Source organism: Argiope bruennichi, chromosome 5 (assembly GCF_947563725.1).
Source record: "Argiope bruennichi chromosome 5, qqArgBrue1.1, whole genome shotgun sequence".
NCBI classification, from domain to species: domain Eukaryota; kingdom Metazoa; phylum Arthropoda; class Arachnida; order Araneae; family Araneidae; genus Argiope; species Argiope bruennichi.
In genome coordinates, this window is record NC_079155.1 from 75,316,314 (window position 1) to 75,388,402 (window position 72,089).

Sequence of the window (72,089 nt, forward strand, 5' to 3'; positions counted from 1 at the left end):
TAGTATGGGTTTTGTTCGGTAAATATATTCTAAATCTGTTAATAGACATTTAGCAGACTATTCCTTTTCAGACATTTTATAACTGCTACTACTTTTATTTTGTTAAAATATTATTAAAAAGTAAAAGCAAACGATTTTTTCTTTGATAAACATATTTTGTTAATATTATTTCGTTTATTTTTTGTTAATAGCTGATGATGAATTGTAAACCTTTTGGAATCTGATATTCTTGTAAGATACGCTGTTAAGTTGAAAGAATAAACAAGCCGATGGAATTCTAAATTGTTTGGAGTATTATTTTAGTTTTAAGAATTTAAGATGCTCTGCAAGCTATAGTTTGAAGCTTAAGAAAACGGGTAGTTTTCTAGAAAGCATGCAAAAGGTTTAATTCTACAAATTAGGAGTGAGAGGAAAGATGAAAAGATAAGATGTTTTCATTTAAGAATAAAGTAAATTCCGAAAATGCGTACATCCTTCCGCGTCTCATCCCTTGGAGAGATAGGATCGTCGGAAAGTGGTCGTCTCAGGATACTGGAACGAACAGTACTTGACTCATGCTTCGCAAGGTCTGGTTTAAGGGTATAGTTATATAACACAAATAATTTTATTTTTCAACGAGTTTTCCAAAACTTAGGCCACGCAAGAACTTCTGAATTATTTCGAGACAAAAATATTGTATTATTATTTTAGGTATCTCTTAAATCCAGATTTAACATAAGGTTTGGAGAATTAAATTTGTACAATTGTTTCAATATAAAGCTATTTTTTTTTCCCTCTTGTAACACTGACTTACACCACTGCAAGTTTACTTCGTCCATTTAAGAAATATAAGATTGTTTGAAATTTTATAATGTTTTTATCTATTACCATATTGACTACACATGCATTATAGCAATGGAGGACCTGAATTAGCAATGGAGGACCTGAATTTCGGATAATTTTTGCCTTTTCTAATTGAATTTGAATAATTTAATTATTAATCAGTAAAAAAATAACAGATTTTTACTTGATCTAAGTAATTTTAAACAATTCATTTTTAATTCATTTTAATTAAAAATAAAACTTACTAATAAATATTTCTAATAATTTTTCTAGCATTTTTCACACTTGTTTCGAAAGATTTACCAAACTTTGACTGAACAATAAAAATTTATAAAATTTAAAAGAGTAAACGTACGCAAGAATGTAACTTTCGTATTTATTTATTAAAAAATATAACAGTATAATATTTTTGATTAATTTTTATTTATCAATAACTATCTTCCTTTTTCAAATATTTATATTCAAATTTCACTCTTAAAAAGAATTTTTGTTGCAAAATAAATAAAAAATCTCTTAACCCTCTCTTTGCCGCTTTGGAAGCTAAAGTGCTATTGTTTTCCAACAGTACCTTCTGCCCTTCACAGACGAAGTAGCGAAACGAAGGAGCAGTGTTACTAGCTTGCGTAATGGCCGAAATCGTTCTGTCAGTAGGTATCTTTTCCTCACAAACTGTTTAGTGAAATGGGAACGTTTAGTTATTGCGTGTATAAAACAATAAAAAATTGGAAGTTTTATCTTTGCGAGGAAAGATATATCGTTTCTTGTTGTTTTAAAAGTGAATAATGGAAATTCTGAGAAAAATACTATCAGATTGCCTGACGGATATAGAAATCACATAAAAAAATTAAATGAATAATTATAATTGTACATTGAAATGAAACCGATATACTGCAATTTTACAGTGCGCATGAAAAAGTTACCTTTGCAGAGTCATTTTTTTTTTTTTTCAAAATTTCTTATCTACTGTTACCATTTCTTTTATTTCTTCTGTCACCATATAACTTATTAAAAGTGATATATCAGCTAAACTAAAGTTCTCGATTGTTTTTTTTACTTTACCTTTTTTTTTTAAAAAAAATTACTTCTTGTCTGCATGACTGAAATCGATGCAACAACAAATAGAAAATGAGATTAGATTCATGTAAAATAATGTCAAGTTTCCGTGAAATGAATTCTTTTAACAAAAATCTATTTTTTATTGAACTTCAGTACATGCTTTTACGAATTCCTCTTCTTCAGCATCTTTTCAATGTTAATAATTGGAGTCTCGAATATCACACTGATAGCAAAGGCAGTGATGTAGGAGACGACAAGAAAACCGAAGTACAACATAATCTGAAAAAAATAAATAAAATAAAATTGAAAAAATTAAATTGAAATCTGCAATCGCAAATTTCAAGTTATCATGTGAGAACATTATTGTTATCATTTTAATCACTTTGCATCAATCCGACAGAATAAAAGGCGCTAAGGTTGGTTGAAACCAAGTGCCAAGATAGTTTTTTTTTTTTTTTTTTTTTTTTTTGCGAAATCTGGTTTAAAATGGTTTGAAATGATCACTTGAATATTTCATTGCCCAATCGTCAACTTCTAGAGAAGCGAAGGTAAATTTTATTTATTTTTTCATCTCAAAATCGTTCGAGCTCCAAAACTTTTTTTTGACAACTAGAAAAACTGAAAATTAAAAAATTATTATTATTATATATATATTTCGATACCTCTTTCGCGTTGATTCCCGTTTTCTTCTTCGTGCTTCTTCGGGCGACAACTTCTTAAGACCCATGCCCTTTATTTTCTGTCTATGCATTTTGAGACTTCAAAAACCCCAAACCAAAACAATATCAGATTCTCACATGATAAAAAAGGCGTTGGGCAATCACTATGTATTTAATATATATTATGTTCTTTAAGTAAGTAAGTCTATTTAAAAGAAAAAAAATTGCATATTTCTCTTTTTTAAGTTGAAGAAATTGATAAACAGTAAACAAGCAACAAAGACCCATTTGATGTCAGAATCTTATAATCATTTAAAATTTAAATTTTAGCAATTTAGCATAATTAAGAAAAAAATATGTAGAGCGATAAGAAATTTGACCACACTACGATCTTTAATCAGCTTTTATTTTTCCGTATAAGACGTATACAAAAAGAAATTATAGTAATCCTTAAAGAAAAAAACTGATGTTGAAGCAATATTATTATTTATATACATATATATTACGATCCGAGAACAATATATTCGTAATTACGATACGAGAACAATATATTCGTAATTATATTTGTCTGTATAAACGCATTTATTCGAAGATGGGGAAATAAACTGATGAAATTTCAAACGAGACTTCAAATCAAAGTCCGAAATTTTTTATCAAACCTTCGTTAATATATTTGTCTTCTCATATAGTAGTATAAAAGATGGTAACTCAAAAACTTAATGAACTACGTAGATGAAATTTGAATTACTGTTTTATCACCAAAATGATCGAGATCAGATTTTCTTCAAAATCAGTCTATAGGTTGTTCGTCGTTCGATCTGTCTATTCGTTTGTTTATGAACATAATAACGCACACCCGTTTTGCTGATTAATTACTGTACAGCTTCCACCAACATGCAAATCTGTATCAAACTTTGGACTGAATCTGTCACTGGTAAACTATAGGAGCACTATGAATTAAGTATATAAATGAAATTTGGTACATAATCTTAGCACGATCATATTCGTAGATTTGACATAAATTTTATACTTAAGCAATCAAAGAGAAAACTTTTAAATGCTGCACGATGTAACAGAATGTAAAAACCGTCTATTGTCTATGCGTATAAGAAAGTCACATTAACAATGTTTTACGTTTTTTGGAAGCCACAATCTCTGTACCCGCTAATTATAAAGAATGCGTGTGTATTTCAATATTCTATCAAATTTTTAATCACATGATCTTCTACCATTGTTGGAAAGTATGGAGGAAAAATTATTATCCGAACAGTTTACATAAGAAGTCAGAACGCAAACTATCTTCTGATGGACTAATGATTGTTGATGGATTGGGGATTAATGATGGCAAACGATATTTTTAATTATCCTATGATGCCAATGGATTCAACTGCATGAGAAATGTCCACGCACATAATAATCAGAAGAGATGTAAGGTTATTAAAATAATTGGCTCTAGTGTCTATCATGATAAGACGCTTAAAAATATTTTGTTATAAGAATCCTCAAGTTATGCATATGAGTTTTAATATAATTTAAATCCAACCAATATTCCCGGAGGACTGAATGCCAAAGACGGCTTGTATTTCTAGAAGGACAAATCTGGATAATTGCTCACCATGTTCACATGGGTGAAGTAAAAAGGTGTTTCCTGCGATTCAAAATACCAGCTCATAATGAGGGGATGGAACATGTAGGCGCAATAGGTGAGGCGACTCAGAGGGATCCAGATTTTCAAAGATAAAAACCGATCCACGAGACCTGTAAAAAAAGTAAGCGATTAAAAATTTTCCATTCCGAGCACTTTAAAATCCAGGTTTACTGTTTCAAGAAGATAACAAGAATCTATAAAATTTCATATATGCTGCATTTATTAAACAGAAATAAATGCTTACCTAGATGAATTTTATACTTTGACACAATATATTAAAATGGTTCAAGAAATCTAGAAATTGGTTGTCACAAATTTCATGTTGTTCAAAGTTTTACTTATCTTGATGACATAGCATAGTCAAGGTCGTCTAATGAATGCAAATAAAGCCTTTTACAGACTAAAACGATTTTTAAACAATCACTACTATCAAGAAATACAAAATTTTTACTATATAAAACCTTAATTAGACCAATACTTACCTATGGCTCAGAGACCTGGATCTTGACCAAAGCTGGAGAAAATAAGATAGCCATTTTCGAAAGAAAAATTCTGCAAGCCATTCTTGGTGGGATAGAAATCAACAATGTTTGGAGAAGAGGATATAACTTTGAGCTATATAAAATCTATAGAGAGCCAGATATTATAAAGTTCATAAAAATAAATCGGAATCCTATCGGCACTGGCCCACCCTGGGCTGTCTAACCAAATATGATGATGAGAATATATTAAAGGATCATGAAGTGTTTTTTGGAAATTTTTGTATTAAAAATATTTTATTCAGTTTAAAAAGATAAAATTTCATCCCACCGTTAGCAAAGATTCAAAATATTTAAATTTTTGAAAAAAAAGTAATGTGGATTGTTTTTCTTGAAATATAATGCGAAAACAGAGTGTGCGCTATCACAGAGCAGCTAAAACGATTTGCAAAAATCAGCTTGGCTTGGAATATACAAAATGGTCTAGTAATTTTAAGATACCAATGGTACCTCTAGCTCTCTAGTTGTCAGAAAAAATATGGAGAACAGCAATTTCTTTCCATAAAGTCTCTCACATATTCTCTATAGGATGGATTCAAGTTGGGTAAACATGTTAACGACTTCATACGTCCAATGTCATGATCCAAAAGTCCAACTCCAACACAAGAAACTATGTGATATTAAAAGTTGTTATAACTTTAGAGGAACGCATTCCAGATCACAATAATATAAAATGTCCAAGAATCTCTTCCTTGAGCCATCTACAGATGGGCGATAAAGTAATACTAACAACCATCAAGTAAGAGAAAAGCTTTATAAATAGGTTGTCGGATTATCTTTGGCTTAATTACTGATTGTATGCGATGTGACAATGTATGCATCGAGTTTGTGAAGAGCATTTAATGGAATATGTAGCTAATTTTCATAAAGAGAAGTCTCTAATTATGAAAACATAGATGGAGATGGAAATCGAGCGCGGAGTTTCAATATATTTAATAATATTTCTAAATATTCAGGGACTCCACAATTGAGGAGACTGAGGGGACCAAATAAGATGTCCTACTTCCTCTTCAAACCATTTTTGGGCATTGTCAAGTAAGGTCAGTATTGGAATTAAATTTAATGGTATGAAAGTTTAACTTCGGAATAGGAGATTCGCAGGTTCAAGAATCTATTTAGAAGGAAAAAATGTCCAATGTAAGTTTCACGTTAAATTTAGGGGAGTCAAAATTTCTTGCGTTGGTTTGCAGATGTAGTATCCGGCTTAGAAAAAAATCTTGGCAGTTAAACTTGGTTCAAAATTATAGAATTTATAAATAATTCGCATGTAGCTTTAAAAATTGATTATTATACTAATTAAACTAACACAAAATTGCGTAATATGTATACATTACCTCCATTCCCAGAGAGGCAGCAGAAAATGACCCAAGCAAGGGCTAGACAGAATGCACTCCGCGAGAGAGCATTGTAGAAATGAAACAGCGTTTCATTATTCTTGACATGGTAGAGTCCAAAGATGACACTCAAGGAACAAAGGGTAGCACAGCACCAACCGAAACTTTTCACTCCCTAGTAAAAAAAAAAAAAAAAAAAAAAAGGAAAATCTTGTTGGTAAGGTTTTTTTAATGTTAAATCATTTTTAAATTTTACTTTAAACAATTTTTTTATAATTATTCATAAACGGCACAAATGTTTATCGATAAGTAAAGGTATATGGATAAAGGCAAAGATGATGACAGAGCCATTTATCTTGTTAATTTTATCTTGGCATTGGTATTGACATTTCTCTTGAGAGAATAACAGAAAAAAAAAATCTATTTTGACGTGATTTCTGAAAAAAATGTAAAGTATCTGAGAATGTTCTCTTTAAATTTTACAGTTTCGATGTGATATTTTGAGTATTTATTGAATTTGAATTTCACTTAAATAACAAGAGAAGATTAAATCATATAATCCAGAAAAATATAGGCTAACTTTCTAGTTTGTTTTGAAAAAAAATTGTTGTGTTTTAGTTTGTTATTTTAAAAAGTATTTATCTATATTATTTATAAATGCTAACAAAATCTGACGGATCATAAGCAAGCTCATATCTGGCGTACCAGAGCGACAACAATTGTTTGAAGGGGGGGGACACGACTAACGGAGTGTTAACTGTGTTTAACAATATTGGCTTATCTCGCCTTTTCGCTGATGTCATTTATTGGTGATGGCAAAGAAGCATAATTAAAGGCGAATGTTTCACCTGTGTATTCACTCACTTATTGGTATGTATTATCTTACACATGTGAGATTGATATAATTTCTGTTTCTTAATCTAATTGTTGTTCTATTAAATATGTTATTTTCAAACCAATGTTTTTATCCTCGTATTGTCTGTACTTCATCACCATTCAAAATGTCCTTCTGAATAAACAGAATCTAGTGGTTAGATATTATGCGAAGGTGATGTTTGGCCTCCTACTACTGCCATCACTCTACGTGGATTGCAAATATCTACAGTATAAATTCGTACATACAGTATACATACTTATCTGTTTCCAACAAAGCAGAAAAGGTAGCAGCTTACGACCATTAGGCTGAAAGGGAGTCGCGAACAATTTCATTAAAAGCTTTTATTTTCTTAGTTACCAAATAAAATCGATATAAATGAAATTTATTTCCATTTAAAAAATACAAATGCTATACATTATAAAATATTCGGATAATATTAATACTTTGCCAGTTATAATTGGTCAGATTTTTGAATGTTTCATTGTGTTTGCTTAGTTATTAGAATATCACTAAAACCGGGCGTGCGCTTTAACGACGTCGAGTGCGAGCGTATATGCTGGTCAGTTTGGAATCATTAAATAAATAAAAAAAAAAATGCATTCTTACAAAGTTGAGCAAAAATATTAACCTAAATCAATAACATGTTTAAAATGGGTTGAAAAGTGAAACTAAAATGACTTGTTATTTAAAAAGCTGTCTCATTACTGCACAGCCCGTGGCCGCAAACACTTAAGTTTTCGGGAACAACTCGTGACATTAGGGGAAAAAAATGACTGATGATTTTTTGGTAGATTTTGTCTTAAGAATCATTGCTGCCTTACACAATATACATTTCGTACCAAATATTAAAACGGAAGCGGGAATCAACTACGTCAACTTGTAACAAGTCCAGGAACTTTGAACACTTATTTTGACATACATCTATTATTTACCCCTTGATTAACAATAGATTAACCCTCTATGATTTTTATAACTTCCTAAGGAGATGTCATGCCTTATTTGGAACATCAATGTTATTTCGGTCCTTACAATAATATATAGAACATTTAATCAAATTATTTAAAACATTTACTTAATTTCAAACGTAAATACTAAAAGTTCAATAATTCGATGCACGTGTCAGACATCCAATTATAAACAAAGGGTTTAATCTAGGTTTTATGGTAAAATACTAATTTGCGTATGTTGTTGTATTATTTGGGGACAGAATTAGTGGATTGAAACTATGTTTTTTCTATTAAAATGCTTTTTATGACAAGTATTGTCTCTTATTTTGTTTGATGGTATATCTTGACTAAGAAACCAAAGACACGAATTAAAAAAATATATATCAAACTCGAACAAAAAATTTTAAAATAAATATTTACCAAATTTAGGTTCCATTTACTATCTCTGCGCTGGTACATGATGTATGCTAGAAGAATCCCGATTATGTAAGGTCCACATCGGCAGTAAGGTTTACTATATATGCGATTCCAATTGAGAAGTAGCCTAAAAGATAATCAGATAGTTGTAAATCAAAAGGATTACGATAAAGGAAATGTAAAAATACCACACCTATAGGCGGATGATTCGCTTTGATGTAATTCCTGCAATGCTTTGCTTGACATTCCTTCATACCTTTCCTCCCTTTTTTTTTTCCTCTGTCCATGTTTTAATGAATTTGGTTCGAGTAGAACACACTTAGAATGACAGTGCCAATTTAGAATGTCGCCAAATGTGAAGAAATCATCGACATTTGCTTCTTTTTTCATTGTAAAAAGTTTAAGATCCAGTGGACAATTTTTCTTTTTCATTTATTGGAATATTATGAACATACAAAACATAATGAAATGATATCGTGAATTTACTATAGCTAAGACTATCTTTTTCCTTTGATAAATTTCAAATATACTACAAAAAAATTAAGAAACAATTTGAATAAATAGATATTTCACAGAGAGAGAGAACGAGAAATGTATCAAAGATATGAAATATAGTTTTGGCAACAGACAGTAAATTAAATATTTTATAAAACTATGAAGACTGTTTGAATTTCAAAGCAGCAATATAATCTATTGTTAAATAATAGGCAAAAAATATATTTAAAAATTTTAAAATTCTACAAAATTTTGTAACACTATTAAGTGGGTAATATTAGAATGCCAATTTTTTAAAATTGTGTAAAATTCAATTCTGTGCTATAATATTTACGAAAATTATCATGAAAAACTCCAAAGACCAGCTTAATTTTTTTAATTAATTAAATTACAAATAAAAATTTTAAATGGCCCTGAGAAGCTCATTTTCACTATCAAAAATATCCATGCGCTTCATTTGATATCTGTAGATCACGGTCTGGTCTACATAGTGGCAATGAACCCATATGTACACACATATTCATCTTTATTATTAGTAGAGATAAGGAACGGAGATATATATATATATATATATATATATATATATATATATATATATATATATATATATATATAAATTTTTTTGTATAAATTTTAAATCGGTTTTAAAAATTTATAAAAAGTAAATGAAGATAAAAAGCAGCAATATTACAAATGCGTTTCAAAAAATGTTTATAAAAAGCAAGTTTGTATTTGAAACTTTTAATTTTTTAAAATAGATATTTAATTTAAGCAGATAAAACACATTTGTTTTCGGAAATTAGCGAAAAGCCTGCTAATGATTAAAAAATAGTTAAGAAATAGTTAAATGTTTAGCAAAGAAAATTTCTATAATCAATTGAGGTGCAACCAATTCAAAACATACAGTCATAACAAACGTAACTTCGCATGCCATTTAACTTTTAACTGCATATTTAATTACGTTGCTATGGAACATGATACAACAAGGCTAAATTAAAGATGCCATTTCTTTCTGAATTTTGATTGTTTGTTATAAGCTTTTCTCGAATGTTTTAATGAATCTCTATTTAAATCACGAATTTTAAATGCTCTTTTAAGAAAATAGCTGATTTTTTAAAAAATATATTTAATTTTAGTATATTATTATAGAAAGTTAATACCCAGCATTTGATTTATGTAAAAAGTACCCAGAAGTCTCGAATTAATCGAAATAATTCTAATTTTAGGTTCTTTTTTCCAGATGGGAAAAATTATAATTAAATATTCAGAATTCTTTTTTTAAATTATCAATAAGTAGCTTAAATTTTATAAATTTAAAAAAAAGATAATTTTCAAAAAATTCCAAAAAAATTAAATAATTAACCAGTACCAACAAGACTGAGCTTAGCAGTTTTTTTTTTTTTTTTAATAAAATCGTGTCTTTAGAAAAAATATTTAGATACGAATCACATACTGATTACATATGAATATTCTTCAATCTTATCTACATATGAACTGGTCATTTTAAAAAAATAATGAATGCCCTAAGTTTAGCCTGTTATTCGAAACAATCTGCTATATTTCAGTATCATTTTACAGTTTATATATCATTGCTTATATTTTTGAACTTATACTCAGTTTTTCCATGGTGAATTCGGGTCCAAGATGGCGCTGTATGATATTGTCAGCATGAGGGCAGATAAAAAAGGTTCTAATAGTTACTTATAAAAAATATTAGAGCCTTTTCCGAGATACACGAAATAAATTTATTTATATATATACAAGAATTGCTTATCAGATCTTAAAGTTATCAGATTTTTACTGAAGCTTGGATGTTTATCTCGGTTTGTTTAAATTCTGCTTGAACTGGTGGCGCCATCTCTTGGACTTTAATAGTTATTAAAAATGGGGCTGTGTGTGTGTGTGTGTGTGTGTGTGTGTGTGTGTGTGTGTGTGTGTGTGTGTGTGTGTGTGTGTGCGCGCGCGTTAATAATATCACAATTTTTCAGGAAAGACACCTATATATAGAGAGAGACTTAAAACCTTATCTAAATACAAAATTTGATCCAAATCGTTAGAGCCATTTCCGAGACACAAGAAATAAATATATATACAAGAATTACTCGTTTGAAGATATAAGATTCCATTGTTCGTTTGAAGATATAAGATACCATTATTTCTTCTTATATATACATATTATTTCTCTCGATACTTCTTGGAATTTATTTTAAGCTACGTCCCGGATTGCACATATAAATTTTTGCATATCTATGACTGAAATTCAAAAGAATTTGACCCAGAGCAGGTCTTGAACCAGAAACATCTGAGAATGCAGATATTATACTGAAAGCGTCGATAAATATATTAAAAAGCACTCACCCGTTTTTGTAGGAATCATAGTCAGAGGCAGTAGATAATCCAACAAACAAAGGAATGAGATCGTAAGAGTAGCTGATGCACCAAGTCAAAATCCAACTGCAGATGAGTAGAGCACTACTTATAGCTAAACCAACAACAGGCCACCTGAAATTTAAAAGAAATCTGTCGTAAAATGAAACTGAAAATTTAAAATATTGATGCTTTTCCAGATTTTCAGAAAACATAAGTAACGTAAATAATACACGGCCAATTTTAACTTCCCTTATATGTTTAGGGGATATTATTAACTAGAAATCTTTGAGATCAGTTGGTTTGCAGGAAATATTGGTTTTGTTTGCTCATGATTTCTTCAACAAAGTAATATTAAATAACAAATTGCGATTGATATCACAGTTGTGTTATTTTATAGTTTTACACATGTTCTGCTCAATCTGTACATAAATCTTTCTAATAGAGTCGAGTCCTATAACTTTGTATCATAAGAAAATTTCCGAGTCATTTATCTTCCAAGTACATTTCCTCTCTATACCATTTTCTTATTCATTACGAAACTACGTCGATAAGCTAATTTTTTCTTCCTTCGCTTTCAACTATGGAAGAAAATCAAATTATTATACATTTAATAAAACAATGAAAATGTTTAGAATTTCATTGCAACGATGGTTGATTTAGAAAAAACACACACCAAGATCTCTCTTAATTTTTAATTAATTAAAGTTTTAGTTAAAATTTTCGAAAAAATGCTCTGTAGTGTATATTTCTAACCATTATAGAATTTGGTAGCTCTTTGTACAACAATTTGACCTTTACAATTCTAACAGAAACATACACATTACCCTTTATTATTAGAAGAAATAATGTGAATATGCATATTAATTAGCTTAAGCATATTTATATCTGAATTTAAAAAATATATTCTAAATATTTTGTTATGTTTACATTAATAACAGAACAAATCTTAGACGGTGTAATTCTTTAATTCTTATTGTAATAAAATAAAATGCGAAATAAAGTTCAATCTAATAAATTCTCTATTAATATCTTCAATGGAATGATACATAGAATGAGGCAGTTAGTGTTCTGAATAAACATTTCAAATAAATTTAAATATCCCTAGCAGCATACAAATATTGTACAATATTGTTATGACATTAATCAATATTCGCTATGTTGTTTTATATTATGGAATATTGTTTAATATCATATAATATGACACAATATTGTACAACAGGCTGTGCCTCCTTGGGATTAGTTGACGATTTTGAAAGAACAGACGAAAGTTGTTTTTTTTTAATGCTTATCTTAGGAACTAATGTTACTTATATTTCATGTTTAAAAATGAATAGATTCTCAAATGTAATTTATATTACGTTTCACTTTCTTCACATTACACTTATCCATTTTATAAAGCTTATATTTATTTCAACAATTATAGCTTACCTCCACAAAATGGTTAAGATTAGCACGCCCATCAAGAAAAACTGCATATCATTAGCCAAATACCACGTCCAAGTAAGACACTGAAAAATATGACAAATATATATGAAATGATAGGAAAATATCTCATTATTTTATCGAATTACAATTACTTCTATTGCTATTTATTTTAAACCCAGGAATATAAAGTTTATACCATATTAATTTTAAAGGACACGAAGATCTCTTAAAGAACTTTTGAATGTCTAATTGATAATTTTTGATACAAGAAAATGTGTTGCAAATGCATCGTCTAAGCATAACTCATCTTTTATAATCCATGATTAAATATTCGCCAGTATAATCATGGACAGATGTGCAATCTTGTGAAATACTGGCTAAATACAAAAGATATCAAACATATTGTAGATATGTTTGATATCTACAAAAAGGAAAATTTGTAGATATCAAACATAGTTGTGATATACAACCAAAAGAAGAAAACATATACAAAGAGAATTTTTAAAATATGTTTGAACGACAAATATATTTTGGAGTTTTTCTTTCATTTCGTAATCTTCTAGTGAAAGGATTGTCACCGGAAACCAAATAAAAGAATTGCCAGACCAATATGATATAAAATACACCATATTGTTTTTATTAAGGTACGAATCCTCATTATTATGCTCATGTACTCATATCATGCCAACTAGGGAATTTGAAAATGATTTCATTTGCCTTTCATTTACGCTTAGAAAGGTTACGTAATCACGGCAGAATGGGGGGAAATTAAGACATATGATTGAAATCAAATTTTAACTTTTTTTAGCCAGTATTGTCATCTCATACATGAGGAATATTCATTATGAGATTATCTTATAAAACTACTTTTTTGAATTTCCAAATCAGAACATTTTACTATCAAACCAGATACAAAAAGTGATTATAAAATACAAACTATTTAAAACAATTTTTCTCAAAAAAATGCATAATTTCATATGTAAATAAATCATTATGGTGCATGCACATACACGTAGGCAGAAGCAGAATAAGAGTAATTTATGGGCATGTAGAGGTACCAAACCCTTCTAAGGGGTCATACATAGAACCTCAGCGACTGTCTCTAACAAAATTTAAAATAACCCCATAGAATTCTGTTTCAGGTGACATACAATAACTTACACAGTTCTTGATTTATAGTACATTGAAACTGTATACTTTATGAATCATTCTGTATATAATCAATAAGTAACTCACTTCAGACCAACGTTCAATACAATTTTATAATATATTAGCTGATTTGGAAGCAATATTCACTATAATAATAAACATTCAGTTAAAAACATATTCACCATTTCTTCATAATACTTTAAAAATATCTGTTACAAAACAGATTTCATATAAAATTAAACTTTCTTTATATATCATAAAACTTGAAAAAGATATCAATAGAATTTTAAAGCATGCTAAAATTAGACGAACTTTAAAAAATCCACTAATATTTCAAAAATACAATATTTAAAACACGACATAAGAAATTGTATCTGACTACTACCTATATGCGAAATCATCGCACATGATATGTACTCATAGAAACATCGAGTAATAAAATCGCTAAATAAAATTTCAAAATCCCTTATCCTGCTTGAAAAGGAAATTAAAATTAAATTACCATTGATTCCATCGGCAAAAAATTGTTGATGTAAAGCAAGTTCCACCACCAGTACTTCTTGCATGCTTCAACATTGGAATCTTCTCCCCAAAAGGGTCCTGAACCAGTGTACTTGAACACTAACGTATTGAAAGCGATGAGCAGTGCGTAAACTGGAGTCAACCTAAACAAATACAGAATACACAGGATGTTAAATTCTAAAAAACTGAAAACGGCTAAATAATTCTTTACACAACTACTAATAAAAAGATAAAATCAAAATGAATATCTCACATTACCTTATGAATCGATGTAAACACAGAATAAAAAGATTTATTTTTCCATTTCTTTTGTCAGATTCTTCCAGAAATAAATAACAAAGCAAAAATCCACTGAAAAGAAATGTTTCTTTGAACATTAAACAGGCATAATGTCACTTTACACTCGGCCACTTATAAGACGGCCAGTAGACAGTGCAAACGCAAAAAGGTACTGATTTATGTTTGCAACAATTTCATCAGATAGATTCAGGCATTCCATGCTTGGCTATAATTTGCCGTTTGGGGGTCCCTGAACTTCTCTTTTTCACTGCGTATCGTATTAAAATGGATATTTATACAAAGAAACATAGTAAAATAAAAAAAGATCAACATACCTAAATTTGGTAAAGTATAGAAAAAGAAATGACAAAATCACACACACACACATCAGAAAGAACAAAGTGCAAAAAAAAAAAAAAAATCGGAATTAATCTATGGTAAGTGATCAATTCTTTCACGCCAAAAAAACCTCCAAATTCTACAAACGCATGCGCAGTAAGAAAAAAAATACAATACAGCGGCATGTTGTTGTACTGTACGGACAATTACCTGCCATCGACCGAACAGCATTTTTCAGCCTTTTTACGCATGCACTGCCTAGTGGCCGTCTGATACCTGGCCGAGTGTAAACCTGGCATATAGTCACATTAATATTGTGCTGAAGTGTAAAAGAGGATTGAAAATTTCCATTGGCAACGTTAATATAATTTCAGTACATATATATTATATATATATATATATACTGTAAATAAAGCTATGTAATTATTTCAAGAAATTGAAACAAATATGCTTTATGCTAGATAATTTCAATGAGTAATATTAATATTATTCAGTATGCAGGGTAGTTATAAGATAACTTTCCTTGCTTGGCGACATCTGCAGCTAAAACGAATGAATAAAATAAAACCACATTTCATATACAGCCTGTGGAAGGCATAAGAAGATGAACTCCACAGAAAAAAGTTAGTACCAAAAGTTGTCTATAGGAGAAATAGTGACGCAGTGGGAGTATAGTTATGAATGAATTCATGAAATTCACAGAAAATAATCTTTTATTCATCAATATTCACCCGAACGCCGTGCAATATTTTCAATATGCTGACCTTACCTATATACAACATATTGCATACGGTGTATGACGTTCTCCACTGCTGCGTGTAAACTGTCAATTTCTATGTTCATAATAGCCCGTCTGATGTTTTGCACATAAAGCATGCAGGCATGCTAGAGCAGCCACGCCATTACACTGTCTATTGTAGAACAGATTTACCAGTAAACTACGCTGAGGTAAGGTAGGGCCCAGAAGGTAGGTATTAAGAACACATCAACAATCAGTCAAGAACACATCGATAGTCAAGAACGAACTTCTAACAAATCGTTTGCTCTTCCCTTATTACAAAAAATGCATGGCACTGATGTCACGCGAGCACAAGTAATTTTATATAACCCATCCCGATATGCAAATTCCCTCCTTGCCAGCAGTGCCAATATTTTGCCTATTTGTAACTTTTAGTACTTTCTTTTTTTGTTTTGTTTTTTGCGGAATTTATCATCTCATGCCTTCCACAGTCTGCATATGAAATGTGGTTCCATTTCGTTCATTCGTTTTAATTTTAGATGTCGCCAAACAGGGAAAGTCATCTTACAGCCCTCTTTTGTACTGAATAATATTAATATTTTTTACACAGTAATTTCTATTTTGAAAAGTATTATCCATGGAAGGATTTTAATTTCGAACAAAGCCATAGATATAAAGATTATTTGACATTACCTCATTAGAAAGAAGGAGTCCACAGAAAAAGTGCCTTGAATAACGGTTTGAAAGGGGAAGTTATCAACACTCCGTAGTAAATCCATGGAATTACCTGAAATAAAATGCATGGAAAACTACAGCATGATACTATACATTTTTTCAAACAAATATTTTATGTTTAATTAAAATGATTAAATTAAATGATTAAATTCAAATTATTTTATGACCTATTAAATGTTAAATTATTTAAAAGAAATGTTTGAAATTTTTTTTTCTACTTACCAATAATATTCAAATTGTGAATATACGTATGCCCAAGAATTACCCAAGCCATACTAAGAAATCTAATGCCATGGATACAGAGAAAGTTTTTTGAAGAGGATTCTGTATCCAAAATCTTGGAAGCATTTGAAAAAAAGCAAAAACTTTTCAAAAATCTTAAACTTGCCTTGAAACTATCTGTAAAAGAATGGAAAAGTGTAACGATTTCGCACAAACATGTTACAATGTTGCAAACATTTTTTTTTATCCATTCACTGAGATCAAGTCATTTGACTAAGTAGACAAAGCTAATACCATTTAATACCGAGTCCCATGTTGTTATTGTCTGCATTGTGACGCCATATTATGAGAAACAAATTCAAGATTCATAATAAATTCCAAAATTTAGCTGGAGAGGTGTACTTGATATTTTACAGAAGAGTACCAAGGAATTTTACGTTGACAAGATTTTAATAGAAAAAAAATAAATAAATGTTTTATATGTATATATTTTGAATGTAAATTTCCTACAGCGATACAAATGATTTCTGATAACGATACAAATCAAATTCATGCAATTCCAAAGAATAAAAAATATTGCTCGAAATATTTACAATATTCTTCGTTAATTGTTATATTTGTATAAGGCTGATTTATAATTAGCCTCTTGAAATTTAAATGTTAAGAAAGAGTTCTTAATTAGAAAAATAAAAATCTATTATTGTGGTAAAGCATATGCGTAGGTTACAACCATGGCGAACATCGACAACCAAACATCTGTTGCCAACATTCGTTTTCACAAGTTAACATAAGCTAAACGATTACAATTCTTTCATCGATACACAAAGTGAACCTTACATTCGGCCCCGCTCAATATAAAATTTAGACAGACAGAAGAAATTTTAAATTGAAGCGTAAAAATAAAAGAAACAAAGTTTTTGATGAAATCATAGTTCAAGTCTCTGGGGAACACAGACCAGTTAATATCTTTTTGATGATGGCTCAGTGGCTCTCATTCTCTTCGTCTGTGCTGTTTTCCTCGATGGTTGGTGAATTTCGTTTAAAGTAAGGGCGAAGATGTTGTACGTGAACAACCTTGATAAATTTGTTCTGCTGTGTTGTAGACTTGATCTCGTAGCACACGGCCCCGACTGGACGTATAATCACAAATGGTCCTTTGAAAATAGGAGAAAGTTTGTGATCTCCTTTTTTCGGCCAGTCGTACAATACGAGATCTCCTGCCTTGAAGGAATGGGATCTGCGATGGAGATCAAATCGTTTCTTGTTCTCCAAATGTGTTTCATACACACTATTTGCTGCTTCGGCCCTGGCCAAAGTTAAAAGGTCTAGTTGGTCTTCACGTGGCGTGTCATCTATGAAGCTACCAATGTGAAGTTCCCGTGGAAGGCGTGGCTCATATCCATGAAGTAAATAAAATGGCGATTTCTTAGTAGAATTTTGTTTTGTGGTGTTAATTGCAAGTAAGGCATTTGGAAGTAATTCGTCCCATTTATTCGGGTTTTTGTCAATCATTTTTTTCAAAGAGGACACAATGATGCCGTTGGCTCGTTCAACGATACTATTAGCTTGTGGTGAATAAGGTGGTGTCGTTGATTGTATGATTCCATATTTTTGAAGAAACCGCTGAGTGTGACGTGCGGTAAATGCTGTTCCTCCATCTGATAAATACATATTTGGTGGTCCATATCTAAGTATTATATTATGATACAGAGCATCAGTCACTGTATGAGCGGCAAGAGATGCAGAAGGTGTTGCAATTACATAGCGTGTGGCGTGGTCAATTTGGACAAGCATATTTGTATTTCCATTTCTTGTTTCTGGCAAACAGATTATGTGGTCAGCAGATACAATTTCACAAGGTGTGGATGGAATCGGCAATTGCTGCAAAAGACCATAGGCATTAGCAGTACGTCGGTTGACAATTTGGCATTTATGACAGCTTCGAACATATGCTTTACAGTCCTTGCGCATATTTGGCCACCAATAACGTAATTGCAAATTGTGAAGAGTTTTTTTTGCGTCCATATGTCCAACATCATCGTGACAAGCGATCAGAGTTTTCTCTCTCATTGACTTTGGAATCACTACTACAGATTTCGAATTATTATCTTTAACTCGCACAAGAGTGTTGTTATCGATATTGTAATTGCATATGATTGACATTGTCCTTTTGTTTGGATTTTTTTCTCTGAGTAAGCGAAAAATATACTGACAAAAGTCATCTCTTTTCTGTTTCACACAAATGTCTGATTCATAACTTGCAGTAACTGTTAAACAAACAGGTGGTGTTGGAAAACGTGAAAGGTGATCAGCGATGACATTTTGCTTTCCGGGTCGGTGATCAGTTGTGAAATCAAATTGAGCCAAATCCACTAAATATCGTGCAAATTTTCGATTAATTGCAGATTTTGCAACTACATAAGCGGTTGTATAGTTGTCTGTGATGAGTTGAAACTTGTGACCTAGGAGATAGAGTCGAAAATTTTCAGTTAGGGCCCAATGTACAGCAGTACATTCCAGTTCATTACTGTGGTAGAGTGTTTCAGCATCTTTTAAGGTACGTGAAGCATATTCAATGACACGACGCTTTCCATTCTGTTCTTGAGATAAAACTGCTCCTAGTCCAGAATAAGATGCATCAGTTTCTACAAAGGTTTGTAATCCTTGTTTGAAATACGAAAGAATTGGAGCAGTAGTAATTGCAGTTTTTAAAGATTCAAATGTACGCTGTTGGTCTTCTGTTAAAACTATGGGAGCATTGTTGGTCTTCTTTTCTAAACCTTTTAAAACGCTTGTTAAAGGTTTAGCAATAACAGCATAGTTACGAATATACTTTCGAAACTGATTAGCAAATCCAAGGAAACTACGAACTTCATGAATTGATTTGAGAGTTAGGTAACGTTCAATTGCTGCTATGCGTTCAGGATCAGGACGAACACCATCTTCAGAAATAATTCGACCAAAAAGAGTTATTTCTGATACTGCTAATTGCGTTTTTTCTCGTGTCAGCTTGAAGCCAGCTTTTTGAGTTGCTTCAAAGATTTTATATATCACTTTGAGATGATAATTGAAGTCATCATGAGAAGTTGATATATCATCAATGTATGTGTTGACATTGTGGGGTGCCAGATGACTGTAGGCTAATTTAATCGCTCTTGTCATTGTAGATGGGCCATTTGTGACACCAAAAGGCATTCGAAGAAATTCATAATGTCCGTCAGGAGCGACAAATCCAGTTTTGTAGGTGTCAATGTCTCTTATGGGAATGCAGTGAAATGCAGATTTTACATCCATTTTAGAACTGTAGCTCTTTCCTGCCATGCGTTGAATAACGTCTTCCATTTGGTCGATTGGATGCGGATCAATATTTGTGATAGGATTAATAGTGCGAGAGAAATCTACCACAACTCGCCTAGGAGTACTTTCATGAAAGGGCTGCTCCACAATGAAAGCTGGTGCTGCGTACGGTGAGTTGGAATGACGGCAAATTCCTTGTTTTAACCATTTTTCAATTTGCGTTTTTAAAAACTGGCGATCGGGCTCTGAAAGTCTATAAGGTCTACATCTAATAGGCTTTTCATGTTGCAATTCGATTTTGAATTCCACATATGGACATAGTCCAATGTTATCATCATTCGAATAAAAAACATCAGTAAATTTTCCAATTACTGCATCAAGTTGAGCTTGTTGAGTTGTAGAGAGTCCTGCGGATTTAGGGATAAGGTTTGTTTCGGATGAAATTATATTGGGTGTTGCTTCTGGCAAAGTAACATCATCTAATGATGGTAGTGAGGGTGGATGAAGAGCGACACAGTTGATGCTGGGTTTCGAAGCATGAATACATTCGTACAAATGAAATGAAGTTGGAGTAGAAATACATAATGAGCCATTAGGGTCGTAACTGCATCTAGCTTGAACTTGTTGTTGCCAATCGAATCCTAAAATAAGCTTAAATGGAAGCTGGGTGCACACTCCAATTTTAGGCATCATATGTTCCAAATTACCAACAATTATGTTTAACGAAATCCAACCTATTGGCTTTATTTCATGGTCAACAACTTGGAACTGTCCATCAGTCCACGGGTTAATAACAATATCATTTGGAACACAAGATTGTTGAATGACTGTGATATCTGCACATGGATCACAGAGGGCTTGAATTTCTGTATCATTGTTGATAATAACAGGTATTAAGGCACGTCTGTTAGTTTCAGTTCTAATACAATTTATGGAATTATTATTTGCACTATTTGCGGTTGTAGATCTTCCGGATGTCGAGTTGCGATTGTTGTTGTTGCGGCGGGAATTTGAAGAGTTCAAACTTATAGTTTTGACTACTGTGTTATTATCAGAACTAGTTGAACTGCTAGAAGATGGGATTTGGACATTAGTTTGACTGTTGGTATATTGATTTTGTCGTGACGTGTTTCTTGGTTGAGCTATGGTTGAACCACGTGGAGGAGGTGGTAAACTGCACATAAAAGATGCATGGCCTTTGTTTCCACATCTCCAACAAGTAATATCACGAACATCGTCAGTTACTGGATTGTATTTACGACGTTGTTCATCATGTGTATAAGAAGATCGAATTTGAGATTTCGGAGAATGTTTCTTATGCTCTTGTTTTGCACTGCGAATAGCATCAAGTGCAGTTGCTCTGTCAATTAATTCTTCAACAGTATTCGTATTTTGAGTAGCTAATGCAATTTGCCATTTTTCCTCGGTAATATCACCTATGATCATAGAAATACGGTCAGGTTGGGGAATGGTGAAGGGAGCTTTTTCCAAAAGAGCGTCTTTTGAATAAATATAATCTACTAAACTTTCATTATGCCTCAACTTTCGTTCACTTTGGTGAGCCAAAAATTCTTGCATTGTAATACGCCTTTTAAATCTTGAGGCGAGAGCATTTTTCCAAGTAATCCAATCATTAAAATTTTTTCCTGTAGTTAATTGCCAATTTTTTGCAGATCCTGAGAGGCGAGAAATAGCATTAGATAATTTTAATTCGTCGGACCAGTTAGCTAAAGTTGAAATTCTTTCAACTTCCTTTAACCATTCAAGTGCATTTTCAATTATATCACCTTTAAATATTTGGATTGAATTTGCAGTGTCATTTGTAGATGTGATTTGAATCACATTTGGATTTACTTGTCTTTCTAAAAATTGTTTTTGCGTTTCCATTAATGTAGAAAGAATAGCTGCGATATTCGGATCTATTTGAGAGGGCGGAGGCATAGGAAGTGGCGATTGTGTAGAAGAATTACTTAAAAGTTCTACTTGTTTTCGCAGAGATTCAATCTCTGTCAATAAATGTGCATTATCAGAAATTGCCTCCTCAGCGTTATTAAGATTCTGCACTCGAAGAACATTTAATTCTTCCAAAGTTCCTTCACTATTTCTTTTATTATTATCCTCTACAATACGCAAAATTAGTTCATTCTTATTTCCAGTTAGCGAAAGATTTCTGAAACGTAATTCTTTTTTCAGTTGAACTATCGTTAAAGTTTGTAGCGGTTGCGAGTCTAAAGAATTAAAAATGATATCCTCTTTTGTTGACTTTTTTTTTTTATTTCTGTTCACTGTTCTTGACGAACGAAATAAATTAGCGAAGATTGCTTGGCGACGTTCTTGTTTAAAAAGCGAAGATTGCTTGGCGATGTTCTTGTTAATAAAGCGAAGATTGCTTGGCGATGTTCTTGTTTAAAAAGCAAGCAATAAATTTTGCAAACAGAATAATTTTTTTGAAGGTAATGCGAAATCAATATTCAACATTCGTTAGAATACTCGCACTGATTTGTAAAAAGTTTTATCACAAGTAAAACGTAAGTATATAAAGTATCTCATAAACTTCACTTACTATGCGTGGGCGATTTTTGGAATACGTTCAGGCAGAAACAATCTTGGCGAGATTATCATTCCTTGGCGAGGATTCTGAAAGTTCCAAAGAAGGCTTAACTAGTGCGATGTTTTTTTTATAAAATATTATTTGAAATTCCTTTTGCAAGTCCATTAGATTCCGGCTGCGCCATATAAGGCTGATTTATAATTAGCCTCTTGAAATTTAAATGTTAAGAAAGAGTTCTTAATTAGAAAAATAAAAATCTATTATTGTGGTAAAGCATATGCGTAGGTTACAACCATGGCGAACATCGACAACCAAACATCTGTTGCCAACATTCGTTTTCACAAGTTAACATAAGCTAAACGATTACAATTCTTTCATCGATACACAAAGTGAACCTTACATTTGTAACAAATGCATATCCCTTAAGCCCACTAGCAGTGAAAACAATGCCACCATACGATGTGAACTGTAACACCTTAGTCTGAGCTGAGACCCAAATCCCTGGTGCAATAAAATATTGCTTCTGATTACCAAAAGATCCACATGATTTTCAAAAGGTAACTGGTGCCATAGGTATTAAATTTCGTATTATTTCCGATTAATTATATAAATAATCTATAGCTGAAATTGTTATTCAGAAATTTTCATAGCTTACTTCAATCAATATTTATGAATACGTGTCAGCATATGGCAGTTGAAGTCTACTGTTTTGGTCAAGTAGTAATATACACTGAGTGGTCAAATTATTATGACCACTTGGTACTTATATGCAAAACGGCCACAACTCCAAGCTGTTGCCATTAGAGGATGAGATAGCTAAAATAAGTGTTGGGGGATGCAGGACAAGTGAAGCATTAATTGTATTGTACGGAAAGAAGAACAAAAAACATGATTTAATTGAGTCTAAACGCGAGATGATTGTAGACGCTCAAAGTGTCAAAACGAGTATCAACAAAGCGGCTACACATTTGAACTGGCCGAGAGCAGCAGTTATTAATGTTTAAAAAAATGCACCCCCAAGCAGAAAACAAGATTCGTTCAACGAAAATAGAGTTGTCCAATCTAACAGAGGAGATTTGTATCATTTTTTATTAAACAACAAAAGTCATTTACAATAGGAGCAATCATTCTCAATTGTCCAGAAAAATGCACTGAAAATCAATGAAGATTACTATTATAAAAAAACAGCAATGTTTTAACCAGTGGAAGTTATATATTTGGTAGCACAAATAAATTCAATCCCCGTCTCTAAAACAAAGTCTAAAATTATGTTAACAGGTGTTATTGAATTATTTCTATTCAGGCTACAAATTACCAAACCGAAGTCTTAGAGAAAAGGGCAGTTGATTATTGTGAGTGGCGGGAAGACTGGCATAGATGCTCTATATTCTTAGACCCTGTGTCAGCCCCTCAGGCAATACAATACACGAACACCAAAAATAAAGAAAGCTGAAAAGTTAAAGGAAACTTGAGAAAAGCTATAGAGAACAAATAGATTAGATTAAACTGGATTAAGGCTCACATTAGAATATGCGGAAGCGGGAGAGTCGATAAATATGCAAAAAAGTCTGCACAGAAAGACCAAATAAATATTGTAGTCTCAAAATCATTCCAAATGTTAAAGAAGGAAATTAGAAGAGAGATGACTATGCAGTGGCAGGATTGATGGATCATTTTGAGCAAAGGACGCATAACATACGAATTCATACGGGAACCAAAAATTATAAAAAGAATATTTCACCCGATGATAGTGCAAATTATATCGGGACATGGAAGATTTCCTGAATACTTCTACAGATTCGGAAGGATGCAAGACAACACATGTATATGTGGGAACTACTTAACAGAATGTGTCGAACTCAAAGAAATTAGAGAAAGACTCATTATGAGTAGAAATTTTAAGACAATATTACAGTACCTTGGAAACTTAAAAATATTAAAAGGAATGATGGAAAAGATTTCTAGCCTTTTACTGACAATTCGAAGATTCTTTAAACTTTTGTTGGCCATTGTTTTCTTATGAAAAAATTCAAAACGTTAATGAGCGTAGCAGCTAATCACAATAATCCCACTTTATACAGGTTAGTTCTGTGGTAAAGGGGTGACTGGCCGTGAATTAAAAAAAACGTTTTATTGAGTAATTATAGCGATATAAAAAAAATTTTATTTAAAATTTTTTGTTAAAATTGCGAAAGCTTTTATATATATTTTGAAACAAAAAATGAGGCAAATCAGTGAACTCACTCTTGAAAACAGTTTGTGAGAACAAATCACATCTATATCTATACCATGAAACTTGTGTAGTGGCACAATTTTCATCATGAAGCAAACAAGTGTCCCCTTCTAAATCTTCTTCGCTCACAAAGTCGGAAAATGTACTTGATTCTGATCCATTCCTTGAGGGACTTGAAGAGTTTTTAAAACAGCTCTGAATGTATTCAAAGGCAGTGATGCAGCTACCAGCTATGATAAGAGTGAAATAAGCACCTAAAATATATCTGGAAACAAAAAACAAAACTTTTAAGCAGCTCGAAATTGTATTTGTTATTTATTGTTGATATTCTGTATGTTGTGCTTATTTAAGCAAACTATAAATCAAATATTTATTTTAGATCATATAGAAGTCGTTTGTATTTCAATCTGAAGTCGCTTGCCAATTTTGCAGTATTTCCTAATGGTATAAAAATATTGAATAAAGAATACTTTTTTGGAATTCATCTGTTTTTCTGTCCTTAACGATTGAATAACGTTATCTAAACATGGTTTAAAATACAAAATTAATAATACAGTTGAATTTTCATCAAAAGTAGCAACATGTGTAAAAGTACATCACAGCACTTTCAGTTGTAGACTGGAATTCCAAAAAATAATTATAGGTTTATTCAGTTAGCGGATCGGCTGAAAGAGGGATGGAATAGGATGTTAAAATGAAACCAGTTTTTCGGATTTAATTAAAATGCTATCTGAGCGTGAAAATTTGGTAATTAATAGTTATATGAATTAAAAATATTCTAGAAAGTGTGCAGCGAAAAGTTAAGATATCTTATTAAGTTAAGGACGTTAAGATAAAAGTTTTACAGTTTTTAGTTTTGATTTCGAAATATCTGAAATACGAAATATAGAGCATATTTCAACATCATTTTACGAATTGTTGATGAATGAAATTTAAAACGTTGGAAATAAAAATATTCGTATAAATCAAGTTCCACTGTAGCTTAAAACTATATATTTTTAAAATACTCTAATTGAATTCAATTTAAACAAATTATAACAACTTATTATACGATCATTAATGATTATTATTCTGCATTTTCTTTGAATTTATCCGTATCATACATGTCATTTACTTAATAAATTCAATGCTGAATTTCTAATGTTTACATATACTTACAAAAATATCTTTGCAGAAGTTGAAACCCCAGGAAATTGCTCTTTACATGTCAACGAATTCAAATCAAGAAGTTCCCCATATTCTCTGAGAAATGGCAGTCTATCTTTGAAAAAAAAATATCTGTTTTAATAATGTCTGTAATAATGAAATCTGAATTTTTCATTTTCGTATTTTATTTTTGTACAGAATTTTCTTTTCTAGCATAGAATTTTAGAAAATCTAAATAGGCATCGAACATTTTTTTTTCTCGTTCTAAATCAAATTGTTTCCATAGTAAATAATCGGGATGCCAAATATAATTTATTTTAAATAAGACTTTTTACTTTCTCAGATATGTAGTATAGAGAAAGAATAGTAATGGTCAAAAAATTCGAACTAGATGTTTTTGCAAATCACCACGTTTTAGATCTACCAGAGTTCGAAAAACTCATTTTTAGAAAATGTCCGTCTATTTGTGACAAAAATAACTCAAAAATATTTTGAGCTAAATTATTGAAATGCGGTATACGGTCTTTACACCAAACTTAAAGATTTCTACCAAATTTTGAGTAGAACCTTTTCAGTGGAAGTTCGTCTGTCTCGCTGTTCGAATATAAATTAACACGATAATTACAAAACGAAGAGAATTAGATAGATAAAATTCGGTAAATAGATTTAACATTTATAGTGTAAATATCTGTTAAATTTTAAGCCAAATCCAACTACGTGTTGAGTGTTTTTCGATTTGTACTTTCAGAATCATGTCAACGCGGCGATTCAAAAACGAAATGGTTTAAATATTTCAAAATTAGTGCATGATTTATGTGGCTACAAGTGTAATTATTTGTCAAATCTTTGTTTCAAGCAGTTGAGAAAAACATGTCTAAAAAGACAAATTTGATTCTGGGATATACTATTAACCGCATGCCAGGGATTAATCGCCAAATGACATGCCAACTCATGAAAGATTCAGTAAAAATGTTAAATTTTCTCCAAAAGTTAATATTTAGTACAGGGTGTCCCAGAAGGTATGCAGTGTCTAATATTTACAGATTCGGATAGAACATATCAAGACGAGTATTTTGATGAATAATGATATTGCCGCATTGAAAAGAGGCAGTCGACTCTCCATGGCCGAATGGTCATAACACTGATCTCATAATCAAGAGATTGTAAGTTCGAATCCCGCTAGAGACAATGCGATTCACAGTTTGTGTAAATATTTAATTCCTCGATTTTATGTCTCCCTTTATTTCATGTTCCAGAAGATTCTGGACATTTCTTTAGTTTACCAGACAAGTGTTCTGGACTTTTCTTACTGTCACCAGAAAAGTATTCTGGAACTTCCCCTGCTAGTATAAAAGCAGAAGATCTGTCAGTCACTGTATTCTCAGTTCAGAGTTGAGTTAATAAATTGGTTTAGCTCTACTTCTTGTAAGTGTCATTGCGTTCCACACTAAAGTATCTACGTGACAATATGATTCGGGGTCCCCGAATATAGCGTCATAGTGTAATCACACGAAGATTAATTAATAATCCGACAGTCTGTATTCCAAATTACGATGCATACGACGACTGCGCAACATGGAAGCTTTTCTAGGTGGTTATGCAAATTTGTGGCAACCAAAGAGAGGAAAAGCGCGCCTGTAAGTGAATATTTAAATTCCCGCAGCGGCATATATGATTAAAAAACATATTGGATCAGAATGAGTTGTGCGTTCTTGCTAAAGAATTATTGTGTACTGTACGTAATCGGTGTGGTTCTGAAATGAGCAAATATTCGATTGAGCATCGTGTTTTCATGGCGCTGACTTATCATAATTGCATCCACCAACGGCTGTGGTGAAAAAAATCGGCAATTCGGAACATTTTCACCATAGACTGATCAGGTTGGATTCCATTACGAAAACAAACAATGGTATAGAGTGTACACCTTACTTACCGTATCTTAACCCATGTGACTTTTTTATGGGGATGTCTGAAAGACACGGTGTATCTCACACAGCCTACAACATTGCACGACTTGAGAGCAGCAATTGAATCCGAGGTCAAAGAAGCTGGCACAGATGTTTTGCAGAAAACTACTGCGAACTTCGATTCCTGGCTTCGCCATGTCATTTGTTCGAACGACCGACATTTCGAAAATCTGTTGTATTGAAAGTTCTCAATACACATTGTTTTTCCACTTTATTTATTTGCATTTCTTAAAGTTTTCATAAGACAAGCTTCACACCTTAATTAAACTTGGAAGCTATATTACATGTTATACATCAAAATACTCATCTTGATGTGTTCTATCCGAATCAGTAAATATGAGACGCTGCATACCTTGTGGGACACCCTGTAACTACTGTACGCTAGTGCTATGCAAGGCTTTTTCTGGCATGACAACTTAATTAGAGAGTATGTGATGAAGATTTTGGAAGAGCACTCTTGAGAGTTTCAGTATCCTTATATATAACTGAAGGATATAACTGCAGGTGTAAATTAATGGTAATAAGAAAACTATATGCTTTTAAAAGATATGCATTTCTGTTGCTGTTGTTGTTGCACATCTCCAAGAAAATCAGAGTTAAGCACTCTAAAGAAGTACAATACTAACAATGGATTATCGATGAGATCCTGCCTGGAGAAACCCAAACAAATAAGAATATGATCATGTGAAGCCTCTTTCTTATAACACTTGGGACAGACTTCAAAACGCCTAGAACCCTCAGAATATTTCACAGTTCTAAGGTTCCAACTGAGAAAATGAGTAAGAGTAACCTTATCCTACCTACTACAATCAAGAGTCAGAGAACCCCTTGAACGACTATTCTTATGCCAGTGATGTACCAATGGAACAAGCAAAATGGTTTTATTTTGGCTTTTAGTTCACTAGAAAATTTCCATTTATGTAAGAGTTTCAGTAGGCACAGAGGCATCACTAGCTCTCGCTTCAGCCAGGGTGTCCGAAATCTTATTATCCTCGATGCCAACATGAGAGGGTACCCATTGTAGGTGGATCTGATGAGAAATTTCTAAACATGGGAAAGAGAATGATGCAAAAAATAAATAACTATGAGCCAAATGCGCGAGTTCCATACTAGGACAAGGGAATATATGCCGCAAGGAATAGTAGTGATATCTTGTGGTATGAATTCTAATGTTGCAGGCTGGTTTCTGATACGAGCCACTTTTTTTATTTCGACTAACTGCCTTCGGCGACAAGTTGGTGTGCCAGGATTAGTGGTTACTTTTTATTAGATCTCTTATGCATAACTTGAAGTTCACGATTTCCACAACAAAATATTTTTAAACATTAAATTGTGACATTCATTAAAACCATACGATTTTAAGTTTTAAACCTGTTTTCTTATTGTGTACAAAAATCCCACGATATCATAGTGTCCTTAAGAATTGGCAACTTTTAAGTGTTTGGCTAATTTATTTCAAAGAGTATATTTCTTTTTTCGGTAATGCAATTGCATTATCTGCTCAGTTTTTTTATCCCAATGTTCTGGCGTAGTCGTATATGCATGTTTCTCTGTTGCATATACTGTTCATTCTCGTATTCTAAATCCCTTCGCGCTTTTGCGTATGCACCAGGATGCGTTCATTTAGTCAAAATAGGGTGAAAGGAAAGATGAAAGGAGGAGACGTTTACATTTAACAATAAGGTCCGGTTTGTGCGCGGACTTAGGAGGCGTAAAAGTCACGAATAGCTCGTAATATTGTAGGGGGGGGGGAAATACTAATTCATAAGAAAATATTTTAGAACTTTTTTTACTACAAGCAATGAAAAATGAATGGGAGATTACTGTTCTTAAAGTAATTCAGTTACAAAATAATAATAATGCTTTATGTTAAGCCACTTTTTATTTGTTATAGAATTTTTGATAATATTTTGAGACTTCGATAGATAATCTCGATCACAGTGAATGATATATAGAATATTCTTCATGTCATTCCTCAAAAGCTCTTATGCCACTTGAATAACCATATAAGTAATCAATATTCAATTTTCAGTTAGAATAGTTATGATCAGAAAAAATGCAAAACTCGCATATAGATTGGGAAAAAAATTGAAAGAAAACATATCTAATGGGGTGGAAAGTCGAGGTCAAAGAATTACTACGAATTCCGGAAATGCGCTTTCCGCGTTTCACCACTCGGTAGGTAGATTCATCGAAAAGGGGTAATCCTAGGATACTGAAACGAACAATATATATTGCTAAGTGTAAAGACAGGATCTCAGATTTTAAGAGTATACGTATTTTTCTTTTATTATTTCTCCTCAGAACAAAGTAACTAGTCACTTGAAATTTTTAATAAATAAAATCTTTATAAGTGTGATGTATTGTATTGTATTGTATTGTATTGTATACCTTTCGATTTAACATCAAAACAATTTTAATAGAAAATATAAATAAATGTTTCATCACTGTCTACTCATGAAAATGATCTAGAAGAAAGGCAATATAAGACAAAATAAATAAGAAAACAAAACTTTTTTTTTTAACTTACGAAGGAAACTCACTAAGTGCTTCATATCGCGTGTGATATTCAAAGAACTACACGATTCTGGCAAGCAAAGTCCTGTTTTGACTGGCAGTTGTTGCATTAACAAATGAAACTGTAAATGTAAACAAAAAAAATTGCATATAATTACAAAATGAAAGCATAGATATTCATTAGTATAAGATTAAAATTCATTGAAACTTGTATAGAAGCCTTAGAGAGAAAAATAAAAATTATTAAGTAAATGCAATTAGTGTCAGAAAGAACAAAAAGTTATTTATAATTAGCTGGTGTCCGGTGCGTTGCTGCAGCAGAAGAAATAATTTTGGAAATATCGTTTGAAATCTGAAATAGCTATTTTATTTAATTAGGAATGATGAAAAAGAATGATATTTCTTTTCTTATCGGCGGTGAATACATTCATTGAAATTACTTGACATATAAAGGAGAAGAATAAATAATATTTATTTTACTTTTTGACTTTAGATATAATAAAACAAAGCAATAAATTGGCAAAGTTTTACCACAATCGGATGAATAAGGCAGCGCATAAAATACGAACAAACAAACATTAATTTTTATGTATTGGATTATAAAAACATTTTTTAAATATCTATAATTGTTATCATTTAAAAAATCCCACGATCCATTTTTATAAAAATATAATTGAATTTGAAATGAATTTTATTCTCTTATTCACTAGTAGATGGCGCCACTCGCATGCAACAAAATTTAAGTAACATCAATCGATTAATTAATAATAAAATTTTTAAAGATATCAGAATAATGCACTGTTCTGAAAAACACACCATTTTACATAATTTCAAGACAATCAAGGAACAAAAAACAAAATTGTGATTACAGAATTCTTTTATAATGAATGGAATGTGTCATGTTAAACAAATTTATGTTAAAAAATAATTTACTGTAGAAGATAGTTCTCACTACTCACATTAGAGGGCGCTGTGACATTCCAAGTGGCCACACAATATACACCATTGATGTTTGAGAGAGAGTCATTCTCCTTGGCAGTGAAATGCACATCCAAGCATTCCTTGTACTTTCCCATCCACAGGAAATTCCCAAGCAAAGTCCCGCTGGGTACTTTACCGTTGGCGTCTAGCACTGTTCATTCAAAAAAAAAAGTACTTATTTTAGAGAAATTTTCTCTCTGTTGATAAAGATTCATTACGCGACACTTCAAAATGATACAGAATCCATTTTTAATTTCTTGTTTACGTGGTATATAAAGAAAAAGTATTGTAACCCTCAAAGAATTCGGCCTCGAGATTTTTTCGAGCAAAGACACGTCTCTCCATATTTTAAACCTCTTTAAGTCCGAAAAACATTGTTTAATTTAGTTACATTAACGTCCCGTTTGAAAGCAACATTAGTGCTAATTTGAGACGGATTTGTAACGTTGAACCACTTCAAATGACCGGGACGACTCCTGATCTGGCATCCCCCTCTCCAAACTTCTATACCCCACCATCGGGAGGGTATTTGGCCTAACGGATTTCACGTGCACCAGACAGGCTTACACGACGGTTTTTCAGTGGAATCAGGTCTGAAACCTGAAACACTCCGGTTCCGAAGCCAAGATCTTACCACCAGGTCACTGCGGCCTACAACACATTTTTGGAATTTTATTTCCTGGAAATGAAACAACTCGAGAATGCTTTGAAGTAAACAGATGAAATTTGGTATATGCACTTTATACTTGATTTGTAGATTTTTAGTTTTTAGATATAATTTTTAACGCTATCCATTCAGACTGTTCACCTATTCAAATATAACACTCAGATTACAAAACTGAGAGATGAATAAAACTTGCTTCACAGATTTGATGCAAGATATGTATAAAAGTTTGAATGAAATCCATTAAGAGGTTGACCGTCTGTACTTTTGCATGCATTCAAACGGGGTAATTTAAAAAAGCAAAGATTTAAATAAATAAATAAAACCAACCGCCTTTGACGATCAGCTTGCTCACCAACATTGTTGATTTTTTAGATTATTAAACGATTAAAATGGAATAAATAACGATATTTAAATTTCAGTTTATTTGATACTACTTAAAAATAGGGCTTTAACTGAATGACTCTGCAACCCATTATTTTAAGCAAAAATAAAAGTGCATAGATTATGAAATGTAAGCAGAAGTGAAAAATCAATTTCGAAATTAATTTTTAAAAAAGTAATTTTTTTATTTTAATTTTCACATTAACAAAAGAACGCGACTGAATATTTTGATGAATGAGTTCGAATTTCATAACATTAAAAAAAAAAAAAAAACTGAAGTGAGCATTACTTTTAAAATGCTTTTTTCAAACCGACATGGTAAACCTTTTAACATTGTAAAATTTATTAAAAGTAAAGAAAAAAATTGTATAGAAATGAAATCGATTTCATTAACAAAATAATTTTTTGAGTTTTATGATAATGAAAAAAACCTTTTTGTGACATTAATAATTTCGGAAATCATCAATCTCCAGTAGGTAAGTCATAGCGCGTATCCATAGTGATGGTTAAGCCTATTTTCATTCTCGATTATTAAACTTTCCGATTAAAGTTTATTTCTTGACTTCTTTTACATCTTCTAACTGAATGAAGTATTGGACACAGCGAGCAGCATTTATTATTAAATGAAGCACAGCTGTAAAAACGTTGAATAAATCAGTCTGCTGAAACTTTCTTATACCAATATGTTTTCATTTCATTGCTGCCATTCCGTAATAAGAACGATTTGTGTACCACGTAAATTCGTGGATATAGATTTAATAAATGATCTTGTGACAAAAATTATAACACCATGTCCAATTTTGATTTCAATCAATTGGTAAAAAGGTATCCTAAATACATACTAGATTTTCTAATACTTATGTATTAACAACGTCTCAGCGATTAGCCGTCAACAATCGCACATTACTAACTCTTTTGTAACTATTGTTTGCTAATGTCATAGTTAACACATACTTTTATTAAAAAATATTCAAAAAAACTTGGTGGAGACCTCGCCTAATGTTTATTACAATGTATTGATGATTAGTGCTGTGCTCAAATTCTTAAAATTTAAGTATATAGTCTCTTGCTGAACATGAACTACGTACGATATTGCAAATACTCGGTAAATATACTACTTCTATTTAATTTGTCCAAAGCCATTAATTTGTCCAAAAGAATTCCATTCATAAAGGCTCGCTAAAGAGTGTGAACGAAAGTTGTCAGCAAATTTTAAGGATTTCCATCGATTAAAAACTAAATTATTGCCAAGAAGGATTTTCAGAAAAAAGAAGTGAATAAATGTGATGTTGTAGCAGTGGCTAAAAGTAGAAGCAACGATAAAGAACTTAAATATTAAAAGAAATTACAAGAAAATAAAAGAATTTAAAAAAAAAAAGGTTTGATAAACAGTATGATTTTGCGATGAAGTTTGATCCAAATGAAGAAAGAAGACACGTATGAGAGCTATTGAAAAAACTGTGCGCTGTTTACTGTGAAAGTTTTATAAATAACTAGTAGTACCCACATAGCGTTGCCCACAGCATAACATCCAAGAGGGAAAATTAGCTTTAAACTTAAGTCGAGCCTCCACCCGAAATGACATGAGCATGTCAGCAACATCAAACAAACATAAAAATATATTTAGAAATCAAAAATAACTACAAAACAGTTTTTATAGCACACATTCAGAAATATTTAGACTGTTAAAAAGGTAAAAATAAGATACATTCATAGATAAGACAATTCATTAAAAATATAAAATAGAAAAGCCGTTTTAAAATTTAAAAATATACAACTAAGTCCAACTGTTCCACAATAGTTTATCAACTCTGTATTATCTGATATGAAAATAAAATTCAGCTTGCTTCATAATATTTCTTTGTAAACTATATTGGCTGTGCGATCACTTCGCTCTTCATGAGATTCATTTTGTCTCTGTGATTCAATTGCAGTGCGATTTAAAGAGAAATAGTTACTTCGCTCAACAGGAGAAAACTCTCCTTCCCTAAGTGTGGACATTCTTTCTCTGATATTCGCTACCCGAGCGTTTCTTTCCTCTATATTTTCATTGTCGCGCAACAAACGAAGCATTTTGGCATTTAATGTGCTCCGGCCAAGGTTGGATTTCCTTTTTTCGGGGGGCATAATGAAATTTGAATCTGTTTAAAATCATACGTAAGCTAAGAAATGTATTGCATATGTATATCACAGTTCTTGCTATTTGCGCATGCACAGGTTGGGTTTTCGCACATGCGCGGATAAGTGCAAAGCACAGATACTGCTGTTAATGCATGCGCGAATTGTAGTTGGAAAATAATTATAATCGCAATTATAAAACTTTTTTTAATTTTGATATGACTTCAATATACTAAAACCTTCCCCAATAAATCCCTTGCAAAATGGTACAAATATCTCCAATATCAGTTAAGTATTTCTCGAGTTTTTCTCCTTCAGGAGACTTCATTTTATACTATGTATAGATTATATCAGCCGTTGTCATAAGCAAAACTACTTGTCTTTAAAAAAAATTGAACGTCTCGCTTCTAATTGAAACAATAATTAAGATCCTTTCAGATAACATTTGTTACATTTGCTTTCTTTTATGAGCAATAATATTTTTATTTATCTACATAATACCCAATTTTTGATTTGAACTATATCTAACCATAGAAAGTTAACTCCGCGAAACGTAATTTGGTTTGATTTGATTTTAGTTATGATTTACAGCAATGTAAATAAGCTGGAGGGTTCTTCAGCTTTTCATATATACATTACACAATATGGCAATTTTGTCTTTATCTTTGTAGCAAAGCGAAATGAATCGACTATATCTTTTCGCATGCTTTTTTTGTTCGATGACTGACTTTGAAATTTCATAGAAATCTTTAATTAAATCTTAAATCTTTTTATTTACCAAATTTAATTCATCTAGATTGTTATATTTTTCAGTTATAATCTTCACATGCACATTGACAAATAATTAAATAAACAATTTACCGGTTGAAGGATTTGGTTCAAACTTGGATACAGAGCTACGATTCTACAGAATAAAACATTTATTCAAACAAACTTCCATTAGAAAAGCTTAGTGAAACTTTGAGAGAATTCTACAATTTTTATATTAATACTGTCTACAGATTCCATTTCCCTATTTTAATGCATTTCAGAATTGAAACTTCAAGGAAACAGACATAAATCTTAATTTTTTTTATTTCTTGAACTTTATTTTTATATACGAGAAACAATAAGCTATGTACTTCTTAGTAATACAATCACGTTTTTTGTATTCTTTTTCTCATTTCCACATGTTGCGAAATTTACAGAGTTTTGTTTAGCTTAGTTAAGTTTAGTTATATTAACTTCTCGTTTCAAAGCAACACAAGGGCTATTTTGGAACGGACCTCGTAATTCTGAGCCGTGGTCAGACGAAAACACCTGAGATGGCACCCTTTCTCCAAACTTCCACACCCCACCAACGGGAGGAAGTTTGACCTTTGGAGGATTTAACGTGGACCAGACCCTCTTAACAGTTCTTCGATGGAATCGGGTCTCGAACCTAAAATCCTGGCTCCGAAGACGAAACTTTACCACCAGGTCACCACGGCAAGAGAAGTTTAGAGAGAACTTGCAATTTAGCGACATGCAATTCTACGAAAAAATATATAACACGATGCGATTTAAAAGCAAGGAACTTTATCAACTAAATTACTTTGATCTTAAGAGAAATTTTTAATGCTTCAATTTTAATACTTGCGGATAGCATTTATTTCGCCATGAGCGTTCAAATAGATCGAAACAGAATAATACCACCCGGAATGGTCTCCCAAAAATTTTCTCGCATACTCTCCAATAATTTTTTTTTATTACCCTTCTCTCGCATAAAATTGTGGACCTTGCGTAAGTCTACGAATACCTTGCATGGTATTTATGAACGATAACTACAAAATATAGATCTTTAACGTGATTTAACGTGGTATTTTACAGAATCGAAATGTATTTTGGAGGTCTTTTTTACGATCGATTGACACCCAAGATTTGATGCGGAATTATAGTTTAATCACACGATCACGTATCGATTTAGTTTAATTATACTAACGTCCCGTTTTAAAGCAACACATGGAGTATTTTGGGACTGACGTCGTAATTTTGAGCCGTGGTTAGATGAGAAGGACGACACCTGAACTGGCACCCACCACTAACAAGCGTTCCCACCATACCAGCTGGAGGGCGTTTGGCCCCGACGAATTTAACATGCACCAGACCCGCTTGCATTATGGTTCTTTGATGGAATCGGGTTTAGAACCTGAAACCATTAGGTTTCTAAGTCGAGACCTTACCACCAGGTCACTACAGCACTTGATTACGTATCGAATATATTGATTTAAGTCATCGCGTTTATGAGTTCTTGCATACACACAAAAATACAGATAGACAAACGGTCAGCCAGTTGACAAATTTGGATCAAAATTTGATAAAAATCTATATTTTAGGCGCTAAATCAGTGTGCCAAATTTTACCTATCAGACTTTTTAGATTTTTATAGTTATGAAGTTCTCTTGTTATCGCCAAACACGCCGACTTCCTATCACTGGATTTCATTTTAAACTTGAGATAAATCTACAAATTCGGACCTAATTCCATATATTAAATTTCAGCCGTCTATTCAAAGTTTTTTTGAGTTAACTACATAATGCTAAAAATGGCTACATACAAAGAAGCCTACATACATAATGCTAAAAATGGATTCTTAGACTCAAGGAGGTTTGAAGCATGGAGATTAGTCAAACTCTAGAGTAAAAAAATTTTTGACCATTACAATGCTTTCTCTATATTTCGTATCCAGGAAAATAAAAATAAATAAAACCCTTTAAAAAATGAGTGGAAGGAAATAATGGCTTTTTGGTCAAAGATTTCCATTAAAACTTATTCATAATCTTGAAACATGCTTTCATGTTATATTCGCATTTCGTTAGTCGGTAGATGACAGCGGAGTGCATTGATTGATTTGAAAAAGTTTTTTGAGATAAATACTCACTTCAGTGCGGATTCTATTAATTATAATAAAGAACTTGTTTGCAAATATAAATATTTTGGTAGAATTATTGGTTGCCAGTTATCAAAAATACATTAGTCATGCTAGAGCTGGAAAATGCGACTCTGAACATATATGTAAATAATATAGCTCATGATGATATTGCGATGGTTAACACACAAAGCAAAACGAAATCAACGAATTGGGACATTGAAAGCGATATACCGAAGTGCTGCTCTAAATTAAAAACAAACATAGTTAAAAAGCTGGCGTGAACATTGTTAAATTAGAAAAGCTGCCACTTAAAATTATTCGCATTGAGCAAAATGAGCATTACAGAAAACTGACTAATGAAACTACAGTTCTCTAATCGTAGCCTAATAGCTAATTTCTAAACTGCTAGAAATAGTCATATATTTTGAATTGGAAAACATGCTTAAATGACAAAGAATTATATTTTATGCTGTTTAATCAATAAATGGATTACTGATAAAAATAAGATGAAATTTTTATGCATTCATATTTAGTAAAATATATTTAGTGTTCTTATATTTCAAACAAAAAAGTTCTACTCTTCTGAGGCCAAAATCGGCCGAGTTATGAAGTTTTTGATTTCAATATTTGAGGGAAATTAACAGTCGGGAGAGGATCTTTCTGTCACTTAAATGATCTAAAACAATGATATTCACAACTCAATCAATTTTAGTCGCAGAATTATGGCATCGTTTTTTCTTCTTAAAAATCCTATGATGTCAAAGTTATTTTATTAAAAAGAATTGATAGGACCAGGAAATTTTAAAAAATTAAATTTCTTAAATTCACTATTTATTTATTACATTAAATTTTGTAAAGAATTATATTTTAAGTATTTTTCCAATGAGAAATATATACCTAATAATTTAGAAATTATCTATTAGGATACAATAAAAATGGATAACCTGTATATTCTTAAATTAAAATAATCCCGTTGCTTGTTCATTTCTGTCTTATATTAATGAGAATGAACTATACAAGTTGGACATATTTACTAATTGGTTTCCGAAATTCCTTATAAATACACACTTTTAATGCCACTTAGATTAAAAGTGTGTATTCCTTTAATACACACTTTTAATCTAAGTTATTACATTTTTATTTTCTCGTATACGAAATATAGAGAAAATATTATAATCGTTAAAAAATTCAAACTCCAGATTTGACGAAATCTCCACGTCAACTTTCCTAAGTTCGAAAAACCCATTCTTGGCATTATGTCTGTCTGTTAGTACGATAACTCAAGAACGTTTTGAACTAGATGGCTGAAATGTTATATACGGAATTACGACCAAATGTATACATTTTTCCATATTTTCAACGGAATTTATTTACAGGAAGTCTGTTTGTCAGGCTGTTCATATGCAAGCGCACTCGGTAATTCCAAAACGCAAAGAGCTAGGTAAATAAAATTTGGTACACGAGTTTAGCATCTAAAATATATTCTTATCAAATTTTGAACAAATACGTCAAAGGGTTGACCGTTTCTCGGTCTATAATTTCGCATGCATGTTAACGCAATAATTCATTAAATCAATGAAATTCGATGTTATCTTGTGACTACAACTATAGTTTTGTATCAAATTTTGGTCTCAATCGGCGAACAAATCGGCAAAATATATTCCGAATAAAATATATATTCAGTTCGTGATAAATTCAGCAGAAAATGCAAGATTCACGCCAAAGGTCTGTAGTTAATCATTACTATGCAAAGTATTAGAACCCTTACCTAAAGTCCATAATTTTATATGGAAGAAGGGGATAAGACGTTTATTGGAGAGAATTCGAGAAGATCACTCGTTCTGAGTGAGCAATAGTTTTGATGGGTTGATATGTAGCCAACCCATTGATGAATTTGGTTTAAAATAAGAAAAATCTACTTTTCTAGTAATGAAATAAATTGACAAATTTCATTCAACTATTGGAGTTTGAATCATCGTGTTCATAAGTACACGGACGAACATATGAGCTGCGGCGTCGAAGAGTTTTGTCCTCCGTTATTTGCAATTTGAAATTTTTGTATGAAAACACCGTATCATATTTCATCATTTAATTCGTTGCGTTAAAAGAGTAATTATGTTCACATAAACATTTCAAAATCTTTTCTGGGAGCTATTCAAATTGTTTTTTTCTAAAGAAATTTCCAGTACTGAAAAAAATGAATTGCTTTTGAACTTAAATGTAAACTTAACTTAATGCTTATCATTGAATAATAAAATAAGGTAAGTAAAAATAATTAAAAGAAAGAATTTCCAATTTGTAGAAGAGTCAAATCGTTTAGAAATATAGATTATGGAAATATTAAAAAAAAGTATTGATACCAACACTGAAGTAATTTGAATTAATAAACCAATAGTAAAATATGTTGGGCATCAAAGTCATTAAATGTATTTCACAAAACTTTTTTACAAATCATATTTAATGACGAAATAATTCTAAATTACAGAACAGATTCTTTTATATGGAAATTGATTAAGAATATAGTTTAAACTGATTTCAGCATTGATGTAAAAAACCTTTTTATGAATATATATAATTAGTAATAACAGAAAGATTTAAAGAAGAAAGAATAAAAGTATATTTAAAATAACAGAAATAATTTCTTAATATCAAAAATTTAGAATAAATCATAGTGAACTATTTTATTTCAAGAAAACAATGCATAAAAATTAAAGGGAAAAAAATCAAAATTAATAACGAAGAACTTAAATTAATAATATCTCAATGGATTAAACATTCTTCTTATTTTTTAATTAGGAGATAAGATTATTATTTAGAACTAAATCAAAATTGGTCAATAATTGATAAACTTTGAAATTTGATATTTTACTTGATATTTGATTTGAAAACTTTTTTGATATTCGACAAAACTTTGAAAATAGATAGTAGAAAACAAAAGATATATAGTAGAAAGAAAATTACTCTAAATTTCAGTTTGACACTTTTATCAGTTTCAATATGGAAAATTCAATAGAATTCTCAAAGATTATTATATATTATGTGATAAAAAGTATTTAATGTATCGAAATCCTTTGAACAACATAGTTTTTTTTTAAAAAAATTCAGTTTGTATTCTTTAAATATAATAATATTCCATAATCTAAGTATTAAAATAATACAATTAAAGGTAATTACAGACATAATAAATTTAAGACATAATAAAATAATTTTTTTAATAAAATCGTTTGCAATTACTCACATAGAAATAAGTTTCATTATCTAGATCACACAATGATTTGTTCTAATAAAGAAATAAGATTTTTTTTTAAAAATTTTACTCTTACTTTGAATTGCCCATTTTGATTTCAAGTGATGGAAAATATACTTGACATCATCAAAGCATTTGGCTTGAGCATCTGACAAAAACTCGTATCTTTCTTTCGAAAATTCATGGATATTAAAATATTTAGATGCGTTCTGATATAATTTTTCGAAGTATTCATTCCATGGATCATGAAAATTTAAAGATGACGATTGGTTATTTCTTTCAAGATCTACGAGATCTTTATTTGGCGTGGAATTTACACTACTATTAGCTGCAAATATGTACAAGATGAAATAAAATATTGAGCATTTCATGACTAGTAAATATCGAAATTAAACTAAAACCAATATCAAGACTTTCCAATTTTAGCACCACTTTCCGCAAAGCAGAGTTTTGAAATAAAAGCGCCGTCGAAAACTTCAACCCAACCTTTTGAATAAATGAAAGGACGTAGAAGGAAATAAAAACAAAAGACGTGCGGAAGGAGGGAGGGAGGGGAAGGGGGTCAAACTAACACGTGTAGAACCTTCATCTGATTATAAAAGTCATTCGAATCTTCAGTCTTGGTTATCTCAAAGAGGGCCTTTGAAAGAACATATCAAGAGAAGGAAGTTTCATGCTCTTTGCGGTTTCAAGACTGTCAAATTAGAGGAAAATGAAAAGTAGAATAGACTTTTTAGATTTTATTCGCGTTTGGCTAAGCGTGTGGTACCACTTCCCATTGAGAAGCAGTAACTGAATCATAATCAGAAGACTAAAACACAAAATTCTAACTTTCATAGTTTAAAAAATATATATATCATCTTTATTAACCTTAGCCACCATTATTAACTTTAACTATCATTATTAACCGTAACCAGTGGAACAGCTCGGGATCATTTTCTTGTATGCTCACTTTACACTTAAAGTACATGTAATATGTATGGCACATTTTCTTGTATGCATACTTTACGCTCAAAACACGTAATATGTATGGTAATAAAACACTTGTATGGGAAGAAATGACTGAATCATAATCAGAAGACAAAACCACGGAATTCTAAGGTTCATCATTCAAAAAATGTGATTAACATTATTAACTTTAATCTATGGAGTCGTAACGGGGGCATTTTCTTGTATGCATACTTTACATTTAAAACACATGTAATATGTATGGGAATAAAACACTCGTATGGGAAGAAATGACTGAATCATAATCAGAAGACAAAAACACAGAATTCTAAGGTTCATCATTCAAAAAATATGACTTAATCTAATTAAAAATATGACTTAATCCATAGATTAACTTTAATCTATGGAGTCGTAATGGGGACATTTTCTTGTGTGCATACTTTACACTTAAAGCACATGCAATATGTATAGGACATTTTCTTGTATACATACTTTAAGCTTATAACACATGTAATATGTATGGGAATAAAACACTTGTATGGGAAGTGTTTTATTCCCATACATATTACATCTTCTGATTATGACTGAATCATAATCAGAAGACAAAAACACAGAATTCTAAGGTTCATCATTCAAAAAATATGATTAACATTATTAACGTTAAGTCGTAACGGGGACATTTTCTTTTATGCATACTTTACACTTAAAGCACATGTAATATGTATGGGACATTTTCTTATATGCATACTTTACGCTTAAAACGCATGTAATATGTATGGGCAGAAAACACTTGTATAGGAAGAAATAACAATGTGTGATCCTTATACCAAATGTGCAGATTTCTATAAAATTTTGAGCGAAATCCATTCAGAGAAAGTTTGTCTATCAAGCTTCCCGAAAGTAAGTCAACACGGTAACTCCGAAAGGAAGAGAAAATTTGGTGCACAAATTTACTATTTAAAATCCGGATAAAGGATTATAAACACGATTGTTCAAAAATCTAATAACATAGGTAAATGAAATTTGGTTTCCCATTTTAGAGAATAAAATATAGATTTTTTTTTTTTTTTTTTTTATAAATTTGGAATCAAATCCGTCAAGAAGTTAACTGTCTGTCGGTCTCTACTTTCACAAGAATTTAAACATGATCACTCAAAATCGTAATGACTTAACCACATGAAATTTCGTATGAGATCGTGTATCTTCAATTGCAGTTTTGTGTCAAATTTTGATTTCAGTTGGTTAGTAAAAAGGTTGTTCAAAATACATATTCTGTTTTCTTGTACTTGCGTATAAAACGCATACCAGTGATTTATCGCCAAGATTTTTTCCATAAGTATTGTTCACCAATAACATGCAGTTAATAATACACAAGTACATTTATTATAAAGTAAGCCAGAAAGTTACAGATAGATCACTCCTATTGGTTTCAATTAGTAATCAAAATTGGTACTTGCAATCTAATAAAGCCTGTCTGCATTGTTTGATAATCAGAGAAAGTGATCTATCCAAAACTTATTCACATACTCATTCATAAAAGTGTAATCTCCAAGCATAAAATTTTAGAACCTGGACAAAGTTGTGGACGTCGTGAGTGCTCGGATTTTCATTTTTCAGGGTCCCACACGTAAGTGTTCTGTTTTCCTTGTATAATGTAGAAAACCATGTGCATTTTAGAGCTGTTTTTATTTTTTTTTCACCAGATTAGAGCAAAAATTTGATTCATAACTATAATAATAGCAACTATACATATTTAATTTCATTCATTTATGTCGTTGCGTTTTTTTTTTTAATTATTGCGTTTATATGCATGAAATCTACAGACCGGAAGACGATCAAATCCTTGCTGACTTTAGTTCAAAATTCGATGCAAATCTACAACTACACTTTAAATAGTAAATCTGTGAACCAAATTTTATTGGTCTAATATTTAAATTTTGTACTTATCGTATTCATTCGTACTTGGACAGATTTCCTTTTCATGGATTTCCTTCAAAATTTGATGGATACCTCAGATTTTAATATTAAGATCGTACACCAAATTTCACCCGTCCAGCTCAAAGTGTTTTGTAGTTATCGGATTCGCAGATAAACAGAGCCACAAACAGGCAGGCATAATTCCAAAATTATATGATGATGGAAACTACGGAATGATGGGGATTCACCAAAATTTCGGATTTGAATTTCTTGACAATTAGACTGTTTATATATTTCTTAAGTGAGAAAGTAAAAAAAAAAAAAAGTTGCACTATATGTGTTTTAAGTATGCAATGTAATTTCTTGTATGTATATATGCAATATATGCTTGTAATATATGCAATGTATGTATATATATATATATATATATATATATATATATATATATATATATATATATATATATATATATATATATATATATAATATTTTCTTTAAATATTACTCAATTAATATCGCAGTGCATTAAATACTCTATTTTCATTCCTTTAAATAATTTCATCTTTGATGCTGCGTAAAAATAGAATCAATCTTTTCCACTTAAAAAGATATTCAAACTTTTAAAAAGATTGACATGAAGTTCACATTTCAAAAGTCTTGTTAATTCATAACATCATTAAAACACAGCTGCCTAAATTTTGATAAAAGGAAATTCAATTAGAAATAGAATGCTTTAAGACTTTAAAAAAAATATATTTTCTTTCTTCTAACTGGACTTTTCTAACTGCAAATTGTTGTTTATCCCTTAAAAGAGATTTTTTATGTTTGTATTTAAATGTCCTCTTCCTCCTCCCCTCCTTCAATCATCACTGGTTTCCTAACGCTCATCAGCTTTAAGTCGTAAAAACAATGGGAAATCTTGACGTTTCCCTCTTCGTTTGATTGACGTTTAAGAAAACATTTGGCTCAAAGATTGACAGCGAATGCCTAAATTCAGGTTTTCCGCATGCCGAGAATCATCACACAGCTTGAAATGAAAAAAAAAAAAAAAAAAAGGTTAGAAGGAATTAAAAAAAAATGTTCCGTGACTGACGGCAGGCTTTCAATTGTATGACCAAAGAAATTGAATAGAGGAAGGATAGAATGTCTACAAAGATTAATCAAAAGAATTGCATGTCATTGCAGCTTACTGATTTTTTTTATATAGTTCCGTTTCGAAAGCGAAGAATTTGGAAAAAAAATATTATATGCGCTGTATATCTGTTTAAAAGAATGGCAACGAATGTTTGCAGTTATTTGTTTTGCAAGCATCAGTTTGAGCAGAACTTGGGAATACAGAGCAACAAACGGAATACAGGATACACTGATGTTTAACCCTTGGATCGTGACTCGCACTCAAGACGGTGCATCATTTTGATGTTTTATTTATTTTTTAATTTTAATTGTTAAAAATACCTATAAAATGGTAAGAAGATGTGGAAAATAATTCGGGAAAAATATAAATTAAAACAATTATATATTCATTTTTCGTAGCAATGAGCAAGGCCTAGCCTTAAGGGAATAAATATGCATCGAATTACTTTTCAGAGTGCAAAAAGGTTAAATGCTAGTTAAGAATATGAAACATGCGATATCTCGAATAATATGCGGTTCATTACAAATGAAATCTTGTACACACATTACTTAATAATTTGAGAAAATATATATACCAATAAAATCTCTTTTTCTATTACTAATAAAGAAGAATGTGACCATTTGACTTACAGAGTTATCAAATTTGGCATATATATATATATATTAAACAATTGAAATAAACAACTCGGAGTTTGTTTGTTTTTTTGAAATTTTAATTAATCAAAAACGAAACGAAATTTTGACTTTGATAACTTTCGAAAACATTATTGCAAAAAATTAATTTTTGCCCCATTAAAAAAATTTTTTTTTAATTCTTTTTGTTGATACTAGTTTTATTCTTGTAAAATTTTCCGGAGGGTTCAAAATCCAACAGTCAAGTGTATGTTAATTTCCTCGGGGCCGAACGTTCTCCCACTGGTGTCGTGCAGAAATTTAGAGGTGAGAGGGGAACAATTCATGTATTATCGGCATCTTACAGTGGTTCAAAATTATGATGTCAGTCCCAAAATAATTCTTGCATTGCTTTAAAAATTGGGAGATGTAACTGAATTAAATTTGCCATCTTTTAAATGCTGTCGTGGAGCCTCATTAGAAGTAAATCGGAACTAATGAGACAGCAGGTGTAAATCGCAGAGTAGTCATACGACAGACACTATATTAAACACATAAAAAGTATACGGCTTCCAAAATGATTTCTCGGCACACAAGGATTCCTTTTATACTAGAATTACTGATTCCCTCATATTGGAGGGGACAGTGTACAGCCTGCCACACCGCCACTGTTGAACGAAGCTGTACATTGGAAGGGTAGTAAAGAGTGCCACACTCTTTCCAGGTGAAGATTCATCCAGAAAGTAAAAAAGGAGATAAAAGTAACTTAGTAAGTTATTCATTATATGAATTAACCCAAAAGGTCTATGCCAGGGGTCAGCAACCTATTGAAACGGAAAAGCCAAAAGTAACAATTTACAAAATTTTCCAGTTTTTAAAGAGCTACTAAAAATTTTCGATTTAATATTATAGTATTTGCTTATATATATTTAATTTTTGATTTAAAATAAACGGCTTTAAATACGGAATAATCTTTATTCATATAAAAACACAAATATAGATAGTTACATCAATGGGAGCATTGGCTTTGCATGCCTTTTGAAAGTTTGATTAAATCTGGCTTATAGCTTGTTGTTTCAAGCACGACTCTAAATTTTTATTTGTTAGTTGACTTCTAAATTTACTATTTATTATATTCATGCAAAAGAACACTTGCTCACACGAATATGCCGACCCGAAGATCGTCAGCACTCCATATGCCAACTTCTTCACCTCACTGTAGCATTCTAGAAGACTATTCCATGCTTCGAATAAGATGGCCTCAATTCACGGAATTTCTTTTAGAGTTGTCCATTTGTGCTGCGCGATGTGCATGCATTTCTGGACCTCCAACTCTTCCAACTTGCTCTTGAGTTCTGTGAACTTGCCACTCCACAAGTCTTTGGTTTATAAATCTAACAATTGCATTTGAAGCGATCCAGCATCAATTCCAAATAACTCAATGTTGATCTCATTTGTATTTGTATTGAGAGGATTTACTATGAATGAGAGAGTACTTTGGTTTGTTTTGAATTGCTCGAATCTCTCAGCGAATCGATCCTTCATGTTTCTTAAAGTTATGCTGCAGTAATTCGTGTCAATAGTTGCATTGGTCTCATCGCGATATTGCTTCAGATTTTTAAAATGAAGTAATTTACCTCTCTCCATGCCTTCAACAAAAAGAAGTTTTTTTTTTTCCCCCCGAAATAAACAAGGCGTAGGCTTGGGTTGCCCTTTCCTGAAGATTTCCAATTTTAGATTTAGTTTCATTGTGGTATCTACCATGAAGTTTAATTTTGGCAACTGTCTTCTTCCAATTCGAGATGTTCAATTTTTTTTCATTGAGAATATTTTTATTTCACTTAAGCATAAAGCAAAGCGTTGCAAACGTTGCCTCTGGAAAGCCATCGCGCTTTATTGTGCAGAAGTAGACCAGAAAACTGGTTATCTATTTCTTCAAGGAAACCTTTAAGTTGGCGATGGTAGAGTGCTTTTGCCAAGATGCTGTTAATAATCTTAATTACCAAGTTCGTGACCTCAACTATTTCGGCCGGAAATGCTTGAATACAAAGCGCTTCTTGATGAAATATGCAGTAAAACGTTAGAATTTCGTAGTTTATTTTTTTTCTTCTAATTTTTTAAGGTTTTGATAATAAATTATTAATTTTTCGTATGGTACTGGAGAGCCGCAACTTTACATCAAAAGAGCCGCAGGTTGCCGACCCTGATCTATGTGAATTTACATACTACACGTACCGTTTGGTGTCTATTACGGATCCAAATTCAGAAAGAGCGATATCCCGACTTTTCACGCCTGTAACGTCGCCTTTAAAGTCTAAAAGGGTGGACCACTTTCTAACTTGCATGGAAATAAAGTTCGCTTCATTTATTTCGACAGTTAAAAACCAGTTTCGAACTGCCCCGAGAAAATTTTGTTTTGAACTAATTCCTTAAAGCATTAAGAAAAAAAACTTTAATAAATCAAATAGATTGTGCCTTGGAAAAGCATTATTTTTTTATCCTCCTCTTCTGTGTCATATTAGATTGTGCCTTGGAAAAGCATTATTTTTTTATCCTCCTCTTCTGTGTCATATTTGTCTATATAAATAAAATTTCCTTTGAAATTAATACTGTAATAAACTGGCTTTAACATCAATAAGCATATTATTTGCTAATTTCGTAATATATGGAAATTTATAAAACTAAACTCAATGGTTTCATAATACAAATAAGAAAAGAGAATATGGGTGTGTTAACTGGTAGTTTAACAAGCCAGACTATTTGATCTAGACCTGTAAAATTTGGTACAAATATAATGTGGAAGCTCGGAATGTATGCTTTCAGGCGATATATATATTTGATATTTTAATCATAATTTTAATAAAAAATTAAATTAAATCTTGTTTTTCCTCGTGAATTCAATGAAACATTATTGCGCAAAACTGATTTTTACATTAATTAAAAAAATATTTTTTTTTATTATACCAATTTAATTACAGCGTAATTTTTTTTCCTGGATTTTGGATTTTTTTTAAAACAATTTACAGCGATACTTTCCTTTGTTGCAATGAAATTAAAATTGTCTTCATTGTTTCATTAAACATTTAATAAAGTGATTATTCCCATTGCTGAAAGCTAAGGAAGAAATATTCTCTTAATTCTCTACACAGCTGTAAATACATACAGATATACTGTACCACAAAAGACATGAAATTAGGAGACACGATCACCAAGAGTTGCGTTTTTAATGGCACAATAAGTCACTGGAATCAGCTTCAATACGAATGTACATAATCACAAATAAGAGTAGGTTTGAGGCTATTAAAGAAGCTTTGGTTTAATATCTATCATAATTTTAAAGCTTCAAATTCTTAACTTTATAGAGGAAATCATGAATATATTTTATCACACGCAAGAGACTTAATCAATTAAGATTAAACACTATCGATATTTTCGATGCATCAACTGGTCACCAAATCCGACTAGTTTTATTAGTCTAACAATTAATTATATTGATGGTACATTATGTCTTTGACACCAAATTCATTGTGTCTTTTTCACCAAATTGCAATATATTGCTGTGGAGGAAAATCATTTTTTTTCCAAATTGCCTTTCCTTCATGTGAAAGAAAAGTTGACAATTATTTCAATGTTTTCACCGCTTCAATTCTACTTATATAGTTCTTTTCTTTTACACAAGTAACATTATCTTAAATTAACTTGTTCAAGAAATGACAAAACAAAATCGATGATGGCAACCTAATGTGATATTTTTGTAGCTAGGAAACATGGCATTTGCACATACATACATTAAAAGAAATTTTTTTATTTAAGTCAAGTTTTTTCAAACTGTTTCTCACAATTCGTTTCTTAATTTGTAAGAAAATAGCAAATCAGATAACTGGAATTGAATAGATGGAATAACAAATTTTAAATGTATGTCTATATACATTATATATTTGCATTTGATCCTTTTTTTTTTTCTTACATTTTTATATTGTTTACTAGCTGATACCTGGAGCGTTGTTGCTGCAGAAGAAATAATTTTCGAAATATCGTTTGAAATTTGAAATAGCTATCTTGTTTAGTTAGGAATAATCGAAAAAATGGTATTCATTTTCTTGTCGACAATGATTACATTCATTGAAACTGAATGATATACAAAGGAGAAGTATAAATAATATTTATTTATTTTAACTTTATTATTCAAGTGCTTTAGGGTAAACAATATTTTTTGTTTCTCCGCCTTCAGCAAAAACAAATAAATTTCGTGGCTGTCCGACTCGTTAGTATCCAACATACAACTGGCCACGTGAAAAATATGAATTTTCTAAGTTCAATCCGTATACTTGAAGTGATTGACCTTGCGCCTTGTTGATGGTCATCGAGAATGCAAGTCAAGAGGGGAACTGCAACCGTTTGAAATCAAAAAAACATGTCGGTGGAAATAATGGGAATGCGTGGAATGAGCACATCTCATTCAACTTTCCGTTAAGAATAGTTCTCATTTTTGCCGGATGCTGATCTTGAGTTTCTGAAGAAGCGCGTGAATTTGCATTTTGTAAAAGCTTTGCTTCATTGCTCGTTTGCTTAAGAAGCTCGCATTTGCTTGTTTATATATTCTGAGCTGGTAGATCTATTAAATGACGAATGTTTGGGAGGTATATTTTTTAACGAAGGAATCAACACGATATACGCTTATATAACTGAAATATCGTCTGTCGATTCATTGAATAAATAGAAAAAAAATACTGTTTGCACTGGAAAATTTCCATTATATATAACTTGCCTTGATCGATATCAATAATAATAGTTTATTTTGTATATGTGAGATAAACTCTGAATAATATATACGCTTCGTATAAGTTAAAATATTGTGCACGCTAAATGACAATATCTTCTATAGATGAATATTCATTAATGAAAAGAAGAAAAAAAAAAAAAAATTAGCGCTTGCACTAAATTTTTCGATTTCATTTCACTCACATTGATTGGCATCGATGATAATAATTTTATTTTGTTTGATATATGTGTGATTGACTCCTAATGATGTTTGCCGTTTACTTTTCTCTTTTGTCAATTATAAAAAAAATGTTGAGTCATAAAAACGTATGAAACAATTTGTTTGTAAATTTTGTGTTCAAAATAAATGCTAATAATTGTACTATGCCTATAACCTTTGTGTAAATGCAAGCAATAAGCTAGCAAAGGATAAACGGTACAAACTTTATTTTTATATTTTAGAAAATAAGGATTTAAGATTTGTACTTTAAATTAAAAAGCGTTTGGCGCAACTAAGTCAGTACTATCGGCGTATGACTCTGCGTTTTAAAGTGGAGATTGTAAACGCTCGATACATAAAATAAACTTTTCTTATTTTACGACCAACGACTGAAAGTGTTTTAAAGAAATTAAAATCAAAAGACAGACTACGTCAATTCCAAGTAACAGCGAGCATCTCACTCGTTCTATTTATTTTTACAACATAATCCTCGTTGCCAGATGCAACAGCAGAAAAACAGTTTCATTTAACACAAAATAATATATAAAATATTTTTGCTGCAATTACTACAAAAACAAACATGAACAATTAAAAAAATACAAAACACGAACAATTATTTATAGTATTCAGTTATGTGTGAACCACAATGACTTGCGTTACTCTCAACATGTTCCTACATCACTCCCTTGCCAGTAACGAAGTTACGCTAATTAGAAAAAAAATTTGAAAATGACCTTTAAATGCAATATGAATATAATGCACTAGAACAACATTTTAGGTATTGTCTATAAAACGCACAGGGCGTTTTATTTTTCTTCCACAACGTGTTTGTGTGGTTAAAGCAGGCAGTTTGTCGTACTTTATTGAATCACTTAATGCATTCTTATGTTGCATCCTTTCAGTTGAGCCACTTCATTTGGGTTCACAAGATGCAGGACTGTTAATAGTTGATGGCAATGGAGCATCAGAAATGTCAAAATGTGTTAACTTATAGGCTGGTTCAATTCGATCAATAGAAATATTTACATGCTCACCTTTAATTAACAACGTGAACATTTTTTGCGTTCGTTGTAATACTAAAACGGGTCCCTCATATGGCGATTCTAAGGAGTTTTTTTACGCGATCTATCCGAAGAAATACGTGAGTAGTTGTATTTAAATCTTGTGGAACAAAAATGTGTTGTACACATTACATTTTTGCTTGGGTATTCTTGGTTTTACTAACTGCATCTGTTTTCGTAGATTATCAACAAAAGAATCTGTAATGGGCACAGTTTTCGAATCTTCAAAAAACTCACCAGGTAATTTGATAGACTTGCCAAATACCATTTCGGCTGTTGTAAAACTACAGTCGTCTCGAAGAGAAACTCGTAAATCCATGAGAACAGAAGGCAACGACTCAGTCCATCGAATACAGTTGTGGCATCTATAGCCAAATCCGATGCGTCTGTGTGAAGAGACAGAGGATAATTGGAATTAGGATATGTCAGCATTGCAACTTTTGCTATATTTTGCATTTTTCAAATAGTTTTACAGTCGCCTCACTCCAAGGGACTTTTTTCTGATCTTTCTTTTTGGCACCTTTTATAAAATCATGAAGAGGGGCTTGAGTTGCTGCAGCATTTTTTTATGTACGAGCGATAGAAATTTAGCATACCCAAAAATGTACGCAATTTTTGAAGGATATTTGGCAATGGATACTCTAATATGGCCTTTACTTTTGCAGGCAGTAGCCTTGATCCTTTAGCCGAAATTTTATAGCCCAAAAATTCTAGTGAATCAACACCGAAAACTGATTTGCTGACATTTATGCGAAGTCTGTAATCATTTAAGAGTTGAAAAACTATTTTGAGATGTGAACGATGTTCTTCTGCACTAGAAGAGGCAATCAATACATCATCTAAATAAGAGAACACAAAGTCTACATTTCGAAATACTTCGTGAATAAATCTTTGGAATGTTGCCGAAGCATTCCGCAAACCAAAACTCATTCTGTTAAATTCGTAAAGTCCAAACGGAGTAGTAATAGCTGATTTTTTCTTGTCCACCTCTGCAACAAGAATATGAAAATAGGCCTTAAAAAGGTCAATTTTAGAAAATATGACTATCTTTGGCAAAATGTGCTAAAAATCTTCGAGTCTAGATTTTTTTTTTGTTTTTTTTTTTGTTTAGCAGTTTAATTTCTTTGGATCTACTCGCCTTGCTTTAGAATACACTGGTGGTCCCCTAGTTTCGATGTGGTGTTTTACAATATGCTTTACATCAGAAATAAAAAAATTAGGTTTTGTAATAGATGGGTACAAATACAAAAGATCTGAATATTTACAGGCACTGTACATTGTATTTACACTGACGTTTAAGGCAAGTGCAGCTTTACCTTGAGTAGAGAGTTTAGTTATTCCACCAATTAATGTTTTATTCCTAACGTCAACTAATAAATGAAAACGATTTAGAAAATCTGCTCCTAAAATTGGTTTCTTTATATTTGCAATGACAAAACGCCATTGAAATTCACGCCGTAATCCCAAATCAAGAGTCAATACTTTCGTTCCATATGTTTCAATTTCAGTTCTATTTGCAGCATATAATTTATAGTCACTAGACGAAATTTGTTTTGCCGTATTGGGAATAATGCTGATATCAGCTTCACCATCCACAAGAAAACGCAAACCCGTTGTTTTGTCAAAGACAAATAGACGGTATTTACGGCAATCCTGAGTTACTTCCGCAGCAGAACTCGCCGCTAAGTCTGCTGCTGATGCGAGTTTTCCGAATCGACATTTTTCCATTCACAAGGTTGCTTACACTTTTCAGGATAACATTTCGCTCCAAATTTATAGTGAAAAAAACAGTACTTACCAGCAGGGTTAAATCGTTTACGAGACGGGCTGCGTCCCCGATTGTTTTGACTAGCACCTTCTGCTCTTTGAACGACCGCGTTTGAGCTGTAAGCGGTTGATTTTACGTTCCAAAGAAACAATCTGTGAACGTAAACTATTAATTTCACTATCCTGCTGTATACACCTCTAGATGTAGCATATAATTCCCGATTTGGATGCATTTCTACAATACGGTCAGCCATTTCGGCAAGTTTCCGGATATCTTCATTGCTGACGATTATTATATTTCGGGTGGAATCCGGCATTTTTTGAAGAAATAGCTTTCAACACATTATCCGAAATCCCATCTGTCGCCAAACTACGCATTTTTTTGAAGTAGTTGAGTTGGCCGTAAATCGCCTAACTTCATTTCTGACACGAGACGCTGAATACGTCTATTTTCGCTTTCTTTAAAGGTGTTCAGCAATCGCTCCTTCGCAGTGGTATATTTATTTTCATTAGAATATGTTACTATATCCCATAAATTTTCAACAAATCTTGGTTCCATCTGCGCAATTAGATAATGAAATTTGGTTTCCTCTGATTTAATACCACTAATGGAAAATTGCGCCTCCACTTGGTAAAACCAAATTTCTGGCTTTTCTGTCCAAAATGGAGGAATTTTTACACTAACCTCGACTACTTCACCATTAGATGCAGTATCCGTTGCACTTAGTTTCGGTTCTTCTTTTCGCCGGTCGCCACTGCAGTTCTGTTTCAGGGTCACCACTTTATCGGCGTATGACTCTGCGTTTTAAAGTGCAGATTGTAAACGCTCGATACATAAAATAAAACATTTCTTATTTTAGGATATTACCACCAACGACTGAAAGTGTTTTAAAGAAATTAAAATCAAAACACAGACTACGTCAATTCCAAATAACAGCGAGCATCTCACTCGTTCTATTTATTTTTACAACATAATCCTCGTTGCCAGATGCAACAGCAGAAAAACAGTTTCATTTAACACAAAATATTTTTGCTGCAATTACTACAAAAACAAACATGAACAATTATTTATAATATTTAGTTACGTGTGAACCCCAATGACTTGCGTTACTCTCAACCTGTTCCTACAGTACTAACCTTTGTGCTGTAGAAAGATATTATACATATTGTATATTCACAACTAGCATTCAAAACTGAAATTGTCCCTTTTATGGTTCCAATATTCCATTCTTTGCATATCAATTTTATCTTTTTAATGACGTTTCATTAGTCATCGTTTCGAATTTTGGGTATACCACCTTCTATTGAGTGCGCTGAATAATTTGAATTTAGAGTAATCCACTCATTTATAGCATGATTGAGGTTTCTCAATATTCAACAAAACTTTTCAAGGAAGCCTTAATTTTACAACAAAAAACATTTGCCATATATAGTTAAAATACAAAATTTATTAAACATTGAATAAAATGAAAGACAATAACATTAAAAAATATCAGGCTCAGCTGTTTTCTCCCATTAGCATTAAAGTAACAGTTTCATCTGCGTATTGCACTTCCTTACACAGATTCATAGCTATACTTAACATAACAGCCAATTTATGTTTGCACTAGAAAAGAAAAGAAAAGAAAGAAATATAGTGACAAAGTTGTTGTTTTAACAAAATAAAATAATGTTTACCTAAATTGCAATCTAACAGTAAAATATTTCATAAAATTTTCAAGATTTAAAGAAGCACAAGTATTAAAGAACAAAAAAAAAAAAAAAAAAGAGAGAGAGAGAGAGAGAAAATACATCCCAACTCATAACTGGAGATGCGAATTTCCCCATGCTGGCAGACACATGGAGTCATTGTTATTTTTCCTTTTTGTCTTTTGTAAACACCATTGGAATTTATTTTGGAAACACAATACATTCTGGAAATCATGCAGTTATCAAAAATATTAAAAGTGTTACATTTTATAATATTAAATGATGGAAAAATGTTATAAGAAAAACTTAAACAATCTTTTAATCAGTATTTACTTTGATTAGATATTATGGAATTACACTGATTTTATTAACTGTTAGAATTTAATAAAAAAAATAATAAAGAATACAATATTTTAAAATAATTTTTTAAGAATATTCTTTATAAGAATTTTCTTTATTCTTTTTGCATTATTCAAATTAAAAGCAGTTTCAAAGACATGGAGTCAATGACTCCATAAATAACAACAAATACCTATAATCAAAGTTAATGAACAATGTGGAGTTGTTTTGATTCCTGTCTCCATTTATGAATTAAAAATGCTATTTCTTTCTTAAAGCATGATAATAAGCAGTGAATTCGTCCAATCACTAATTGGGCTGTAGCCTACTAGTCTAAGAGTGCCCAAAAAATTGATTTTATTTAGAATAAAAGTTATTTAATTATAATTTTAAACATGTTAAAAAAATATGACAACTTTTCAGTCACCACTTTTGAATGTTAAATGAATATGTATATCAATTCAAAGAATAATCATTTAAAGACAATAAATGACAAAATCCTAAACTAGGCTTGCAATAGAAATTACCTCTATTATGAATGATAAATTAAATAGCAGCACATTGATATTTAATATGATAATTTCATTCCTATCATATTAAATATCAATGATAGGAATTAAATTATCCTAAATTAAGATATCTCATTCTTAATTCTATGTTACAAGATACTATCATGTGTAGCTTTATTCTTGTATGAATATAAAACCAATTTCAAACCTAGGGAGGGATGACATTAATTTTTGAACTACTAATTTAAACTTTTATGGACATTTTTATGTTTAGTTAGTATGGTTTGATTGTATCAATTGGTTCATTTTGTATTTAATGATTTTTACACCAAGGTAAAGAAAGAATGCCAATCAAAAATACCACCATATTAAAAAACTACTAGCAAGTGGGAAACATGTTCTTTGCAGTCAGTCACTAAAGCATGAGTAATGTAAAAGTATGTATTTATAGTATTTGTGGGAAAAAACACCTGATACATGCATAAATCCACAGCAAAATATACTTATATGCAATGTGTTACAAAATAGCAAAAGTTTAAATAATATCCTTCAAAAAATTTGATTAGTTTTTGTTTATTTCTAGCAAAACACTACACATTGAATATGAGTTATTCATTACTTTTTCAAAGTAATAAATCTAGATTTATTATCACATATATGACTAGGTTGAGAAATGGTCATTAAAATACATACATATAGGAAAAAAATGACAAAAATACTTAAAAACTATGAAATGTAATCACTGTCTATGACATGATGATGTCAAATATTGGAGAAATCCATTTTAAAGTTTGCAAACATTGCAATTCATTGTTCCAAGGGCAAATATCAATAAAAACTTAAACTCATTATAAACAACCAAATTATTTAAAATATGATATCAAAAGTTTTCACAGAATTTTCAAAGATTAACAGCATACTGCATGCCAATTTTTCTATAACATTTTATTGATAAAAAATATTTGTATAGGTTAGCTATAATTTCTCTCAAATTGTTTATGTGATAATTGATTGTTATCACCAATGTCTTATGTCACATTGATGTCTTATGTCACATTGATGTCTTATGTCACCGTGGTTCCAAATGTTACATCAAAATTTCATTTTTTACCATATGTGGTTTTGGAAATATGACATTTTGAAATAACAGAAATGATACACTGATTAATCAGGTCATATTTTATATGCTTCCTTCATTTCAAGATAAATTAAATTATATATTAAAATACCAAATTCATATAAAAAATATATATTCAATAAAACATTTTGTGCAAAATTTATCAAATTAAATAGTTGTATTAGCAACATTTAAAATTCATTTTTTAGCACTTCAAAAGATACATTTGCATGAAGTAAATTTAATCACTACTTTTTACACATCAATTTTTAGATAAGAAGAAATTGCACCTTTTATGGAAATTAAACTCATGGAAGTTGTTTTTCTTGATAAGAAAAAGTTATATTTTTTCACAATTCTGTTTAATTTTGTACACCTATTATCCAATTTTTTTAAATTCTTTTGAAACTTACAACTGACATTAGTCAAAAATTTAGATAACATGTTTGTATTTAAACAATAGTAGTTGAAGGAGTTATTGGAGAAAAGTTGAGTTTTAGATGTTCAAAACAAAGCATATAAGATTCTACTGCTAAATCTGCATTAGATTTTTTAACGAGCAGACTAATGTTAAATCTTATATAAGGAAGTATAATTATAAAATAAGGAAACTGTAAAAAAATTATGAAAGAAATAAATTAATTATCCTTAAAACCTATATTTAGCAGATGGTCTGGTTTTCAGTTCAGAGAAATGACATTATACTGAGTCATGTTCGACATTTACACGTAAGCACTTTTTGGTGAAAATGTATCCATATGTAGCTCATGCCAAACATCCTATTCAGTTCTACACATTTCAAATTAATGCCCAGTTCTTTACTACCAACATAATTTTTCATACAGTTTTAATGCAACAGTTTTATTTTTTAACAATACAGTGGGGGGGGGGGATCCTCACCCTTATATCTTTTGTTTATTGCAGCTTATTGGTATTTTTACATTATATATGATAGATTTTACTGTGCATCACTTATTTATAACTACCTTAACCATTTTTGTATAATTAAAGCATTGCAATTTAAAATTTTTCACCACAATTTTATGTTATCATGTACCCATGTATTTACCATATATTTGGCACAGCATGGCCAGGTTTTGTTCTTGTGCCAACTTCCAATTCCAAAACAATGCATAAAAGCCCTAATTTTAAGATCCCGTAGCTTTTGCACTAGTATAACATATTTATCATTTCCTTTTCATTCCAATACTTTTATACATACAGGATTACATATGATCAAAACATGAACTACTTGCTTTTATGCTAAATCCTTTTATTTCAAATAATATTTTCACAGATAACATCAACTGAAAATTTCAGAATTTAAAATAAAAAAACTTACCTCTCCAAATATTTTATTAATTTGTGAAATAGCTTTCACCTTATCACAAGCAAAAGGTTGTTCAGATCATAAAAAGATACTCAAAGATTTGGGAACAAATTATTTCGATATATGTATATTGTAGCTCACAATACAAAAAGTTCATATATCAAAAATTCCATTGGCTTGAAATCCACTGTACAGCACCAAAGAATTCCAAGGCACCAATGCAAAAAAGCAAGATGATATTGGTGACTTAGTATTCTTGGTTACATGTAATGGCACCAATTAGGAAATTTCAGCTGAATGAAATTTTCAAATATGATTTTTTGTATTGTAAGAAATCATATATATTTCCATACAGAAAAGTGAACATTCTTTTGTTCTCAGTAATCTGACATACCTTGTAAAGTTCCTTCTTTTGTATTAAACATTGATACAAATTCAATAGAATCAAAGATAATTTTTTATGGTATTAGTCAAAAAAAAGGGGGGGAGGGGAGAATGACCAACAGTTTCTGTAGCTCAATATTTTCTTTATTTTCTAAAATCAAACCAATGGCAAAAAATTGGGACATCTACTGAATTAAAAAAGGTTTTAAATATGGTTTAATCTTAGCACAGCAACATATTTATAATAAATATCACATACTCAATGTATGCAAACAGATTTAGAATAAATATCACATACTCAATGTATGCCATTTTAAAAACTTACAGCAATACAACTGCAGGAAATTTTTCAACTAATGAGTTGTATTGAAGATTATTTTCGTCAAAAAATTAGGTAATTGATCATTTTGCAGTTGCAGTACTTCTTCCCTATCTCCTACTTGAGATATACTCAAATGACTTCTACTATTTTTATCATCAATTCTACCACATGAGCTGCTAAAATTTCAATAATTTATAAAGGAGGCAATGATCTTGGTATAATTTCTTTAACACGGCTTAGAATCTTCTTTAAATTCATTATTTAATGTAAGCAAATTTATAAATTTGCAATGATGTTGTTGCAAAAAACATCAAAATAATACATTATGAAATAGACTGAAAGAAATAAACAACAAAAACTTCAAAGAAAATGAGATACAAAATACTCCATCTTAGGAGTGACTGATATGGAAAATGAGCTCCTCTTCATCTTTTACATTTTATAGTCATTATTTATTGACTTCATATGATATTTACAGCAGTTTTTAAAATTAATTATTCATTTATCAATGGCTTGATTTTGTTTTAATTTAAGGAAAGAGCAAAATACTAGGAAAAATAAAACAAAAAACTCACAATGACAAAGCTATAGTAACATAAATTAAATGTCTTAGTGCAAATTACATTATGAATACAAGAAAATCTTTTTGCTGACATTTGTTGTAAAACATGAATCAAAAACCTTCTTAACATTGGTGAATAATCTCTGTAAATAGCATTTCCCTTCATATTTAAGAGCAAGTTTACTGTAACAAATCAAAGTCTCTCACTTATTTGAGAATATCACTTGAAGAACTTATAAAATAACCTCCCCCTATATGAATCATAGATTTATTTGTGACACAATATAAACTTAATTAATAAACACACAAAGAGGTTTTCCAAATGTATTGAAACTTTACAGCAAATTTACAAATGCTGTAGAATATTTACTTTAATCAGGAAATTCAGCTAAATAAAATCAGCTATTGTTTCACATGAAGAGTCAAAGAAAAATGTAAAGACAACTAATTATTTTAAATAAAATCAGAATTGATTTAATAAAAATAAATCTAATATTGCAGATATATATATATACATCAAATCAATGATACTGTGCCTTAATGGAAGTAGTTTTGCAATATGGAAATAATATCCAAATAAACTCTCTCCAATTTCGTGATACAGTTTTAGAAAAACAATGAAGAAAAAATGCAATGCCTTATTCTTCTAAGAATTAATAATTGCATTTTAAGTTGGATTACATTTGGTTTGATTTTGGATGATCAATTAAGAATAATACAGTGGTCTTTTCAATAATGAATTTGAAATCTATAAAATGGGAGTCAGTTAATAATGGCTAAATAATATTAAAGATTGAATAATATTAAAATCCTCTCAAAACTATAAGTATTAGAAACTTACCATTAACTGATCTTTTTTTAAAACTGTAAAAAAAATACAAAATTATCAAAATCATTGAAGAAATTCCACATTAAAATAAAATACTAGTTCAAAAGAATCCAAATAAAAAAATTTTTACATAATTAAGGAAAAAATTTTAACTTTTTAAAGAAAGAACATAAGAAATTAAAAAAATAATACTTTCAAAAAAAAATTGTGAAACTATTAATTCTAAAAGCAATGTATGAAATGCCTAAAATTAACATATTTAAAGCAAATGAAAAGTGAAACAAATGTAATAAAAATATTTTATTAGTTTTAATGATAATATATCTGAAAAAAAAAGTCAATTTTTAAGTAGCTACGTGTACAAAATGATTTTTTTCCCGCATAGGCAAAAATTTAAGGAAAAATTGAACTCAATAATAAAAATATGATTATCAAATAGCTAATTATAATAATAAAATACCAAATAAAAAGGGTGACTTATTTTTTATTGCTGGATCAAAAAATAAAAATAGAATGGTAATAAAGTTTTTATTTCTGGTGGTTTTGCTTATAAATCAATAAATTCCTCAAATTTTTAATCAATAATTTTTTTTTTTTATTATTCTATTAGAAATGTAGGTTCCCTTTAATAATCATGATTCAAGATGATAAAAGCTTTGAAAAAATCTTTGAATAATGATGAGACAAATAAATTTTAACAAGCAGCATGTTTGGTAGATAACATGCCAGATTACATGTAGATTTTAATTATATATTTTTAAATAAAATCATATAATTAAATAATATCGAAATTTTTGATATTATTTATGCAGTTCTTATTTTTGCAGAAAATATAAATAACTATTTTCAAGAATGATGAAATTTATGACAAAATAATTAAACTTTTAATGAATTTATATTCAAATCTATTAATCTATCTAGATGTAAAGAAGAGAAGAAGTAAAGAGGCACTAAGTTCCTTCCACTAAATATACAATAAAATTTATTCCCCAGGAATATATTTTTAATTAAAACACTGAAAACATGATGTTTATTACTCCAAACGAATTAAAAATGATAATTTCAGATCATGGACTGAAACAGAATCAGCATAAAAATCAATTGATAAAGTTAAGACTTATTTGTAATTTGTTTATTTAACGTCATGAATAAAGTTTGGACACTAATGAACATTATAACACTCTGTTTGAAGTAACTGATTTGATTTAAGAAACTTTGTTAATTATTTTGTATTTACCTTTTATGATATTTCTAAAAGAATTCAGTACAAATGCAATCAAAAATACTTACCATGAAATACAAATGATGGACATGTACAATAGTTACTATTTTTCAAACAAATATGAAATTCTGTGGTATTTTTTTGTACTTTGTATAGTTCTCGACCACTTGGTGAAGTAATGTGCGATACACATCGATGATCAATTAAATCTAAAGCTTGAACTGCAGTAAAATCAAATAGAAATGATAACCTAGAGCAGAAAAAAAAACGAAATTTATTATCATTTAAATGCTAAAATAATAAGCTGATATGATTTTTCTAATCCTTTTTAGTATATAAAAATGAAAAATCAGCATATATCTCACAAAAAGAATATTTACATCAAGTAGCAAAAAATGCTTAAACCAAATCATTTATCTTTAAATATTTTCACTATTACAAAATATAAAAAAAGTGATTTAAAAAGTATCTAATATTATGCCTTTATGGAAATAATAAAAATTTCAAAGAGTATATAGATTACATTTGAATGTGACATAATTTTATAAAATGGGTAGCAAAAATGTAGTGGGATATTAAATTCAATTTTAGGCATTAAAATGCACCTATCCCGAGTTTTACCTATTTAACAGAAATATTTAATATTCTAAAAACAAATATTAATAAATAATCAATATATTTACTAAGCAACAATAGTAATTTCCTGATGTACTAAGTTTTCAAAAATAATTACATTGTGATGTCATCACTGATTAAAACTTTTCAGTTTTATGTGATGTGATATATTCTATTTAGTCTAAAGTAAATAGCCAAGTCAAGAGTTTGTCATTAAGGAAAATTGCAACAGCTTCTGATGATCTAAGTGATCTAAGAATAACTAGATATCATATGAAATATTAGGGTGATTTTAGCACCAGTAAATGAGGGAGAAGTAGCAGAATGCTTTCTCGGAGGTTCTTCGGCTGCAACTGGCCAATTTATGTTCCAATTGCAACAAACCTAAAAAAAACAATATACAGACCAAACCACAGCAAGCAATATATTGCAAAAACACATACAGGTCTACCAATTCTGAATAATGCTGGTTAAAACTGACGGAGTTCTCTAGTCATGCAAAACCACAATCCACTCAACTAAAGTGGGAAAAAAATATGGAATGCTCCCCAACTTCAAAAGCCATTCTTATACAGATTGTGCTTATTTTCTCAGAATCATTCTAATTTTAAATATCTTATTTTTTATTCGGTCTATTTAATTTCATATTAAAGAGAATTCAGTTTATAATTAGTAGGATATGTTTGTATGAGTTAATAATTAATTTATCCAAGACTCTTAAAAATTATTTTTAATAGCACTTAATTAAAAAAAAAAAAACTAGTCAAATAGAAATTCTATTATCTTTAACTCAAAGGTAAAAGTGTTTCTATTTCATCTAAGGAGTTGTGCAATCTCAAACTTCTCAGAAATCAATACAGTTGTTGATTTAACAAAGAATGCAAAGTGGTCTCACTTTAAAGGTTTTAAGAATTGTGACACCGTCTCACATGCAACTTTAAATGCAACATTTTCAATCATGTCCATGCCATTAAACTTATTCCAAATATTTCTTGCAGGAAAAAAACTTTCTTAAACTTTCACATATTTCTAACGATATGTCAAGGCTTAAAATAAATAGAATTTAGTATGTGATAATGATCACAACCTTGTCTGATGTCTACATCTCAATCAATTTTTATATCTCTCACATAAAGTCATACTTCATTTAATGAACACTTCTCCTTATGAGTGATTTGCATAATCAGTAAAACAAAATATTTTTTTAAAAAATGACTAAATGAGCAATGTGATGAAGAATGGCATTCTAATGTCACTTACAGGATTAATGTATGATATATTGATGTATATCTCGGGATTCATTCTGTGTTGAGGACTTGTTTTAAAAGAATCCTTATATTTTCATGGAAGAAGCTTTGGTGGATAACATTGTTGAATGTAACTTAGAGGATTTTGAGCAAGTGCTTATGCAGTTTTAATCGAAGAGATTGTATCTCTGACCAGGATTATGGGATTAAAGATAGATAACAATGACATCAATGAGCTGGTAAAAGAACACAGCTAGAGCTACTAAAGAATTTATGAAGCTGCATACTACAACATAAAAAATAACTCACTACAAAAAGAAGTGGATAGAATTTGTTCAGAACAAGAAGAGATAACAGCCTTATCAGAGAGCTAAGATAAATAAGGGAAAAACTGAAAGCATGGGAAATTATTGCATTAAAAAATGTCATCCTAATCAGGAAATAATTACACATTGTAGAAATTCATTTAATAATAATGCTGAGTCTACTTTTCATCAAATTTTGAAATATAACAAAAGAGAAATATCTTTAGATGATTTTCTTACAAAATAAAGTATGTATTATAAACTATAAAACACATAAATTTGAGGGGTTAAGGGATACATTGTTCTATTTAAAATGGATTGTTACAGAAAAAAATTCTTTCACTTAATCAGTGCTTCACAGTATGAGAAACATTCCAGAATTAATTATACTCGTTAATAAATTCCTATAAATAAAGACACAAAATAAATACAATATTTTACTCTTAAGAAAAAAATTAAAATGTGGTTCCAAAACATAAGTACTTTTAGGAAGAGTCAAATTAAATCTTGCAATAAATTTAAAACCTTATATTTAGATATTTTTTTGATAATTAGTTGAACATAATTAGTATTTGATTTCTGAACAGTGCTCAAGTGCATTTTGAAAATTTTAATGATCAATAAGTAAAATTATAGATAAATATCATTAATGCATATATTTTAAATGCCTTCCATTAAGAAAAGAAAAAAAAAAAAAAAAAAAAAAGAACAAATACATTACTTACATTGACAGTGTTCCATCAGACACTAAAATAGATAAGAAAGAAAAAATTACTATGTTAAGAAATTCACTTCGTTTAAATAAATAGTTTTCTATCTTAGCTTACTTGCCTAATTATAATAATAATTTTTTTTAGCCCATAGCATTTTTATAAGACATAAAATCTGCAACCCCCAAAAAATGTTTGAAATACGATTGAAATATATCACAATATTTAAATGATGTCACATTTATTTATTTTTAAAACACCAAAAAAAAAAACTATCAACAAATTAAAAGTGACAAAAAGCATATAAAACAAGTTTTTAACACAATGGTAAAAATAAGTTGATTATTAAAAGAAGCTCCATCTGGCTGGGTTGAGCATAATCAGAACTAAATATGAAATTAGAATAAGGATCAATGGTAAAAAAAAAGGGGGGGGGGAGGAAATGTTATAAATAATTTATTCAGCTACATAAGTAAAAACAAGATTATTACAAAATCAAGTTCTTAAATAAATTTATAATATATTTGTAATAAATAATAACAATATTGAAAAATAAACAATGGAAAATAAATTACTAACATTTAGTTTGGGCACAAAACTTAAAAACATAAAACATCATTGGAAGAATTTAATTCTTAAGAACAGGATTTCATTTTCTAGTGTCAAGCTAGCTAATGTTGTCATAGTTTCTTTCTTTCTCACCTCCTCCCTCTTCAGCAGTATATAAAAATATAGAATCACCTGATAAAAACATCTTTATGTTCCTATCAAGGTTGTCCATGATTTATCCTCCCATTCCAAATCCCTTAAATTTTTTTTTTAATGTTTCACTCAAGTATTCATACAAAGAAAATTTCCTTTTTAATTTTGTTTTAATTTCTTTCATTATATGAATTATTCAGATAAAAATATTTGTTTTCAGAAAAAAAAACTAATTTTCAAGTTAATGAGCTACTATTGTCTCTCAAAGAACTAATAAACAGCAACTTTTACATTTTCTCATACCTACCTGACATATAGGGTGATCATATTTGATCATCCTTTACTTCAACTTTTGCATTCAAAATTACCTACACTGCTCTGCGACTGTTAATTGCAGATAAAATGTTTTGCAGATTGCTCTTCAATGGTATTTAGTACAGCTTCCAAGTCATCCTTCAATAACGTGTTTCCAAGGTAAACTCTTATTCTAGGTCAATTAATTGCATTACACTACAATGGCCGTGACTATAAAATTGGTTACAAATTACAGAAGACGGTTTGTAAAGTATGCAAATATTCTTAATGGTTAACATATCAATACTTCCTATAACAAATCTGAGATTAAATGGTAGCAGATACAATGTCATAACCTTAAATGTCATATTGAGGTTTTTGTAATTCAAACCTTGATAGGTTGGAATTTTTATATTTCATTTTTTATTAGTATTATTTCAAATACTAATAAAAAATTCAATAAGATGGAAAATTTTGAGGCTCATATGAATTTTTCATGAAATTACATGGAATTTCATTTTAAACATAAGCATTAAATTATAATATGTGATTTTGTTTCAGAGATATTTTAAGTATAGCTAATGTTTCAAATAGTAAAGATGTTAGAATTTCATTGAAATTTGTTTGTCATCATCTAATACAAATGTATAATAGATAGTTGGTAAAAAGAATGGATTTCCAGATAAATATAAATACTTATTCTTTAGTTTTATAATTTGAGAATTAATGCTAGTTTAGTCATTTTATGGACATTAATTCTAAAGTAAATAATTTTTTAAAAAAAGTATTTAACATTTATTTTAATTTAGAACTGTTACCTGGCAGGAAATGTATCTAGTAACAGTAAAAACAAAATTTGTATCAGCACATAAGAATTATTTTCCAACACATTCATTCTTTTAAAAAATGGAATATTTTCCAATAATTGTTAACTATTTTATAGTCAGCAAATAAACAAATATCAGTATGTAACAATGCCAGAATTTAATCCTCAGATTTTTAAAATGGTAAAAAGAAATGTTTAGATTGGAAGATTTTCTCGCATTTTTAATAAAAAAAAATAATAAACAAAATAAAATAAAAATTAAATTATGTGTTAAAATTTTCATTTTTATTCTATTCATTTTGTCACAAGAATGTAATTAGTGCCTTAATAATATTTGAATTTCTAATTAAAACAGCAGAAGCTCATACCATAATGCATCTAATCAGTAATATTCAGTTTTAACTTATCTGCATTTAATTAGGATGTATGTATGTATTAAGTTTAAAATGTTAACAATAAAAGGATACATTTTAATAATTTCTAAATACAACCATGATAAACTTTATTAAAAATGATTAATAAAGAATCCAACTGCAAATATGCGTTACTGACTGTATCTCTAAAAGGTTCTTTGGGATTATCCCGTCAACCATTTTTGCCAAACCCGATATTATCGCCAATAATATAACTTTTCATTATGATGGCACCAAAGGATTCAGACATTTTTGCCAATCCTTTGACACATTTCGCGAGGATTGGCGCATTTTCATGATCATTGACAGGTTGAGAGGATAATCCTAAAGTACCTTCTAAAATTATTTTTCATCATATATATTTAAATATTATTAATACACAAGAGATTTTATGTATTGACATAAAGTTCACTAAATAATTAAGAGGTAAATAGATATTAATTATTGAGGAAAGAAATCTATTAAAGAATCACAACATTAAACTTGTATTTAAATAAATTTTGAACTCTATGAAACAAGTAAACAAATAAATAAAAACATAGATACCAATAAAGAATAGTTATTCTAGAATAAGCACAGATTATCTGTTATAAATTTTAAAAAATCAATTTTTTAACTATAATCTGTTTAAAAATAAATTTTTTGCTGCATAAAGTTTACAGCATAACTATGACAACAAATACTAACTGTTAACAGAATGAGTACATTGAATAATAATTTTAATTTACAAAGAATTTATTAAAAGAGAAAAAACTCAGAGAAATATAGATTTTAGTGTCTAAGTATTAAATTTTACTATATATTGTCTAACAATAATTAATATTTGCAACAAAAAAAACGAATTATTAAAAATACATAGCTAAATGTGGCCAAGTCAAAAACTAAATCAGTTATCATGTTCCTGTATTTTTAAAAATATCAACTCTACAACAAAAAAATATATATATTATGTATACTAATATAGGTGCAGAATATATTGAATACTGCTGATATGATTTATTCTTTCAAGCAATAAAGATTACATTTTAAAATAAAATAGAAGAGAAAAAAAACTTAATCAAATTTTTCTTTTAACTAGGTCACTTTAAGCTGCATAACGATGATATAAATATATATTAACATAAAGATGCAAAACTATTGATTAGCAATTTTATCAAAAGCTTCTTACATTTCTTTTGTCTTTCATAATCAGAGCGAACAACATTCATCATTTCTATTAATGTCGCTTCGAGGATTGGATCCATACTTGAAAGTCAACGTACAATATAAAAAATTATATTCATTAAGGACAAAGTTAATCGTTCAATAAGCATTCACTGCATGAGAAACCACTGTATGACGCTTACAGCCTCATATCCTTTTAGACAACAAACAAGGAAGAAAAGGAAATATACTAAAATACTAGTATAAATTATTTTTCTTTTTTAATTGCAGGTGCTTTTTGAAAATTCGAAGTAACAAAGTGAAAGCGAAAAGAACTGACACCTCAAAAATGAAGTGAGCAAAATTTGACAAAATTAATTTTACCGCCAATGTCTGTAAAAAAAAAACCAGCCATTGTTAGATTAAAAGAATTAAGAAATTCATGGTGTTGGAATTTACCACTTCTCTATGAAAAGAATTAAAGGAAGAAATATTAATTACTTTACTTGAAATAATAATGTATTCTTGTATTTGCGTTACAGAGCTTTGTTAATTATATACTCGAAATGGCAACACATTGGAATGTTTTGCTACAATGTAAAAATTTGCTACAATTTCATTTACGTCGATTTATCGCATTTCAATGTATTCTGCCAAAACACAGATAATGCAAGGAATAAAAAATCATTAGTTACCATATTTTGTAATAATTTAAGACTAATTTTAGGAAGATTGACATGATATTTTCGTGCTTGGCGAGAAACAGGTCATTATTCGTTTAAAACACCAGCTGAAAAGATGCCAATTAGCAGGAGATATTGTGGTGGTAACATCATAAGCCAGATAACAACTTCCGGAGAGGAGTGTAGACTTTTGTCTATACTCTGTTTCACCCTAACTTGGCAGTATTGTAAAAGGTAGAAAATGTGACGCTCCGCGTTGGGAAAGAGTTCTCCATCAATTCCGACTTTATAATAGTTAAAATGAGCGGAAATTTATCAAATAATATCATAAATTACAGAAATCCTTTTTTTATCAGTATGTATTTAAAATTATTCTCAAGTTAGAAGTGCTTATCTGTTAAGTATTTTGTAAATAAAGCGAACGAATAAAACTAAAAGATTGACATAATGAATTCCACTTTGGCTAGAACCGGTCTTCAAGGTCAAATATTTGGCGCGCTTTTCTTTTACGTCTCCGCCAACTCAGCTTCATTCAGTTCGCAACCGTTATCATCTTTCGTACTTTTTAATTCTCGCTTTTTTACCAGCTGATATTTTTGATACTATTAATCACATTAGTAGTTATTAGTTTTGATTGTTGAATATTTATTCGATTCGTCATTTTTATTCACTTCTAAAATGTCTGAAAAATAGAAAGTGTTAACACCGACTACGCTGTGCACACCTTTAAGACGAGTGAAACCAACAAAAAGTGCAGTATGCAGAAACATATTAAATGTTTATTCTCGACTCCGAGAAAACCCTCAAGATTCTATCAATCGAATCGTCGATAAAGTTTCGCACCTTACAGGTGTTTCGCAATGAACAGTTTTCCTTTTGAAAGAAGAAATAAATGCATCCAGTCCTTTAAGTACCCCTGGAAAGAAGCGACCTGGCTCAGTAGGTAAACATTCGGGTATTGTAAAATATGATGATTTTACATTATTCTATATTTGACGAAAAATCCATGCATTTTTTCGTAGAAATGAGATTCCAACATTAGATAAAGATGTGAACGATGATACAGATATCTTTTCGAAAAACATTAGCCGAACTACGCTTTACAGAATATTGAAAGATTTAGGGTTTTCTTTTGAGAAACGATGAAAGGAAATGAAATAACATTAATGATTTATTAAAATGTATTGAAAAAATAATGAAAATAAGGAAAAATTAATTCTCTGAAAAAGTGATAACATAATAAAGTAAATAAATATTTACTATTTGGCGAAAAATTTGCGAGATAAAGTTTCGCCAGCGATCTGCATTTCTAGTAACTTCGTACTTTAAAGTAACCCAGTTCCCCTGACAACGACTGCGATTCGGCTTGCCTAGAATATACACTACTGCCAAGTTAGGGTGAAACAGAATATAGTGGCTTTGTTACGCGGCTACGAATTCTAACGTTGCAAGTAGAGATGCATAATCCACGATTTTTTGGATCACAAATAATATTGCTATTGTTATTTTTAAATATGCGTTCCAAATATCTGTTATTTCAATCATATTATTAATTAAAAATTATTACTTAATATTAAATATAAAATTTATTAATTGTAATTAATACTTAATTTACTAATTTAATTAACGTGTGATTGAATTAATTTATCTGTTTCAGCTTACTTCTTAAAATTTTTTTTTCTCAAAACTATTTATTTAATTTATTAGAGTGAACCATTTTCTGGAAAAGATGAGTTAAAAATATATGTCATTTCTTTAAAATGTTTACTTTTGTCCTATATTCTACCAATAGATGGCGCCAGCAGTAAACAGAGTACATGTAATCAAAGTCAATCATGTCACGAACAATTAAAAATGATCTGTATGGAATAGTGCATCATCAAATACGAATATCGGTCACTCCCGTAAAGTGGAGCGGTGACTTCGCACTTTCCAGTGAAGCCTCGCACTTTCCGGTGAAATCACCGCTCCGATTAATTTCAGTGATATGCAATTCAATGATACGATACGATAATTCCAATAACCGATCCGTTCACTTTTCAATCCAATCACAGATTTCTCTCGAGAGCTTCCATTGGACAGATAGTATTGATTGTTACTTTCCAGTGAAGTCACCGCTCCGGCAAATTTCAGTGATATCGTATCGATTGTTTTCTATCGTGATCCAAAACCTGTAATCGAAATCTCATCAATAAGATCGTGTCAAGGATTTGAATCCCACCCCTCTTTGAAAAGTATTGATCACTTGTATTTATGACTTTTTGATATTGGTTACGTAATAACCGCTCTGAAAATATTCGTCATCCCTAGTTGCAAGTTCGAACCTCAAACTTGCACAATATTGTACGATATTTCCCCAGTGGTAATCTTTGTATTTCAATAGTGAAAATATAGAAATACAATATTTTAAGTTAACAAGAGAGTAAAATGTCAAGATAATTTTCTGCACTGACGAATAAAAATCAATTTTAAAAACTAAATCTATAAAAATTATATAAATAAATTTAGATAAATTTTAAAAAGAAATGGCGTTTGAAAAACCCGTCGAAATATTTGTGAGAATAGGAAATGTCGCAAAAATCAGGAAACGTTTGTTAAAATATCTAAATATTTTTAAGAGTCATTAGATGTAAAATCTCTAAAGAAGTTTTTTGTTTTTATTATATGGTTTCAAATTTTGAGCTCTCACGATCCCCGAGATCTACACTTTTGTTTCTTGCTTAAACTTTGAGTATTTGCTAACCTGCAAATAGAAATATGAGGACCATTGAATATTTTCTAGTCTCAATTATTACTTTCCCCTTTCAGTGTTAGAAATTTTAAAATGTAAATTCAACAGTTTTATGAAGTTGTAATCACATCTATCAGTATGGTGCAGCGGCCAAACAGGCGATAAATGACTGTTTTTTTCGCCAGTTGGCGATAAGCATCAATCATACCTACGGAGATGAACTTTGCTCTCCAACGAATACGAGTGACTCACTTCCTACCTTCGCCGGTTTGCTCCGGACTTATGCCTCGTGCTGGTCGATGGAATTACGGCCAATGTATCTTGCTCTATATATATTTGTTAATTTAATTTGTAATTAAAATTTATTTTTGTTATCTACATGGCTAGCAGTTTTCATTAAGTAAAAATGTTTTAATACTTTAATTTAAAGTAAATTTGGCAATGCGTGTTAAACCACGCACCAAAATGATATCAAATTCACGGCTAGACGTAAAATTAATATGGTCACGAAAGTTGAATTATTTTGAGGCGATATTTCGCCAATCGTGTCATTCATTATAGCAACCCTAAAAGCTATTTATTTCCTATGGTTAACTTTCAAAATGCTAGCTAGCCTTTTGGTGATTTCAGACATTTATCAAAATTTTGGCGAGAAACGGTAAATAAGTCTTACCTAAAACCGCGTCGCAAATATAATTGAGAATGTCAGTACACATTTAACAATGGTCGTCAGATGCTATATTCTAACGAAATAACTTTTTTCACGAAGATAATATAGAGAAAATATTATAATCATAAAAAAAAATCGAATGAAGGACTCTGACGAAATACACACTTTAGGCATTATTTTAACATATTTTTGTTATTATGTCAGCCCTTTTGTTTTGCTTTAAGCTATACTAATGAAATTTATATATAGTCTTTACATCAAATTTAAATTTTTCTGTCAAAATCTGAATGAAATCCATTCAGAAGAAGCCTGTCTGTTCGAAGATAATTTAAAACATTTACGGAAAAATGAAAAGAGCCAGATGAATAAAATCTGATTCCCAGATTCAATATTTCAAATATAGAACTTATCAAATTTGAAATCAAATCCATAAAGGGGTAGTGATTCACTTGAACGCC

General features: G+C 30.4%; 2 protein-coding genes across 3 annotated transcripts; both read right to left on the minus strand.

Moving 5' to 3' along the window:
* Positions 1–2,020: 2,020 nt before the first annotated feature.
* On the minus strand, positions 2,021–41,091 carry LOC129969280 (nose resistant to fluoxetine protein 6-like). Its single transcript, XM_056083773.1, has 15 exons — positions 40,646–41,091; positions 31,245–31,417; positions 30,299–30,407; positions 25,814–25,916; positions 24,667–24,920; positions 16,575–16,751; positions 16,311–16,404; positions 14,519–14,611; positions 14,241–14,403; positions 12,593–12,672; positions 11,153–11,296; positions 8,303–8,426; positions 6,059–6,233; positions 4,153–4,295; positions 2,021–2,157 (listed from the first exon to the last, which is right to left on the minus strand). The coding sequence occupies exons 1-15, from the start codon at positions 40,938–40,940 to the stop codon at positions 2,041–2,043; spliced, it is 2,244 nt and encodes a 747-aa protein (XP_055939748.1). The 5' UTR covers positions 40,941–41,091; the 3' UTR covers positions 2,021–2,040.
* A 13,328-nt stretch (positions 41,092–54,419) lies between these two features.
* Positions 54,420–68,235, minus strand: LOC129969710 (zinc finger SWIM domain-containing protein 7-like). 2 transcript variants are annotated; one of them, XM_056084407.1, is made up of 5 exons: positions 68,054–68,235; positions 64,185–64,206; positions 61,361–61,542; positions 60,083–60,105; positions 54,420–54,595 (listed from the first exon to the last, which is right to left on the minus strand). In XM_056084407.1, coding segments are annotated over exons 1-5 (336 nt in total). In that variant the 5' UTR covers positions 68,055–68,235; the 3' UTR covers positions 54,420–54,487. The 2 variants fall into 2 exon arrangements, with proteins under 2 accessions (XP_055940382.1, XP_055940381.1); XM_056084406.1 differs by lacking the exon at positions 68,054–68,235 and adding an exon at positions 67,573–67,892.
* Between the last annotated feature and the right edge of the window lie 3,854 nt (positions 68,236–72,089).

Excerpts from the sequence above, each read along its gene's own strand:
- LOC129969280 (XM_056083773.1), bottom strand. The coding sequence starts at position 40,940 with ATGAAATGCTCAATATTTTATTTCATCTTGTACATATTTGCAGCTAAT. Across the intron at positions 12,673-14,240 it reads TTTTGCCGATGGAATCAATG|TGTCTTACTTGGACGTGGTA; the intron begins GTAATTTAATTT and ends CATATTTTTCAG. Across the intron at positions 2,158-4,152 it reads ACTTCACCCATGTGAACATG|ATTATGTTGTACTTCGGTTT; the intron begins GTGAGCAATTAT and ends TATTTTTTTCAG.
- LOC129969710 (XM_056084406.1), bottom strand. The coding sequence starts at position 67,648 with ATGGATCCAATCCTCGAAGCGACATTAATAGAAATGATGAATGTTGTT. Across the intron at positions 64,207-67,572 it reads TTATGAAAGACAAAAGAAAT|TGTCTGATGGAACACTGTCA; the intron begins GTAAGAAGCTTT and ends TATCTATTTTAG. Across the intron at positions 61,543-64,184 it reads TCTGATGGAACACTGTCAAT|GTTATCATTTCTATTTGATT; the intron begins GTAAGTAATGTA and ends TTTCTGCTCTAG.